This window comes from Bidens hawaiensis, unplaced genomic scaffold (assembly GCF_021521415.1).
Source record: "Bidens hawaiensis isolate Kalapana, Puna unplaced genomic scaffold, B.hawaiensis_p1.1 tig00004618_1, whole genome shotgun sequence".
NCBI lineage: Eukaryota > Viridiplantae > Streptophyta > Magnoliopsida > Asterales > Asteraceae > Bidens > Bidens hawaiensis.
In genome coordinates, this window is record NW_027491282.1 from 1558664 (window position 1) to 1630752 (window position 72089).

The 72089-nt window shown below is 33.9% G+C and overlaps 5 protein-coding genes and 2 pseudogenes across 10 annotated transcripts; 3 read left to right on the forward strand and 4 right to left on the reverse strand.

The window, feature by feature from the left end:
• Nucleotides 1-12043: 12043 nt before the first annotated feature.
• Nucleotides 12044-15827, reverse strand: LOC143627233 (cytochrome P450 87A3-like). Of its 4 annotated transcripts, none has more exons than XM_077097103.1 (9): nucleotides 15337-15827; nucleotides 14372-14693; nucleotides 14147-14296; nucleotides 13490-13741; nucleotides 13203-13292; nucleotides 13035-13096; nucleotides 12829-12979; nucleotides 12347-12474; nucleotides 12044-12255 (listed from the first exon to the last, which is right to left on the reverse strand). In XM_077097103.1, exons 1-9 carry the CDS (start codon nucleotides 15534-15536, stop codon nucleotides 12111-12113), a joined length of 1500 nt encoding a protein of 499 aa, XP_076953218.1. In that variant the 5' UTR covers nucleotides 15537-15827; the 3' UTR covers nucleotides 12044-12110. The 4 variants fall into 4 exon arrangements, with proteins under 4 accessions (XP_076953218.1, XP_076953220.1, XP_076953222.1 ...); XM_077097105.1 differs by having other exon boundaries at nucleotides 12829-12937; nucleotides 13020-13096; XM_077097107.1 differs by having other exon boundaries at nucleotides 12829-12930; nucleotides 13013-13096.
• A 9742-nt stretch (nucleotides 15828-25569) lies between these two features.
• On the forward strand, nucleotides 25570-26920 carry LOC143627237 (delta(12) fatty acid desaturase DES8.11 pseudogene; annotated as a pseudogene).
• Nucleotides 26921-28077: 1157 nt separating this feature from the next.
• On the reverse strand, nucleotides 28078-30067 carry LOC143627234 (adenylate isopentenyltransferase 3, chloroplastic-like). The gene is made up of 2 exons (XM_077097108.1): nucleotides 29682-30067; nucleotides 28078-28438 (listed from the first exon to the last, which is right to left on the reverse strand). The coding sequence occupies exons 1-2, from the start codon at nucleotides 30065-30067 to the stop codon at nucleotides 28285-28287; spliced, it is 540 nt and encodes a 179-aa protein (XP_076953223.1). The 3' UTR covers nucleotides 28078-28284.
• A 4295-nt stretch (nucleotides 30068-34362) lies between these two features.
• Nucleotides 34363-38821, reverse strand: LOC143627330 (uncharacterized). Of its 3 annotated transcripts, XR_013152577.1 has the most exons (15): nucleotides 38610-38821; nucleotides 38471-38518; nucleotides 37728-37788; nucleotides 37461-37490; nucleotides 36979-37103; nucleotides 36764-36898; nucleotides 36599-36675; nucleotides 35722-35954; nucleotides 35593-35649; nucleotides 35335-35503; nucleotides 35189-35246; nucleotides 35030-35115; nucleotides 34876-34932; nucleotides 34592-34796; nucleotides 34369-34553 (listed from the first exon to the last, which is right to left on the reverse strand). XR_013152577.1 is itself a non-coding variant. In XM_077097181.1 (14 exons), exons 1-14 carry the CDS (start codon nucleotides 38761-38763, stop codon nucleotides 34704-34706), a joined length of 1383 nt encoding a protein of 460 aa, XP_076953296.1. In that variant the 5' UTR covers nucleotides 38764-38821; the 3' UTR covers nucleotides 34363-34703. The 3 variants fall into 3 exon arrangements, 2 of the variants coding, with proteins under 2 accessions (XP_076953296.1, XP_076953297.1); XM_077097181.1 differs by having other exon boundaries at nucleotides 34363-34796; XM_077097182.1 differs by having other exon boundaries at nucleotides 34365-34796; nucleotides 36979-37083; nucleotides 38610-38747.
• Nucleotides 38822-42757: 3936 nt separating this feature from the next.
• LOC143627332 (F-box protein PP2-A13-like) lies at nucleotides 42758-44991 on the forward strand. Its single transcript, XM_077097183.1, has 3 exons — nucleotides 42758-43156; nucleotides 43968-44086; nucleotides 44509-44991. The coding sequence occupies exons 1-3, from the start codon at nucleotides 42797-42799 to the stop codon at nucleotides 44903-44905; spliced, it is 876 nt and encodes a 291-aa protein (XP_076953298.1). The 5' UTR covers nucleotides 42758-42796; the 3' UTR covers nucleotides 44906-44991.
• A 2356-nt stretch (nucleotides 44992-47347) lies between these two features.
• LOC143627333 (uncharacterized) lies at nucleotides 47348-51748 on the reverse strand. The gene is made up of 10 exons (XM_077097184.1): nucleotides 51692-51748; nucleotides 50773-50910; nucleotides 49776-49915; nucleotides 49625-49691; nucleotides 49495-49547; nucleotides 48977-49031; nucleotides 48791-48865; nucleotides 48581-48698; nucleotides 48437-48483; nucleotides 47348-47473 (listed from the first exon to the last, which is right to left on the reverse strand). Exons 2-10 carry the CDS (start codon nucleotides 50893-50895, stop codon nucleotides 47363-47365), a joined length of 789 nt encoding a protein of 262 aa, XP_076953299.1. The 5' UTR covers nucleotides 50896-50910; nucleotides 51692-51748; the 3' UTR covers nucleotides 47348-47362.
• A 13742-nt stretch (nucleotides 51749-65490) lies between these two features.
• Nucleotides 65491-66146, forward strand: LOC143627235 (ethylene-responsive transcription factor ERF026 pseudogene; annotated as a pseudogene).
• The last annotated feature ends 5943 nt before the right edge of the window (nucleotides 66147-72089 follow it).

Consider the following 72089-nt stretch of genomic DNA (forward strand, 5'->3'; position numbering starts at 1 on the left):
CTAAATCATGATATTTGGTTAAGAAACGAAGGAGTATTGCAGATCTAATACATGTTGACCGTTATTCGTTCTTATCAATTTTGACTTTGACCTCTGAGTCAAAGTCTGGATAAGACTGATGTGATTCGCTAAGGAAAGGTAACGAATTGATTAGCCAATTTGTTCTGGCAAGACAAAGAATCAGTTCACCAGTTCGTTATGGCAAGATAACGAATTAGATCACCCATTCGTATGCCCAGATAACGAATCAGCTCAACCAATTCGTTATGTTTAGATAACGAATCAAGTCAAGGTCAGATAACGAATCAGAATGACAAACCAGTTGACGAATCGGGCTTAATTCGTTATAGCAAATTGGTTAACGAACTAAGATAACGAATTAAGCTGGTTAACGAATCAGATCATGTAATGGATAACAAATTAGGCTATGTTTTCATAACGAATTAGGCTTAATTCGTTAAAGTGATTAAGATGGTGAATTGGATAATAAGTTAAAATCCTAATGGAAAATGTGATAAGACAGCTATTAGAAATAAAATTTTTTCAAGCTGACCTGGCAGCTCGATCCCAGCCAGGGGCTCTGCCCCTTGGACCCTGCTAGGGGCTGCCGCCCCTAGAACCCCGCTGTCAGGGGCGCTGCCCCCGAACCCCCGTTCGTTGAGGGTTGTGAATAGACTAGAATCGTGATATAGATAGTAATAGTTAATTGATATGTGTAATCGTTATACAGTTAGCCGTGCCAGCTAAAGAAAGGATTAACTACTATCGGTGAATGTAGCAGGATTCAGGTGAGTTTCTAGCCCCATGCCAGCTAAAGAAAGGATTAACTACTTCGGATATTGCACGTATCGACAAGGGGTATGGTTGTTAAATGAATGATGTAAAGAACACCTAGAGTGTTCTTATGCTATAATGTAATTATTGTATATGTGAAGTATGTGTATACAAGTACACTAATGGTATGTGAGTCCTACGTTCGACATAGTAAGTTAGGATGGCAAATCCCTCTAACTTCTGTTGGATGTAGACTTGGCAGGTGATGGCGTAGTTAAGGACTGCGGGCCTTATACGTGATGTAGATGATAGATGTAAACGTAGATAGGGACGGTGGGCCTTATACGTGTTATAGAAGGTAGACGCCAACGTAGATAAGGACTGCGGACCTTATACGTAATGTAGATAGGCGTCAACACAGGAAAGGACTGTGGACCTTATACGTGCTATATTTGTGTTGTGGTAGCATAGGGGAGGACTGCGGACTTCGTACGTGCTATGGTTTAGGTTGCAACATAGGGAAGGACTAAGGACCTTGTACATGTTGTCAATATAGGATGGTATAGGGAAGGACTGCGGACCTTGCACGTACCATAACTGGTGAACATAGGTAAGGACTGCGGGCCTTTTACGTGTTCACAACCTTGAGTATAGGTATAGACAGCGGACTATGAACGTACTCTTGGTAGACCAGGATTAGTGATTGTAGGTATGTATGTAAGTATGGTAGTAGGGTAATTGGTTAAGTATGGATATGTATCTTCGGATATGTATGTATGTATGTATGATATGTGTATGCATTGTATGTTGCCCGATTAACTAGAACTCACTCAGCGTAGCTGACTTTTAGTATGCACGCAGGTGAATATGTTTAATGAGCTAGCATGAGGAGGGCACATGGCATGGATTGATTGGCTGGCATCTGAAGATAGAAGAAATGACGTTTAAAATGTGGTTTTACGTTGTGGTTTTAAAAGGAAAGATTGAATGTTTCGTAATAAATTATTGATGTTTTATATTCCGCGAAAGGTTTTAATAAACTCTGATTTGTATAACTGTGTTTATGAGTAAATCCGACGCTAAAGTGGGGCTACCGGGAACGGGGCCTTACATGGTGATGAACGGTGGTGGTAGTGGGTGGTTAACGGTGGTGGTAGTGAGTGATTGACGGTGGTGGTGGCGGACGGTGGGTGGTGATGGTGGTGGTGGTTGCGGACGTGGGTGGGTGGTGGTGGCGGCGGAATGTGGTGGTGGGTGGTGGTGGCGGCGGACGGTGGACGGTGGGTGGGGGTGTTGGTACTTGGTATGATTTAAGAAGTGTGAAGATTGTGAAAAAAGCTTATTTTTTAAGACCATAAAAGCAGTTTTCAGATATTTTTTTTTAAAAAAGAAAAACAGTTTTCAAGAGCTTATATCTGTGCACCCGCAGACATAGGCTCCTTACAGACCTTATAAGCAAAAACAAACACAACCTTAATGGTCTTTCTACTTTTCTTTAATTAGCATTAAAAATGATAAATAAAATTAAAATTAAGCGTGTTCTATCCGGATTTATTAGATGCATTTCTTTCTACTCTTTTATTATCACTTGAATATGATGAATACAATTAAACAGGCTCTTTATGGATTTGGTAGATGCATTAAAAATGATAAATAAAATTAAAATTAAGCGTGTTCTATCCGGATTTATTAGATGCATTTCTTTCTACTCATTTATTATCGCTTGAATATGATGAATACAATTAAACAGGCTCTTTATGGATTTGGTAGATGCATTTTTTTCCTACCTTTAATTATATATATATTATAAATAGTAAGGTCGATTATAGGCAGAGTTTCACTGTTCATTTGATTATGCATTACTCCCTCCGTCCCTCTACAAGTGTCATGGTTTGAAAAACACAAAATTTAAGAAAGTTTGAATGATTGTATTTTTATCTTAACAAATGACTATAATGTCCTTAACATATATAAAAAGACAAAATTTAAGAAAATTTGAATAATTGCATTTTTAAGGGTAAATTTGAAAATTAATTAATAAAGTTTGAAAGTGGACACATGTAATGGGACAAACTAAAAAGGAAATGTAGACATTTTCAAAGGGACGGGTGGGAGTATTTATTTGTACTTGGTGCTTCAATGAATGTTCCTATACCATAGCTTTGCGATGCTGCCACGTGCTCCCTTACTGTTTTGATTATGTGATGATGATGGTTACGACGAAGTTGATGATGATCGTAGTGATTTTAGTTTCCATACATATTTTTCTCTCTGGATGAATCGATCAATGCCTACTAATTTGAAGGTAATTAATAATATTTTGTGTCACTTCTTTGTTCTTGATTATGCTCGATGACTACAGTTTTAGTGGTTACTAGAAATAAGTTAGATAAAGAAGCAAAATAAGCATGTATCTCATGAACCCTATGTTGACTTGGAGTATTAGACACTCCTTTAAATTATGACTACATATTTGGCAAGTTTTTGAACCCTAAATTTTATAGTTTTTATCATGCAAAAAATTTAGTAGTCACAAACGAATGAATTTGATGATAATTTGGGTGAATTGAACTTATGTGTACAACGTGCTAAGCTTGATAAAATATATATTTGTGTGAGATGTTAACAAGATATTGACAATTGCTGCTACAAGATAATGGACATTCTAGGAATACCTATTCGCATATAATACTTTCAACTATGTTACAACGGATACCTCTTTCGAAATGTGTACTTAAGATTTGATAGTTTAAATTTCGGGTTTTATTTTATATATGCTTAGTTGTGACATTAAGGATATTACCTACTTATTTTTTTTTAGTGCGGCAATGATGTAGGTCACTTGAGTAGTTGGGATGCTAGAAAGCTTAAAACAATCTTCTGTAATAAAAACTTGACTAGGGCGCACTGATTTTTTATTAGACAACTGTAATAATATATGCTCAACATGATTAAAAACCATGGCTAATTAGTGTTGGACTTAATTTCCGTCCTCGAGTTAATGAGGCGGGTTGGGCAAACTCATCAAGCCTATGATGAGTTGGTGTCTTGTTTATCAAGTTGAGCACGTGACTTAATTTACATGGAATAAATTACTTTGTGAACAAGTCGAGCCAATGACTTAGACAACAAGGAATTTATTTATTAATTATTGTTTAAGTATGTTTTTACTAATTAGTATTTGAGTATGATAAAGACTTTGTATACTAGTCTAATTAGGTTTTCATATTTAAAATAGTATATATACTCGAGCTTGTGAGTTATATCATTAAGAGATGTGAGTTTTTAGTATTGTAATTTTCGAGCTAATGAGAATTACAAAGATCGAGCTTATGATCTAAAACTTCGTTATTGTGTTTATCGATCCTGGTCACCAAACTTCAATTAGAAAAGGATTATACACCTGCATTTTTTTAAATTTCAAAAGTAGAGCAAGTGTAGAGTTTTAGTTTTGGTCAAATAGAAGGCAAAGCTTGACATGGTCTGTATAGTTGGATTATTGTTTTATTTTTATGAGTTTTACACTATACAATGCATAAAAGAAAATACAGGATCTGAAATCGATTACCGAACCTAAATAAACATACTTGATTACTGAACCCGAACCGAAGAAGTCCGAAATCCGATTAAACAACACTCAAAAACTAAGCGACACAACCCAAGAAAACTGAAACCCGTGAAGAATAATGAGTTTCTTTTTACCTTTTTTACCCTAATACCCGATTAACCCATCATATATTGATTATTGGGTAGATATATGGATAGAGTATCACCAACACAAAATCTACGCAATGTAACACGAGAAACCTGATATCAAAACCCGAGTGTCAGACTTGAGTCTCTTTTTCTTCTTTTCTATTCTAACTAGCTGTTGTTTTTAACCATAAATGATTGCATAAACCGACCGTCACCCGAACCCATTACCCACCCAAAACCTGAATAACGTAAGAATAAACTCATAACTTAATTTCTTCCTCTATACTGCACTACATCATGTAGTAGGTAATAAAAATTCCCTGATATGTCAACAAGTTAGAACTTAACTATGTCTTGGTCTAATGGTCCCTACTGCACTACATCATGTGATAGGTATGACGACTTCAAATGTTTTTTGTATTTTCTTTTTTATCGTAATTAGATGATCTGTTTCTCAATCAAGTGTCCACGTACTACAGCAGAAAATAACTAATAAAGAAACAAAGCTAAGATAATATAAAAACACATTTACTCACCGTGCTATAGTGAAAAACATAAAAAAATTGAATTTGTTTCATTAGCATTAAAAAGAATATAAAAACATATGTATGAATGCTATAAATGTAGAAATGAACTGCTATCTTCGAATGTGTAATTGACACTGAACCAAACCAAATAAGAAAACAAATGATTGGAAGTTGTTTTGGATCTCTTTCATAGATAGATTCTGAGACAAATCTAATAAGCTTTTGTATCAGTAACCTTTTATCTTGAAGAAACGTGGATCTACTCACTGGTAGCAGATCTACTTTCCTCGGGTATGATTAAACTGTTTCACCGATGGTTCCTCTGAATCCGTGTTCTTCCACCTACAAAATGAACAACGCCGTTACTTACCCCTCAGAAAGGGACAGAGGGGTCCTCTTTGGGGTAACCCTCCGGCGTGAGAATCAGTATCTTTGTGGAGAAGATGATAATGTGTGAGTTAGTGAATCTCAAGAGTATTGCTGAATCGCTGAATACTCTTGATTGTGTGACTGTGTGTTTTCTGTAACTGACTGTGAGTGAATATAATTCAATATGATTGAATGTGATATCACTGCTTGTAACTGTCAATGATTGAGTGTGAATGTGTCATCAAAGTGGAGTTGATGCTGTATTTATAGTGCCAGGGTTTCCACTGGTTGGGCTCAGCCTCGTTGGCCTCCTCCAATCGCACTGCGCCACGTGTCCTCTGGGACACCTGGCGCTTTCTCGTTGGTTGTAATCATGTGGTAGCACATGTGTCATGCTGAGTTGTCGACCTTTCATTTGGCAGCTGTCAACATCAGCATATTCTTACTCCTTAAAAAGATGCCTTCTGGAAGATTGTCTGACGTGCACAATCAAGGTTGCCCTGATCCTGATTTGGATAAGGACGAGGTTGATTATGTGTACGTGTGATATGCGCCCATCCTGAGGATGCGCGAAGTCTTCTTTTTATTCTCACGCGCAGATATTTCATGCGCAGGTGTGATATGCACGAGCGTGTGATATGCGCCGCGCGCATATGTGACGCGCAAGAGCATGTGATATGCGCCGCGCGCATATGTGATGCGCGAGCATGTTTTGTATGCGCCATGCGCCTGGGTTTTGGCTTTGTGCCTTCATAATGTCTTTATCTTGTGGGTTGACCCGCCTTGCTTGGTGTTGAGGCGGGTACATACCTCTTCATATCTCAGTTATATTTTCTTACATATTGTTATTGTTCGCCATATAGGCGGACAGGGTCAAAACGGACAATTTCATAAAGTGTAAAATGCATATTTCGTTTGATTCTTTTGGACCTCTGTGTCTGTGTAACACACCAATAACGTTTCGGATTCTGAAGCATCACCAAATGGTTTTTCATGTTTCTTTATCAAGAGGCTCTCATGACTAAAGTCAAGATTATTACTTGACGTGGCATAATCTGAGGACGACAAGTGTTGGGTTCTCCACTCATTGCAGCCATCATAAGACATGTCTGAACCTAACACGTTGATTGTGTGAATACTTTTTGTTAATGCTTATATTATATTTATTAAAATCTCACTATAGTAGCGAGCATTATTTAGACACTCGAGAGTTCATTGATGTCGTTGGGGTTGCGCTCAAAGCAAATCAACGATAAGTTTGAGTTTTCGGTTTTAAAACCCGCCCCAACACGGTGTGTCTAAATACTAGTTAGTACTAAAGACGATAAATATAAGATCACGCACTCACAAATCGAGTTTTTGATTCTCGATTTTTTTTAAATGGTTATTGTTAAACGCATCCACTAATCCTTCTTGAATCTATAAATTAACTTGAATTTTCTTAGTGCGGCTAATTCACGCACCCACAAATCCTACTTTTAAAGGGTAAAGTTAAAATACAAAGGAAAATAAAAATGAGAAGGGTGAGAAGGAATTTAGTCCATTGATCTTAGATTTGAATAGCTGAGATTAATTTAATAAATAAAAATTGATGGAAAGGGCATGAAGGTAATAACTCACCTTTGTTGACTTTCTCTCTCCCACACGCAAGGCACATGTCAATTCCCCCATCATTTTAAAATTTTCATAACTTTTTCATACGACATTATTTTTTTAAAAAAAATTCACCATAATAATAAGCGTTTTTTATCTTTATTATGAGTATCATATTGTTATATAAAAATAAAAAAAAATAATGGGTTTTTTTAATTGTGTTTTTTTGTTGTTCATTGTGTCATTGTGTAATATTTTGTTTCCATTGTGTTTTACGTTTCAAGTCCTTGTGTTATACGTATTCACCATTGTGTCTTATGTTTTAGGTCATTGTGTTATACGTATTCACCATTGTGTCTTACGTTCTAGGTCATTGTGTTATACGTATTCACCATTGTGTTTTATGTTTCAAGTTATTGTGTAACATGTATTAAGCATTGTGTTTTATGTATTAGATTAAAAGACACAATGGTGTGCGAAAAGACACAATGACGAAAAAAGACACAATGATAAGCGAAAAGACACAATGACGAAAAAGACACAATGATAAACGAAAAGACACAATGGTGTGCGAAAGACACAATGACGAAAAAAGACACAATGATAAGCGAAAAGACACAATAGTGTGCGAAAAGACACAATGACGAAAAAAGACACGATGGTGTGCGAAAAGACACAATGAAGAAAAAAGACACAATGATAAGCGAAAACACACAATGGTGTGCGAAAAGACACAATGATAAGCAAAAAGACACAATGGTGTACGAAAAGACACAATGACGAAAAAAGACACAATGATAAGCGAAAAGACACAATAGTGTGCGAAAATATACAATGATAAGCGAAAAAACACAATGGTGTGCGAAAAGACACAATGACGAAAAAAGACACAATGGTGTGCGAAAAAACACAATGACGAAAAAAGATACAATGATTAGCGAAAAGACACAATGACGTAATATTTGTTTTGAATTTTATATAACAAAATCATACTCATATTAAAGATAAAAAAACGCTTGTTATTATGATGAATTTTTTATTTAAAAAAAATATCATACGAAAAAGTTATTGTCACACCCTCAAAATCCACTAACGGAGTTTTAGCGTCAGAGGTTGTGAACTAACAGGATCGGAATCATTAGTTATAATCAAACCATAAAAACGTTTAAATGAAAATAAGTGCGGAAGCGTAAAAACCAAAAGACAAAAGTTACGTCACGCAGGACGACTTAAAAACCCAAGTAATAATAGTTAAAAACATGTTTGCATATCGGAATGTTCAAAAACCATGCATGATCCTATACCGCGCGCCCGCCTCGGCTACCTGAGAATAACATACTAAAAGTGTCAACACGAGGTTGGTGAGTTCACAAGTTTATATAAAATAAAGCGTTTAGCGTTTTGCGTTCAGCGTTTTGCGTTCAACGTTTTGCGTTACCAGATAGTGTTAAATCAATTATATATCGATAGGTAGCTAGCCTATACAACAAGTATTACTAAGTGTTCGACACCGAAGCTGACTGTTTATCAAGTGCCTTGTCACCAGGTCATCCAGACCATGGTACGTGTTAGCCAAAATTACACCCGCTCGACCTCCAGTCGAGTTTAGCGTTGGGTGGGGTTTGTCAAACCCAGTAGTACTACTCAACAGTGACTCGCTATTCCAAATATTAACCGGTTCGATGTGTAGGACTTCAATTGTTTCGTTTGCCACTTAGCCTTTACAAGTGACATATAATTTACTAACAAAATCTTAAATGCGTTTATCGGAGTATGTTATCTCCCCCAAGTGAAAAGCGTTTAAAACAGTTTAAAAGGGGTAAGTGAAACTCACTGTTTGCGAAGAATTCCCAAATTAAATCACCAAAGGATGCGCGTCACAGAAAAACTCTCTCTAGCGTTCTAAAACAACAAAGAGATTTTTCTAAGTGTCGGAACTATTATCGAGTCTCTAGACTCGGCACATAATACCTATGCACACAATATGTTTCGTGTTTCGTTTGTGAATCGTGTGTGACTTTAACAAGTACATTTGTGATACATTACATGTGTGAGCAATTATTTACGTGTCATGTATTAATAATGTACATCACTAGCAATTACTCCTCGTAAGGGCAATTTGGTCACACATAACAATTAACTAGCAATTATTCCCCGCAAGGGCAATTTGGTCAAAACACGACAACTATTTAGCAAGTATTCCCCGCATGGACAATTTGGTCAAAACATAACAATTAACTAGCAATTATCATGTTTCATGCATTTTCACAAAATTCAGCAGCTAGTTTCACCGAGACAGAAATTCTACTTGAAAGATTGTACTATTCCACCGATCATAGCATCTCAATTAATTTACCAAAAATCATCACAAAAGCATGCATTTGTTAGGTTTCCAGAACATATTTTATTTTATTTTTATTCCACATAGATTTCTCATAATGATCAAAACATTACAGCAAGCTCATAACAGTCAAATTCATGCGCAAAAGAATATTATTTGAAATTCCCGTTAAATGAAAAATCCAACAAATGCAAGACCAGTTGGGTTTGGTTATTAACTCAACAAGTTAACTTCCAGAAGTGGAACCAACCCATTTGGCCTTGTAGTTCATGAGATATAATATTTACAAAACAACCTAACAGCAGGTCTAACAACTCAGCTTTGCACAACGTTTTTGTAAAATCATAAAAGTTAACTTTTACACGTTCAAAAATTGCAAATTTATATTCTTTAGAAACTAGACTCAACCTAGTTTACTGTAGTATCAATAATCTCAACCAATTTTCACATTTACACCCCGTTACAGTCAATTGAACATCAACAACACAATCTGTCCAGAAACTGTTTGCAACAAAACTCAACATATTAACCATCTATAGACTATAATCCATTCATATAACACTCTAGACTCCATAATCACTATCCATGCACATCAATTACACATTACATACATGATTAGGGTTTTTGCTTGAACTCAAATCAAAGACACAAACAATTAACATGTGATAACATCAATTCTAGTTATCAAATCACAATCAATACATCATCTAATCAAACAAATCATATGAGCACCATATATGAAAATTTTCGGAACCTAGGGTTCACAATTAACCCATTAAAAATCGAAATTAAGCAAGAAGAATGCATAGGATAGTTGTTTATACCTTCCTAGCACCTTAATCTTCGATCAAACTTGAAAGATCTTGTGTATATGTGTGTGTGTGAGGCTGCCGATCGCGAGAGAGGGGAGGGGGAGGGCTGCCGTCGGGTAGAGTGAAAGGGAGAAGAGAAAGTTAGGGTTTATTGTTATTAATAATAATAACATGCTACACTTTAGTCCCTCAACTTCCAAATGTTACTTTTCTAGCTTAATTAACTAGTTCTAGCACATTGAGTTAACGTTTATAACAATGTTATCACATAACACATAAGTCTAACACATAATTATCACATAATTATTGTTTTGACGTTTTTCGTTTATTCACCAATCGTTTGCGTCAACTCGTTTGCGTTTCGATGCAATTCCCGAAAGACTACACATGTAGTAAGTGTTAAGCGTCATTTAAACCCTAGTTTAAATGTAATGAGGTGTGCGTTATAGATTCAGTGATCTTTAAGTTTGAATTGACGGAGTTGAGTTAACGGAGTTAACCTGAAATTGACGATTGTCACAGTTATAGACGTTCTAAAATGATGGGGGTATTAACATGTGTCTTGCATGTTGAGAGAGAAAATGTATACAATTACCTCTATACCCTTTTCCTTTTGGTCAACACTTGACACGTGTAAATTATTTATGACTTCTCATACTTCTCATTTTTGTGACCCTTCATAGAATAACTTGACCCACTTTTAAATCTATATGTTATCTTGAATACCTTCTTAAAAGCAAACACTATCATTTATACATATCGATACCGCTAGGCTAAGTCCTTTTGTTTTTTGTAAACTTAGCAGGTGCATTGCTTCTACTCTTTTATTAGTATTATATATGATAAAGTCGTGGGTTGGTGGTTCAGTGACAAAACAAAATCTTTTAAAAATGAAGATCGTGGATTCAAATTTCATGCGACATCCACTTTACATAAATAAAAAAGAGAAGATGATATGTTTGATGAAAGAAGAACTGAACAAATTTCTAGACTTGGTGATGGAACCATAAAGACACCCATGGTCATTGGTCATGTTACATCAATGACACGTCATAAGCACATACATGCAAGGGCCTAGATGCTAGAAACCCATAACAATATTAGTACCATTTGATGTAAATAAAATTGATTTCATATGTGTTGGTAAATAATACCACTTTATCACTATATATTTTGTTATTGGTACATGTGTGTTTGTATGTTGCATGGTTTGGAGTCGACGGTCTCTTTGAAAACAGTCTCTCTATCCTCATGGATAGAGGTAAGAGCATCCACAGCAGGGTGCAATGCCCAATGTTGGATGAGATGGCAAGAGAGGTAGGCAAGGGTGGACTAAATTCATTGTTGTAGGACTAGAGTTTGAATGGTGATGGTTGTTTCGCAAAACCTATAACAAACAAGGGTGATGGGGTCCGTTTTCCCACCTTCTCTCACATGCATATATAGTTATATACATGTATATTATATATATAGTTTTAATAATATTTTAATGAATTTTGTAAAAGTTTGTTGTTGTAGTAAAAATCTAGGTTTTTGAGAAAAGTTTGGAATCTGACGTGGCGTTGATGTGTCGGTTCTTGAATGTATGTTGTTGTGGATGCTCTAAGGTCTGCCTATACACCTTCCCCGGACCCTATATAGTTTTTGCTATTTGTGGATTTACTGGGTACGTTTGATGTTGTTGTTGTTTGCTCTAAATAAAACTTATTCATACTTTAACTCTCGGTTTATCTTCATTATGTAGTTTTAATATCATCTATAATGATAGGACCAGCATTAGAAAATCAACGTCTTTGTTTTAGTTAGTTTAATTAAAAAGCTGTTATACATAGACGCTTGACCACACATTTGTAGATAACTCTCATAAAGGAACTACGATCCAATAAACAGAAACATAACACCAACATAGAGGACTCTTATCTCTTTATTCGAAAAACAAACAAACATAACCGATAAAAATATGAGTGTCCAATGTTTTGTTATCCTGCAGCAGAATCTTCATTTCTGTTTGGGATAATAAGCTAATTCAGATTTTGGATCTTTGTTCTTTTCATAATCTTTGTTGAAAAACTTAACATGAAAGCCATTTGGAAATTGTAATCCTGGAGTTCGTAAAGTCTCGCCTCCTTTGATCGATTGCCAACTGATAATTTATAATGGAAGAAAACACGTAAACATATTTATTTTCTCTCCAGCAGGCTAATAAATTTAGTATCTTTTTAATTACGATTTACCGATATTTGGTTACTAGGCAATGAAGAAAGACAGCCATCTGAAGTTTAGCAAAATCTGCACCAACACAAAACCTTTGGCCACCTCCAAAAGCCATAAAATTCTTTGATGCACCTTTCATACCCATTCCCTGGTTTGAGAGTTAACAAGAGAGAATTGAAGGTTTATGTAAAGTCCCGACAGATAAACAAACATGAACAACGACTAACTCTCGTTTATATTAATCAGAAAATCTAACTCAAAAAACTGATTACAATCTCTTAAACCCTAACTCGGTTTGACTCTTCTTCTTCCTCTTGGCAATCCCTAACTCGGTTGCCCCTATTTATAATGTAAACTTTAACTTAGCTAACAAACTTTTATCCGTTTAGCTAATTTCTTTTATTTGAACTGTTTGAAATATATTATGTTACCCATTTCAACTCATTAATACAAAAAAGGGTCAGAAATTACCAAACCAAGTGTCAAAACAATTACAAATTACCTCCCACCGCCATGGGTTGAAGTCGAGCGGATCCTTATAGTTCACAGGGTCTAAATGGACAGCTGACAGACTTACCATTACAACCCAGCCAGATGGAATAGTGTAGTCTACATCAAGCGCAATATCCATATCAAGATACATATTAATTCCTCTATGAATCTTACTATGTGGATAAATTCATCATCCTTTTGTGGATATTTATATACCTTTGTGCTTTCCTGAATACTGCGGGAACTACATTTGCCAGCCTTACAGTCTCATTTATAATCTGAAATGTAATGCAATGTAGTTGGTTCATATTAGAGTAGTTTTGAGTTAATTCTTCTAGATAGGTTTATCACTAATTGTGATACTATAAGGTTAAACAAACACACCTGAAAAGTGAATGTCATCGACTTATATTCTTCCCATGTAAGTCCAGCCTTCGGGTTCTCCCGCTCTTTTAGGATTTTCTCATGCTCTTCCTGTACCAAATAAAAGGAGTGCGTTGTGCACGTGTAGTTTGTATGTAAGGATCAAACATGTAAATCAAAACATTAATTGAAAACGAAACGAGTCAAATGGTCAAAAGTCGCCAAAAGAGTACAAAAATAAAACACTGTCCATCCATTCTAGCTAATAAGAACTTAACTACTAGTTCGAATTTCGATTATATACGTACTGTTAATTCCTTCAATGCTCGAGGATTGTCCGTGAGAAGCTTGATGGCTACTAATAACCCCATGGCAGCTGTTTCAAAGCTTGTAAACAAAAGCACAAACATCAAGTCCAATGCAATTTCTTCTGTAAGGACTGTATCAGCCTGCTTCAGTTCTTCAAGAACATGGTCAAAGAAATCAGTGTTGACCTTATTAGGATTCCTCTTTCTTTCCTCTAACATTTTCTTAAGCATCCTCATCACCTTCTTCCTTCCCTAATTGATATAATTAGAACTTTATCAGCAATTTTGAGCATGGATATATATGATTTTAATCAAAAACTCAACATTTTATGTCATGATTCTATAATTATATTAAATAATGATCGGCATCAAGAGAATGTCCATTTGATCAATCTTCCCAAATTGTTCATGCTAAAACCCTTCGACCTGCTAATTTTGTAATCATTAACTCTACATGATGATTCAGGCACTTGTCCAAAATAATCTCGTCGGACTCCAAAATAATCTTGTTGAATCGACGGGTTAAACAAGAGGCAAAATCTGGTTGGCTAAAAATCCCTTTGAGTTAATAATTAAAAGTCCGTGGGTCGATATGATTTAGAATGGACATTTTGGTAAAATGGATATTTTGGACTTTCTCCCATATTATTTTGGTACCTGTAGGCACTTGTAGTAAGCTGTTCCAGGAATCGCCACAGGAACCGAAAGTAGACCCTCTAGAAAAGCATCAAAGTTCTCCCTAAGATTCTCGGACGATTTCTCTAAATCATAACTTATCAACTTTTTCGCAGTGAGACCAAATACCATCTGTTAAACACCACCAAAAGATATCATAAGAAACTGAGTATATTCACAATGTTATGAACACTTTTAAACGCTTACATCCGCAGTTGCTCCCTGTAATTCCACCGTTTCTTGACGAGCCCACGCCTCTATGTTTCTTGTTGCTACACTTTCAATATCAGAAAGCATATTTTTAAGGCTTCCATGACCAAACAAATTTAACACCATGTTTTTGAGATGCTTATGTAGGTACCCATGCAAAGTACTTACATTCTGCTTCCCATATATTTGTCTCAAACTATATGGGTACCAACTCTGGAACAATTGACCCTCTTGTTGGAACACCATATAATTAAGATCTGGATCTGTTGAGACTATAACTGGCAGCCCGATAAAACTGGTTCGGAATATCGACCCATATCTGAAATATATCAAAGAATGTCATAATCAAAGAATTTACATGAAAATTCAGGGGCGGCAATTCCAACAGAAAAATAATCAGGTTTTTGGTTGGTCGGTCGGTATAACCATCTAAAAACAGATCATGTTCGGGTTGACTAGTTAACCCGTTTAGGTTTCAAAAACATTTATTTTTATGAGAAACTTTTATTTTATTACCAAAATTTTTGTCTTTTCCTTCAAATATTTTTCAGTTTACCATATATGAATTGATTTATTATTGAAAGTACGTTCTTATTTTGTTTTCCTTTCCAAAGTTTCTACACGCACGTTTTGGGCCAAAATAAAAAGTTTGCTAATAAATTATCAATTCATTTAAACAGATAAACTCTAATTTCAAAATTAATTAAGATAGCATCGATCCTTGTAATTTTTATCTGTTTCCTTTAGGCATGAAACTACCATTTATTAATATGAAAAAAATGTCTATGATTTATCTTGGGATTGAATGAGCTCGAAGTATAAATTATTTGGGTTAAAAAGGTCATGTTCGGGTTGACCATAACTTATCAGTCATGTGTATGGGTTTAATAATTCAACCCGACACGATTGACACCCCTAGATTCCTGATAATATGACAGCAAACACTATGTATAATAATTCACCTTTTCATTCTCTCTTTTACAAAGGGAGGGATGTCCCAAGTGCAGTTAGGGGCGAAAAATTGGATAGTTTCTCCGAGTAGGGGCCAACCCATTGAGCCTGGAGGAAGTTTGCCACTACATTTTGGGTTCCTCCACATGTAAACCGAATGTGTAACGACTACCGCTAGAGCTAAAACTACACACAAACTAAAATGCCACATCTTTAATTTGTTTTGAAAGTCGGACAGGAGCGGATCTAGGGGTATACGTTGAGGAAACAAGAGACGGTAAGAAAGTTATATAGGCATAACGCATAGATGAATGAGATGGAGTAAGGAAATGAAATAGAATAAAAGAAATCTAAACGTTATTTTTCAGAATTAAAAACATGGTTAACGTGCATTTAAAAAATTACAAAAAATAGGTACTAAATAATTATGATAATGTTGACAGTCTGATAGAGTGGCACGCAACATATCACTTGCAACTTATATGTTATTACTAAATAAACCTGGTCAGCTCGTGAAAAAACAGGTACTAAATAATTATGTCTAAACGAACTCAAATTAACACATATATGTATGAGCATTTAGTGACGTAAAAAATGAATGGGTATGTGTACATGTTCTTGTTGGTTAATTTATTAAAGGAATGGACTTTCTGAAAAAGTTCCATGAACGAATCACTAAACATTTGGTTAATTTACATATCTATAAACATTATAAGCATTTGTACATCTTCCTTTAATTAACAGTTATACATAAAGCAACCAAATTATCTCGTCTTTTTCTATATATCTACTTAGAACATTGAGCACAACCACAAAAATTGTAAATATATTTGTTATATATACCTTATGTCAACCACTATAAGCTAGGATTAAAGAATAACTATAATCAATTAACAAATTTGGGAACTAAAAGATATCGTATAACTCTATGTTGAAGATTTCATGTCTGCGTTATTGGCTTGATAATGCTATTAAGATTTTATAATTATAACGATAACGTATTTATCACCTTAACCAGAATTTCAGATTGTTCAATTTGTTTTTTTAATTAAAAAATGAAATTATTTATAATTGCCCTCCCAACAATCATTTTCAAATTTATGACTTAAATACTTCACACAATCTACACAAATCTTTACAAGATATTTTTGTAGAATGATTAGTGCATGTGTTCATTTAAGCCTACTAATTTAAGCCAACTACTATTAGCAAATTTCACATATATTTTAATTTAATAATCTATTATTTTAACTTTGATTTACAATCTTACACAACTATGAATAGAAGAGGTATAAGAGGGGCCAGGGCACTAGTGTGTGTAAAGTTTATAGGTAGTACCATATGACAAACTCACCCCTAACTATATGAGTAGTTTGTCAAATTACAATTTGTGACAAAGTTTTATCGTGTGGTTATATGACTTTTGAAGAAATTAAAATACCCATTAATAATCAATTTATTACATGTATTACAAAATATTTTTAGGATACTTATGTGTAGGTGTTTCCAATGATTTGTGGGTACTTGAGAATATAAATGAAATAACGATGTATGATTGGTCAGTGAGTGAGTAGCACCCATGAATGCCCCTTTCACTCTAAGTAAGCTTTGAATTACAATCTTATACAATTATACATACACCGGTATAAAGTCGATCATTTGTGACTATGAAAATCATAGTAAGTGTGATGCTAATTAAGGTCTTCGCGACTTTTTTGGCCGAGTGGAAGAAAATGGCCGCTAACACAATGTGTCATGTATTTACTAGTTATGATATATGGTTTTTCTATCACAAAAGGGTCACCTCACATAGTCACATCCATGAATTTTCTTTATGCACAATATATATAAAACAATAAACTGGAGAAATACCCTATATTTTTAAAACGATACCCATTAAAAATTTTGTAACGAGTGAAAAAAAAAGTTAATTTAAGTCATCAAAAAATAAAGAGATATTGGTTTTTAATACTCCCAACTTTCCCTCATTGGCAGATAACACTCCTAACTTTCGATTTGTCGCCTACCACTCCCAACTTTCACCATATTTTCTTATACCACTCCCCGTCTAAAGGAACACTAACCTCGTTAATGTTTTGGACTAAAAATGTCATTCAAATTATTTGAGAGAGTAAAACAGAAATTTTACACACATAGAGAGGTTAAAAATTAATATTCTTCAAAATAACCAAAAATTAATATTCCCCATAAACGCCAATTAAACAACCCTTTCACGTCTGCCACCACCTTTCTCGCCGGAGAACTTTTAACCACCGCCGTCTCATCCGTTATTGGCAACGGAGGCGATGGCGGCGACTCCTCCGCACATTCTTCAGCTAATGCGACGTCGTACGGCGGCGAAACCGAAACCGAAACCTCTGGCGGCGGAGTTAAGGCTTTTCCGGCGAGCTTCCGGTGACTCAGCTTCTTAGGTTTCCGGCCGCCGCGGCAGTTAACCTTCGATAACTTGATGTTTTAGCTCACGGTTAGCTGACATGTCCCACCGGAACCAGTAGTTGGTGTAACGGTCGAAGCAATAGCAATTGAATACCGGAGATTTGTGTACGGCCGGTGACTTATTATTATTATTATTATTATTATTATTATTATTGGATGACCTAGGGTTTGTGCATTTGATAGAACGAGTAATCATGTAGGCTAAGACCTCACGGTCTTCGAGTGAGAGAGTAACGGCTAAGGTGAGTATTGCTGCCGGAATAATTGGAATATTAAAAATAAAATTTCTTTTTTACCCCCTCAGATAATTTGAATGACATTTTTAGTCCAAAACATTAACGAGGTTAGTGTTCCTGTAGACGGGGAGTGGTATAAGAAAATATGGTGAAAGTTGGGAGTGGTATGCGACAAATTGAAAATTGAGAGTGTTATCTACCCATGAGGAAAAGTTTGAAGTATTAAAAACCAATATCCCAAAAATAAATAAACAACCAAGGTTACCAAGCCACCTAAATTAATAAAAGAAATCTATATTTAAAATTATAAGCTTAACTTAAGCCCATTATCATTTAAATTAGCTCTAACTAAGCCCATATCATTTAGACTAAACCCACACCCAGTCAATTTTGATCTGCCCCAATAACATCAAAACTTTACAAGTCAATGAGGTCAACCTTCCTTTATGTTAAAGTTCTTGTATGCTTAGGTAATATGAAAAATAACAAATTGAACAAATGAATAAAGTTTAGAAAGTTACTCAAGAACCTTGAATTATCTAAAAAATCCCAAAATAAAACCTTTTTGATGGACATACGAAAAACCAAAACCAAAACCAAAATTTTTTACCCATCACTGATTACCTACAAATTTAATGACCTTCTTAAGCCATTTGTGACATAATCTACCACGTGTTTTTGTATAACATAGGGGTAAACTTAAGTGAACAAAAATGAATATAAAAGGAGGTTCATGGACATAAATGAACAAACAAAATGTGTGTTCATGTATGTTTATTTAATTAAATGAATAAAAAATTTGCTTATGTTTTTTCCTTTATTAAATAAACAAATTTCCCCCGAACAGCTCACGAACAATTCATGAGTGTTTGTTCACTTGCATAACTTCAAGTGTGTCGCATGGGACTCCACTTAAACATTTATGATATGTAAATTCTACATGTTTTATATCATGTCTTAAACTATGGTGTGTGGGCACCAATTTGCTTCATTCCCCCTTTAATCATGTAAATGTCATATCACAGGACACACATCACTTCACATCACTTTCTTCCACTCTATCAAGAAAATACTCTCCAATTTGTTTCCTCCCTCTTCAAATAAAATAACAATTTAATTATTTCAAAGTTATTGAAAAACTAGAATTTTGTTTGAAAAAATTATCAAAGAAAAACCCCGATATTATTGTTGTGGGGTGGTGTTTGCCGTTGTGACCGATGGCCACGTACATCATCCTTTCATCGACAGACAAATGATATCCACACCATATAGTATTATCTAATCTATAAATATTGCTAATCCATAATTGATGGCTTTAGGCTTGATGTCCCTTGACATGCAACAAACATTTTAATTATTTTTTGTTTATGCTCCCAAAATTGAGAATGTATAAAAGACATTCTGAACGCTATGGAATTTCAAGTAATACCCGACAACTATGACGCCCCCCTTAAAAAATATCATTCATACGATGCCATTCTTTTCGTTAAGCTTGTAAAGGAATATGAAGACTTTTTTTGTTCTTCCATCTAATTTTAATCGAGCAGACGAATAAATACCAACACTTAACTTTTCACGTGTTTAAGAAAATAAACATGATCATGGTCGTTATGTTCGCTCGTTACTATTCTAAACGAGCACAGTCAAACATAAAATAAACCAACCTAAATCAAAACATGTTAAAAGTAAGTGTGAATATTCAAAGTAAAACCTAAAATACTAGTATTGTCATTACGTAAAGTGTTTCATCCTTAATTAAACATATATATTTAAGTATAAGATTATAAAATATAAAATCATTTCATAAATTGGATGTGGTTCAATGGTAGAGCACTCACTTTACTAGTGAGAGGTAGGGGGTTAAAACATCACTATCACCAATTTATATGGGATATATGAGGGATGACCTTGGTTTGCCAGGGTTCGAGTCCTGATCTCACCCGGTTTTACCGGCTCCTCGCTGTCGTGCCATTTGGCGGGCGTGGGGGTCGGGTTTTATCCGGTGAATCCCTCAATAGATGGACCGCTAGGGGCTCCGTCCGTCCAGACTAGTGGCCGGCTCGGGCTACCTTTAGCCAATGGGGGCCGCGTACGGAGTACTCGGCGTTACTTAGTTGGTCGTTAAAAAAAAACAAACATAAATAAATAAACATGGCATATTGGTTCATGTTGTAAAACAAGCCTAATAGCCAAACATGTGAAAGAGAGATGTATGAGGAAGATGGAGATTTAATTAATTAGGTGTGTCATAGAATAAGATACAATGATATGTATATATAGGAAAAAATAACTTGAAGAATAAGCCTAATCTATATTAGGTATTAATAACCACCTGATGTGGACTAAATTATATCAATTTATTATAATTATTTCCTACAGTTTTGAGTTGCTTTGACTTGTTTTTCATAAAATAATACTCGTAAATGGTTCATATGCTTAGTTTATTGGTTTCATGAGACAAATGAGCTAATATTGAATGTTTATACTAAACTCGAAACAAACAAATAATAATAATAATAATCTGTTAGAAACTTGAGTTCAGTTTTGTTGTATCAATAAGACAAACATATATATTTAAAGATTTTGATCAAGTTTTAACAATTTGAAGCTCACGTTAATTTTTTTTTTTTGGCTTTGTTTCAGGAAACTCGAAGAGTTGGGCTTGGGTTTAATGACTACATATAAAATAAAGGGCTGATTGGAAAAGGGTGGACGTGAGGGGCGAACCCTAGCCGTGAGCTAGGAGGTGAGCAAAAAGTCCAAGGCAAAGAAATAATAGCAAGCAACCAAGCATGCTGGTCAAAAAAATTCCACGGCCAAATTTCTAAAAGTTCAAAAAGTGAAGTAATTTAACCAGGAAGGCACACGACTCAATAATTTAAGCTCACAGGCTAGTAGCTCAACTATTATTAATATTTTTGATGAACCGAAATACTTTGTTATTTATTTTTGTTTCATTAAATATTATGAGTAGCTAAATTATTATACTGCCTGGGTTTGGATGATTACTTTTTAGACTCGTTTTACTTTTGGTTTTGGATTAGTTATTGATTGGTTCATGTTTTGGTAAAGTTTTTATTTTATTTGGTTGTGATGCATATGCGTATTTGGTATTAATTTATTATCAGTTTTTGTTCCATATGCGTCTTTGTGAATGTCTTTCATGTATGGATACATATTAGGTTGTTTACTGTGTGTTTACAACTAATTTATGGTATATAGTTAACGTATTCCATAGGAACGGTAATTGAGAGTTTAGAGATACCTTATATTCTGTCACTTGAGAGACCGGGAGGTAATTAAGTGTCGTCTGTTTTGGTCTTTTGCGGGTTTGGGTAGTGATTGCACGGAAGTGAGTTACCCTAGACTTCTTTAGATTCTTACATATCCGAATTATAACCAAATTTAATAAAAATACCCCTTTACGCCTTAGGGTGTTTTGTGATTAGAGAGACCGGGAGGTAATTTAATCTTTGGGTACCTTAGGCATTGTTGGTGAGACCGGGAGATGATCTAGCGTACTTTAGTTATTACTTAAATTTCATATTTTTAGAATATGGTACCAATCATAAATCCAATTCCGAGAGTTTACGAGTTAACTAGTAGGATTCCTTACCTAGGTAGTTCTTTCACCCTATTTGAGTTTCACCCCAATTTTTTCGTGTCAGTTTTAGTTTAAGTATTATTTAATTTATAGTTTATAATTAAAAAAAAGACAAAAATCAATAAAATCAATTTATTTAAGTTATTAGTCAGAGTCTAGTTTAGGTGTCGCTAGTATCCTTTGGGTTCGATATCCGGACTTCATTAGGCTTTACTACAGTGGATAGGTACACTTGCCTGTCTAGTGGTCTAGTATTAGGATAGTCTAGATTTATAAATTAAAAACTAGAGTGTCTAGGTTAAGTTAAGTTTTTTATAGACCGCGTTTCGCACATCACCACCATAATATATATTTATAACACTCCCCCTTGGTTATCAACTTAATACGCTTAGAGATGCTGCCTCATTAAAAACCTTGCTAGGAAAACCCAGTGGGACAAAACCATAGCTAAGGGAAAAAGAGTGCAGCGCGTATTGTCTCCCCCTGATTTATATATCCGTCAAAATGGTAAATATCGATCTTCTATGAAATTTGCCCAAAACTTTTGTAGTCAATCATTTGCGTCTTCGTTCGTTGACGTTTGAATCCTTAAGTTGAATGATGTTGTGTGATCTTCATGTAAAAACCTTTATTACTTCATCTGGCAAACACTATGATCTTGTTGTGTTTCTCTGCATCAACAAGACTAACCAAACTTGTTTTGATGGGTTAGTAAAATATAAACACATATTTTCATACCTGAAACTTATGTTGTAACCTGTTGTGATGTCTTCTAGTAGAACACATGCCAATAAATATAAATAAAGAAATAATAATCATATATAGCTAATAGTGCAACATAATGCACCAATGCATTTAACTATGGTATTTCCGAACCAATAATATTCATATTTAGATAGACAAGTCATTGTTAGACAACCTTTAACATGCTAACATGATTCAATTTGTCCATGGTAAAATGTCTCAACATTTTCTAGATGCACTTTGATGGATTTATAAACATATAATTATACATGTACTCGAACTATAAGTCAAACAATAATCACACTGTGTCAAGGTCTTTCAAAAAGAATTTTCTCTTTAAAAGCTCATAAGTTTCTCTCAGTGATATATACATCATCATTGTAAAATGTGATTATAATGAACTTTTAAGATTGAAATTTTGATAAAAGTATAGATAATTATATCCAACTTATCCCCCTCTTTATCAAAATATCTCTTGATTTGTGCCAAGCTCAATCCGAATAATTTAGTCCATACGTAATAAACATAAATCCATGCATTTACCAATACATCATGGACCTCTTTCAACTTGACGAATTATGCATACACATTAACTTTCTAGGATCTTTGTTGCATAAACTTGCTCATTAACACATCATTTTGTATCACATATCAAAATCCATATTGTATAATTTCTTTGTTTATTAAGATATTGTACTCATCATGTACATTCCCTTCTATATGTATGCTTATTGATGCACAAGAATTCCATCATAAAGATGTATCAGTTAACCTTTCAAGTATTCAACTACCTTAGGAAACTCTTCAGGAGTTCCATTTATGTAACGTATTCAAATATGACTCTATACACAACAATCATTGTGTTCTCGACAACTTTACATGATTTGATAATTCAATCCTTCATAGATTTTCTTGTAAACTCTCGATATCAACTGAATAACAATATTTATTGGACGCATATCAATTCTCTCTTTATATTGTCAGACTATTAATGTATCGGAAAGTCATTGATTCCACCATTGGAGAATGCGTTTCCTTATAATCAATCATGGGTCTTTGCAAAATCCTTGTGCCACCAATTTTGCCTTATATCACTTAACTGAATTTTCATAACTTATATAAAATACCCGTTTGTATCTAATACATTTTACAACTTTAGTTGTACGGACTGCTGGTCCAACAAACTTTCCGTTATTTAGAGAATTCAACTCTGCCCTGTTTGCGTCTTTCCACTTTGGCCAATCATTTTATTATAGGCAGATTTAGAATCTTGATCCTCATCATCATCATCATTTCAAGCGCTAATTATACATATATATATATATATATATATATATAAAATTATAGCGACGTCGACTTTATTTCGATTCCATATATCTTTGTAGACATGATACAATATAATTATTGAGAGCTCTTTGTTTTCAGGTACCTAAGGTTCTTCAAGAACCATCATGTCTAATCTCTTTCAAGAGAACTTTTATTGCACCTCGACTTGACCATCTTCATTATTTGCTCCAATTTTCGAGGAAATTTTACCTTTGGAACCGATCAGTCTACCACGCTACACGTGTGCGTTAGACTTATTATCAATATGCGTTGTCCTTCCGAGACATTTATTAATTGGAGCATTAGCAGTTCGTATAGGTGTCTTAGTTAGACACTTTCTTTTGGTCAGTGAATCGTCTGATAATTGATTCGTTAATCTTTATACATGAATTACCTTTTGAACTTTTAGTTCATATAATTTAGTTTGAGGATCAATGATAATTCATTCCAACCAAATTTGTTTTCCAACTACTTTATATCTCCCCCTGATGTTGGGAATGTTGATTGACTAAAGTGAAAACCGATGAGCCATAAACAAATATATCTCACTATTGGCTCTAAGTATTTAATAATAGATAATATTTAATACCCAACATAAATTCCCAACTTTATTTGTGGTCTCATCTTTGTGTGTTGTGGTGGATTATCTTCAATATATAGCACACACCAAATATTAGATGATAAATAATCGGTTCCTGACCAAAAACCAACTTTAATAGGGAGTAATTATTATAACTTACTGGCTTGATGTGAATTATGATATTGTATGTAACATACATGTACCCAAGTGCAAACATGAATTGTTGCTCTTATAATCACTTGCTTTGAAATCAATTGTAGACGTTTAATAATTGTCTCACAATAAAAGCAATTTATTTGTAAACATAATCTATATGGAGTTCAAAAATTATCCTAATGATTATTAATAACTTGGGAATCGAATTCATTATTTATAACCAAAAATAAATATGAAAATCCAGAATATTGTGCTTGCTATCTCATTAGCTAAGCCACAAATCACGCAAACTTTAAGTTGTGAAATTGATAACCATTTAGGCGATGCAATTTTGAAAACACTAAATGGTATCATGTTTAGGATATGTGTATCCTTTTCTCAATTTCATGACATTTATATGTTGTATTTTTTCGTCTAATTTTCCTAAGAGTCATATCGTTATTTCGCCTTATTAAATAAATAATATGTTTGTTTTTATCCATTTATTAAATGAATGACCATTATATAAGCGAGCTTTTAATAGAGTAGTTCAACTTGTTTACATACTACTTTTTGTGATAGGTGTTGTGTTTACCAAACTGAATTAAGATTTATGTTTTTAAGAATCCTTATACGATGTGGTGAGATTAATAATAACACACTAAATTTTTAATGACAACAAAAGGAACAAAGCTAAAAAAGACATAATTTAAACAAGTAACGGAAATGCTAACTTTATATTAGATTTATATACTATCAGATTATGTAAATATATTTTTTATTTGGGGCGGCTAAAAGTTCATACGATAGTGTTTCATTTCCGCATAGAACATTAGAACTTATGAGACATCATCTAAATAATACAACATATATTGATTTCAAAGACGCCTCTAAATAATTAACTTCAATTATTAAAATATAAAAAAATAGGTCGATATCTTTCATCTTTCCTACATAATAACAAATTATATTCTTTTATATTATCCATTAACATTACTTAGAGCTCTAAAACGTCGATTATTTATATATTTATTTAATGTAAATTCTAAGAAAATTGTAGAAAGGGCCAAAAACTTGGTAGTTTTACTATAGACAACTTTTGGTCGTTCTTTGAATATCACATTATCCTATCCTTGACTGACATAGTGACATAGTAATATTAATATTACTAATGTATTTAAAACAAAAGATAGTTGCCTTAGTTGAACCTCCAAACTATAAATACCCATCATCACTTCACTCTATTCCACCACCCAAAACCATCTCTTCTCTTTGTAAACTTCACTTGTCGAAACCATGGGAGCCGGTGGTCGAATGAATCTCGCTAACACCAACGAGGATAAACCTCTCGCCCACAAACGTGTTCCAGTCTCTAAACCACCCTTCGAGCTTAGCGATCTCAAGAAAGCCATTCCACCACATTGTTTCAAACGTTCTCTTGTACGCTCTTTCGCAGCCCTTTTCCGTGATTTTATCCTAGTCGGCGCGTTATACTATCTAGCCGATACTTTCATTCCCTTGCTCCCTAAACCCTTAACATATGTTGCATGGCCAGTTTATTGGTTCTTCCAAGGTGCTTATCTTATGGGCTTGTGGGTCATTGGCCACGAATGCGGGCATCACGCGTTTAGTGAATACCCGTGGGTCAATGACGCCGTCGGGTTCTTCGTCCACTCGTTGATCCTCACTCCATACTTCGGGTTCAAATATAGCCACCGTACTCACCATGCAAACACGAACTCCATAGAATACGACGAGGTCTGGATCCCTAGACGCAAGTCTGATAAACTATATTCTGAAATCCTTAACAACCCGGTCGGTTCATTTTTCGTGTTTGTGTTCAAGATCATTTTCGGCTTTCCTTTGTACTTTATATTCAACTTTTATGGTAGGAAATACGAGAAGGGAATCACTAGTCACTTTTACCCGTACAGTCCTATCTTCAACGACAGCGAGCGCTTTCAGATCTTCCTCACGGATCTCGGGGTAGTCGCCACTTGTTACGCTGTTTACCGAGCAGCCACAATCATGGGGACACAATGGGTGATCAACATATACGGAATGCCCATGCTTGTCATGACCGGTTTCTTCATCTTACTCACGTATCTACACCACACCCACCCGTCCATCCCTCACTATGACTCAACCGAGTGGGACTGGCTTCGAGGTGCTCTGGCCACTGTCGACCGAAACTTTGGATTCTTGAACCATGCTTTCCATGATGTGACTCGAACACACACCGTTCACCATCTATTCCCCACGATTCCTCATTACCATACCTTCGAGGCCAGGGCGGCCGTACTGCCTATTTTGGGTGATTACTACAAGTTCGATGATACGCCCATTCTACAAGCCATCTGGCGAGAGACGAAGGATTGCATCTTTATCGAGCCTGATGAGGTTAACAGAGAGAAAAAGGGTATTTATTGGTTTTACAAATAGACAACCTATTACAGGACTATTTACGTCGACAAATTTCTTTCCATCTTAGTGTTATGTATTATGAAAATATCGACATGTGTTCTACATTGTTCATCTTTGATACTACGATATGTATGATAAATTAATAAATGAGATGTGTGTTTTACGTTGTTTCTCCTTGTTGGTATTTCTATGTTGTAGAATAATATTACATGTTTTCTCATTGGAATTAAAATTGTACATATTTTCTACGCGAATCACACACTATTAATACTTTGTTCCTAAATAGTACCCCCTGCTTGAAAACCATGGGTCGCAACTTGGACCAATAAGGTCTTTGCGGCACCAACACATAATTATTAATTTATATTATATCATAATATGGTGTTATTGAAAAATACATATTTACTAGAATGATAGGTGGTTTGTTAATAGTAGAACCCTTTTAGTAGAACACGTGAATCAGAAACCAGACCAACTAGGATGTTAGCCGAAAAAAGTATTTATTAATATGATAGGTTGTGTGTTGATGGTAATACCTTTTACTAACTACGTACTTGGAATGGAACCAGTACCGATTTGTACTGACGGCTAAACTATTTTGTTTTTTTAACTGTTTAGAACAAATTTCATTTCATCTTTAGTGGATTGATGAACCCGAGCTCCCGAAGACAATTTCACACTCATTATAGCCAAAGTTTAATTTTGATACTATTGTATTATTATAATATATTATGTACTATTAATTATTCCATTATTATTTGGTACTATAATTTAACATTAAATTTAATTTCTCTAGTAGACTTTTTCACGTTAAACTTCTAAAAGAAATACAATTAGTTTGTTTTATCAACCTTTTTTTCTTTTAATATTTTGGTATTAATTTTAATAAAAACCGAATAGTGTTGAAAAATAAAGATTCTTTTTGTTCGTAACCGTCTTTCAACCATTTTTAATGAATGAAATGTTTTTTTATAATTTACAACTATGTTATTTAAGCTTTATTTATTTTTAAAAACAGTTTTAGTTTGATATTTGTTTACTCGAATTAATTAATTCTCAAGATGGTTAGGGATTTAAGCAAATAGAAACAATCATGCTTTATTGAAAAAAAAAAAGAACACGAATGGCTCCCTTTGAGTCGACAAAAGGCCAAAGATTATATAGTTTACACCAAATTATTAATTCTTTTACAATTAAAATAGGATAACGGGTAACAAGTTGTGCCGCTAGATTGTATAAATAACTAAACTAATGTGGCATCTTGCCGTTGAATGTTCCAACGTTTAACGTTTATTAACCGGTGAATCTCCTCAACTTGCCGGTTTGCGAGCTTGCATGTATTAACCTTCATTTCATTGATGGCTGATTCTTATAATATCTTGAGAGTTTTATCTTCGGCATAAGATGAACATTCGGCACGAAAATAAGCATCAAGTTCCCGCACGCCAATGGCTCAACGGATCCCTTTCATGTAGTCGGCGTTAGGGCTATACATGGCTCTAACTTCTTCCACCATCCCCGCGGCCACCATTCGGTCAATGCGGGTGGATAATGATTGGTGGAGCACCGGCAGTTCCACATCAACCCACAAGAAGCAAACTGAAAACCTGTTAGATTAAATCTTAATATTAACTAGTTGCAATTAATCTGCGTGTTTCGGTGGGGAGCAGGTGGAACTTGGTTGCATTTGCTATAGTAACCCATTACATATGCATAAGGAAACAAAAACGATTTGAATAATATTTATGGAAAGTGAATATAGGGTTGTTAAGCACACAGCTTACATGCGAAACCATCAAAAATTACGTAGTTTTAATTTATAATTCCTATAGAAACTGATGTTATTCTCTTTCTTTTTTTTCGGTTTCATCCCCCAAAATTAGATTGACTCTCTAATTCATAATTCATCATCATCGATTATCAATATTCAGTCTTCGAGCAAAACATCTTTTCAATCTCAATCACAATTTCTTCTATTAAAAAACTCCTAAAACCATTTCACTTAGAGACATCCTACCTTCTATTGTGTGAACCACCATTGATCTCCACTTGTTGAAACTTTTTTCTCATGTATTACTGTTTCGATCTATGAATATGAAGCATTTTGTTACAAAAATAAAAATTAAATAGTTTTAGTTATTCAAGAACCTATGCTTGAAAGATTAACTTTTTTTGTATGAGAAATTATGAATGGATGAAGATAATTTGCTTTACAGATTAGAAATTGATGCGACAATAAAGTATGAATTATAGATTTATCCTAAAATTGTTACATTAATGGGGATAAAATAGATACAAGAAAAAAATCAGTAACTAGTTAAACAACGATGATAAATTAGGAGTTATGTATTTAACCCAAATATGCTAATTCAAAGGAGAAGAAACGACAATCAAAAGAGAATAAAATCAGTTTTTTTAGGAATTGTTAATCAAAATTATGTAGTTTTAATGGTTTCGCATGTAGTAAGCTTGTATGCTTTACAGCCTCATATTCACTTTTCTCATAATATTTATATCGAAGCGTATGTAAAAATCTACACGTTTGTGGTGTTCATTGTAGGGGCGGTACGCTTATGCACATCAAAACGTAACATAGAAAACTCACAACATAATTTAAAAGTATATGATCCAAAATGGTTGTCATGAACATATTACAACTTTATTTATCTTGGGTTTTCATTTTCGGTTACTTTAAAATGTCGGCATCATACCATATTCTAAAATTATTATTATTAATGAAAATTAAAGTATCAATATAACAACATATTTTAGACAAAGTCAAAATAAAAAAGAACAAAGCCAAAAGACAAACATTAACACGAACATGAACATGCGTGAATTTAACAATACCTTGATCGGAATTCATCGTCAATTAGTGCTTCGATGAACAAAAGCGATCTGCCAGCGATTATGGGCAGTTTCCCTCTCTCGACAATCAATTCGACCGCCAGTGTAGCGGCTGCGACGAAGTTCTCAGCCGTGAACTCGGTTTCCGGATCCGCAACGCCAAGGAGATGGTATGGTACGTTGCATGGTTCCTTTTTTATTTTATTTGTAACAATTTCTAAACCCTTGTATACTTTCATTTCATCAGAGTTTATTATCTCCGCCGAAAACCCGCCCGCGAGGTCCATGGCAAGTCTTGATTTTCCGGTACCGGTGGCACCCATAACCACCACTATTTTTTTCTTTGGTGGCTGCACCACCGGTGCCGGAGCTAATTGCTTGCACATCATATTTTTTTTTTATGTGGCAATATGTAATAATAAGGTATTTATAGGAATGTATATGGTATTAAAAGAAAAGGTCAAGGAAAGATCAAATCACATCATAAATATTTAAATATTAGTATTTTGGTCGGGTTTCAAATATTTTATTTAGACGTTTTAACTTTTAAAGGCTTTGTTTTTATTGCCGGACCACTGACCTATGATTGTTATTTTGGTATAAAATCATGTTTTCTGATAAATTTAATATAAATAAATAAAAATGAAAAATCATCAATGGATTGGATCTTATAATTATTTCAAGAGTGTTATAATTTGAAACAACCCAAAGTATTTTTTTGTAATATTATACTTGGTGACTTGGTGTTGACGCATTATTGCATTAAATAGGTGGCCAACAAACGTATCTAGACTTTTAATTATTTATGATTTATCTTAATTTCTTTAAAACGACTTTCAGTTACTAATAATTTATGATTTATCTTAATCGGTTAAAGTGGTAGTATATAGCATTCTCATAAAAATATAATCATCTAGAAGATAGAAGATTGAAATTGGTCTTATATATATTCAAGTCTTCTAGATGGAGCCGTTTAAAAAAAAAATCTCTTGATTTAAAGACTAATAATTGACTGTGTTATATTACCACTTAAACCTTTCCCTCCTTTTTAAATGCATTCAAATACTATTTAACGTATGGAAAACAAATAAATTCATACCAAGTTTATATATCATGTCATGATAATATAAATCCATATTATATAAACTTGGTATGCATATTATGATAATATAAAATCCATATTATTTTGCTTAAGGTTTTAAATTACTCAAAAGCCAACTTCATTTCTTTTGTCGCCCCACAAATCAATGGCAATAATCACGGTGTCCCTTTAACCGTTTTCACTTTTCAATTATTACTATGATTAATATGAATTTGTGCCATTAATATCTGTGTTGTCGTAGCTTTTGACCCCTACATCATATTCTGTTATACGGTAACATTTTTTAAAGCTCATAAAAAATTTGCATGTAATGTGGTTTTTATTTTTTCAAATGTATGGGTACTTTCTTTTGGAACGATAATTTTCTTTGTTTTATGTTACATTATTTTTTAAATTGGAGAGTTACGTTGTCTCACTCTGACCAAACTATGTTGTTTTAACGGGTTCACGTTGGCTTCAGAGTTTGGCTTGGGCGTTCCCTCTGGAAACATACCGCCGGCTGTCACTTGACAGTCGTTGTGCTACCACAAGATCATAACTCTCTAGCGTAACACACGGTGAGACGAAAACCCGGGTGGGCTCGGGATTCGAACTGACAACCTTGCACAATGCTTAGCTCAAATCCTGCATTGCCTTAATACACCAAAAGTGTCACATGTGAAGATCAAACTTGGATCTACATAATTACTCTATGATGTAATTACATAATTACTCTACTTGTATATATAATTACTCTACTTGATTCTCACGTTTAGCACGTTAATTTCAATTTTATTTTATTCAAACTCTATATATATATGAGTGAGTTATGTAAATTATATGATATTAATTGTAGTTGTGAGTAGAGTAGAAATAAAATTTTATATGTAAAGGTTAAATTTGAGGGTTTCACTGTGTATACCGTATAAATTTTTAATATTTTTTTGATGTGGTTGTGAATGAAGGAGAGAAAAAAGATAATGATAAATGTATTAAAATAATATTATTTGATTAAAAAAGAGAGAATAAATTGTTATTTTTAATATAATTACATGAATATGAATAAAGAATGGTTGGGCTTAGTGTTTCTAAAACTAGTTTTATTATTAAAATATTATAAGATACCTTTCATACCGAAAGAATAATTTATCATCCTCTGGGGGGGCATTTTCTTCTAAAACCAAAATTTATTTGGTTTGGATATTTCAGTTAGGTGCTGTTTGTTTTTCAGAGGTAAAATGTCAGAAGACTGCGAAACCACATCTGCCAACCAGGGGCGGATCTATAGTGAAAACGGGTGGTTCCGAGGAACCACCCGAGTTTTGAAATAATAATGTATTTATATATAGAAAATAATAAAGGAACCAACTTATAAATTAGAAAGGAACCACCTTACAAACATTTGAAGCCTTTGTCTAGCTGGAAACCTATTGGTTTTGTAACCCGGAGGTCACAGGTTCAATTCTGGTTTTTGAAACATTTTTTTTTACTTAGTTAGGGTTTTATAATAAACACAACCAGTGACCAGTCCACAAAACACCACACAGCGCCTCCCCAGTCTCGTCGTTTAACCGCCGCAGATCTTCTCCGTGATTCCAATTTATCAAACTATTACTTCTCAAAGCCACCACCATCAGATGACTTCGAAGCTGACTTCCAGGGATTCAAAGACCGAATTCAGGATAACAATAAGCCTAAGCCTTTTGTTTTCTCAGCCAACAATAACTCATCTGGTAATTCACTTTTTTTTCATTAATAGTTTAAGGAATTTGTTATAGGTAAATTACAAGTCGTGAACTTGAAGCTTCTAGATCTGACTTATCAAACTAGATTGATGACATAGAAACTAGTCTGTTCTTTCTTGTTATGAATTGCGTATTCGTAATAATATATATATATATATATATTGAAATTTAAAGCTTTTTGAATACCAAAACTAAGTCATTTGAAAATTAATTGATCTTTAAGTTGTTTATTTGTCCCCAGCCCCTGACCCTCTTCAGCCCCTGACTGCCGGCAGCCTCACTCCGTCAGCCACTCGTCCTCGTCACTCCGACCATCGTGGAACGTCGGCAACCTCACTCTGTCAGCCACTCAGCCGTCCCCGTCCTCTTGCCACTGCCTACTCTTACTCGAATCCTCTAATCCTCCCACTTTGAAGGTAAGTTTACATTCACAATCCATTGTTAAATGTTAATTGTTCTTGACTTCTTGTAAAATGTTAATTGCTCTTGATTGTTAAGTTATTTGTTAAATTTAGTTTTAGTTTGTTAGATTGTTGGTTTTAATTTGTTAGTTTTTAATTTCTAATGACGGTGTCTCTTTTATTATTTTATCGTATTTTTATTATGTAATGAACTTTCTCGAACCATCGAACCGACCCGAACCTTAAACCGACCCGGATTTTTTTATACCCGACTCCATGAAATAGAAACGTCTAAAAGTAGTGCACCACCCGGAAAAAAATCCTGGATCCGCCACTGCTGCCAACATCTGTAGCAGAAGAGGTGGACCAAAACTCTGCAGTCTGCAACAAGAAGACTGTTTGTTTTTTAATAACTGCAGACTACCAAAACTATTCTAAATCTAATCTAATCTAATCTCAGAAGACATATAACAAGTTAATGTTTGATATATTAGCTAGCATTCACAGTTCAAGTAACTTCAAAGCAATTATCTTTTCCACAAACTAACGCCTAACATAGCAACAATTATCAAGTAAAATCATGAAAATGTTTAGAAGCATAAAAATAACAATCAAAACACGTATTCATTACCACGAGACAAACAAACACACACTCTGGTTCAATAAGCCCTAACAATCACCAAAATCAATCAAAACATGTATTAACCACTACGAGATAGCATAATCTGGTTCAATAAACCCTAAAATCACCAAACTCAATAATAATAGAACCTACACACCAAACATCAATAGTAACAAAAGGTATGAAATTAAACCTGATATGGGGGAATAGAGGACGGCGGGGTTGCAGCGGTGGGGCGGCATTGGAGCAGTAGAGCGGCAGCGGCAGGTTGCGGCGGTGGGGCGGCGGCGCTAGAGCAGTGGAGAGATGGGGTTGCGGCGGTGGGGCGGCGGCGCTAAAGCGGTGGGAGAGTTGGGCGGCAGTGGAGCGACGGGTTGATGGTGGGTGAGTTGGGTGGCAGTGGAGAGGATGAGGGGATTAGGGTTTGGGAGTGTCTGATGGAATAAGAAAGATGGAAAGAAATTGGTTAGAAGAGGTGAGAAGTAACAATACCAACACTTCTGGGAGAAGAGGGCGCGCAGACGTTTTTTAATGAAACGTCTTCGGAAAAACAAACACACTGCAGAGCCCAACGTCTGCGCGCCCTCTTCTCAGTGCAGACAAAAGAGGTGGAGAAGTGCTTTTGAGGAAAAACAAACAGCATCTTAGATTACATCAGTTATGTGTTTACAATTCGACTATTTTGGTTTTGTGCACACGCCTACTATGACATATGAAGCTCATCAACCAAAGAAAGTTATCAATAACTCAACGTCGATTGTTTGGTAAAACTATGACATATGCTTGTCCTTATTTAAACAATTTAGCTTTGCTAGACACAAGCATGGTACAACACCCTACATAGACCACGAGTCCATTGGATTTACATCCGAGTTTGGTACGTTTTAAACATACTTACATTTTAAAGCTATCCGGTAATGTATTGTAAGTTCAAATTCTACTAAGATTGTTTAACAGGATTAAACTAGAGGATTAGCACGGTTTGGTAACCGTAGCTGATTAAATTGTGATGAATGCATTCGACTCCTCTGCTACATATTTGTTAATACACAATACTGTGATACAGAACCCATATATGTCTAATAAGGAAAACAACCTATAAAACCTGGTTAAAAGCACAGATCGCCTCTTGAAAACAAATTACTAGAGCTTTGTCTGTATCATGCATAGTTTGTACTATTGTTCCTTTTTGTCGACCGTTGTAGTACCTTTCTTTAAAGCTCTATCGTGGTTAAGCATCGAACTAACACTCTCCACAACCAAGATAATCTGTACATTTGAAAACATAAAGTAACAGAATTAGCCATTCTGAATCAACAGAACAGGTTTTTACAGTAGATTGACCGACCTGAAAGCAAGCATAAGCCATTGCAGTAGCAAAGTAAAAGTTTGCATTTCCCGTTCCCTGTATATTTTATCAGAACAAAACTTAATAATGTATCATAGCACAAGTATAGAAAACAATCTAGCAATAATTAACAATTAATAATCAATAATCATACCCTCCATATCCACAGGTTATGCATCACAGGGCTAAGAAGTAACGTCCCCAAATACCCAGAGAAAAGAAAAAAGGAGAATTGCATATCTGCCAAAAATGTAATAAAAACTTTAAAAACTTAGAAAAGGTGAAATCAATAATCTTTGGTTTGTTCAATTACCAGCTAGTGCATTCACAAACAGGCCCAATAAGCCCAAGTAAAGAGCCGAGTCCCCAACCTATCCATATTCATGAACAAGGATAATGGCAATATTAATATGTTATCAATTAAAAATATACCAGAATAAAGAAATAAAGATGAGTTACCGAAGGATAGGATTTAAGAATAGAAGAGATTGCAATGTAGACAAATGCTAAAAAGCAAGGCCGATGGTGTAACCGTATAGCAAGTGGTAACACCATGAAAAGAATGTTTATATGAAATACTATCAGGAAGAAATCCCTAAAGAAATCAAAAACCTCTGCAAAGAAGTACCTGTATCCACATAAATTCATTACAAGAATCTTAATTTTAACAAAATGTAATCCATAAACAACAACCACAATACGTAGTTATGTACTCACCACAACACACCAATGTTTGGAGATAAATCTTCTACACTGAGAATAAACCCATACGTTCTGAAAACAAAATATGTAACATTAGGATGGTAATTTTATTACATTAGTGAAATATGATATAAGAGGTTGTACCTTTTAAACATTTCTCCAAGGCCACTGTACTCTTTTAGAGAAATACCACACAGAACTAGGACATATAATGCCCAAACAGAAGCCCAAAAAAAGAACAAAACGACTCGTCTCCATGAAAAAATTACCAAATTAAACGATCCGTTTGTAGGGTTCTTGTGATCATCGCCATGAGTCTGTTGCAGAGACAGTTTTCTTGGTGGTGTGTCTACACCAGAACCTACTAACAGAACTAACTAAAAATAGAAAAATGGAGAAAAGAAATGTTATAACATTGAAGACTGGTGTACCAAAAGATACGCCAGTAAACGAATCGAACGCGTCATGAACTGCTCGCCAAGCAGTTTGTTTATGTTCATTTATTTAATTAACAAATGAACATGAACACGAAACTGGGTTAGTTAAGCGAACGAACATGAACACATGTCTCGTTCATTCATTTAAGTCTGTGAACGTTCAGTCACTTTCGTCCATTTATGTCTGTTCGTTTACGTTCACTTATGTTAGCTGGTTATGTTGGTTTAAGTTTGTTCGTTCACGACCGTTGGTACATTCATTATAAATTTTAGGCTCATTACAATGAAGCATGGTTTTAATAACTTATTAGACCCAAAACATTGATGTCCACAATTACCTTTGTCCGTTTACATTCATAAACCATTCGTTTATGGTGATAACAAATTGACATAAACGAACACGAACACGCTCATTTTCTTAACAAAGAAACACAAAAAAGAAAACCACATGCGTTTAATTGTTTGTGTTCAATCATTTGTCCGGTTCAAATTAAACGAACAAGCATGAGCATGCTCCCTTCGTGTTCATTTGATTCGTTTATAGGCCTACCAAAAGAGGATGAAATGTGTAAGTATAATCATACCGGTATGATTAGAATAACAGGATAGAGAGACAAATGAGATGCTACAACCCATCCAAAAGCAGCTAGAGGAACTAGTCCTGTTGCAGTAAGAATTAAGAAAAGTTGTTAACTGCTAGAAAAGAATATTAACACTAATCATGCATCTAAATGAGATAAAATTCTTACTTTTGCAAGCCCCGTATAGAGACAAAACAATCACAAGATTTTCAATTGGTGATGTGGAATATCCCAAGCAGGTAATGATGGTCAAAGGATTCCATAAGTACACAAGAGAAGCAATATCACCAGATGGAAAATTTTCTGCTTAACATAAAGTTTATAAGAGTTTTTCGAATAAAGAAACATAAAAGATACTGAATTTTGCAGAGAGAGTAAAAAACCTGAAATTTGTGAAAATCTACCAGCTCCTAGCAATTTCAAACTCAGGATATCAGCCACTTGGAGATGCTGACCAATTGAACGAATAAGAATTGCAGTGATGAAATCTGCAATAACAAACACCAGACTGTTTCCAAAAATACGCTTTATATCAACAATGTAATTAATAACGTATACAATAAGCTAATACAAATAAACAAACAAAGAAGTAACAATATTAACCAAGTAAAGATATAAGCATGAGTAAATTCAGAAGCCATCCTCGTATACCTTCTATCTTTATTAATTTGCTTTTTATAGTAAGACAGTGTTGACTTTATATTCGACTTCTAATTTAGAACAATATAATGCCCTAATTTCATCAGCAAGAAAGTATCATTAGCAATTAACATGTATGATATTTGGTACATAACACATCATCCTTGGTTTTGGCTTCCAGTTTAACTTCACATGTGAAAGGAACTTAGAGAAAATGGAAACTTACCCGCATAAAAGACGACTTTGCCCTTCGCCTCTGCAAACAAGGTAATTATCAGAAAACAATAACCACGTCATGTCATATCACAAACATGAATTGACCCTCCCAATAAATATAGTCCTAGAATTCCATGTGTGGATTTTAAAACCAAAGACACAATATGTTCATATTTCCTGTTATTTCCAAAATGGCATAACTATAAACAAATTACTATAGCCTATATGATTGAACACATATAATAAAAATCATGAAACTCGTCAATAGCTTATATACCTATCAACAGTAAGAGGACCAAGGATGGATAACAAAAGAGGAGATCCATGGTACATTGAACCTGTAATCAATCAAATTCAGTGAAGATGAAAGATGTAACTGGCTTGCAAATAAACAAAAAAAAATTTCTTGTCCGTGTTCGTTCGTTAAGAAAATAGACATGTTCGTTTGTTAACAGTATAAACGAATGGTTTACAAGAATAAACAGCCAACAACAACAAAGCACAGATGAACGAACGTAACTGAGTTAAAACCGGTGCAAAGTAATGTGAACAATAATGTGTTGGGCCTAAAAAGTTACTAAAACTATAATAAGTTATAAACGGGCCAAAAAACTTTGAATGATTATATATTAGCGAACAAACTTAATCAAATGTAAACTAACGAACGTAAACAAACGTCCACAAACATAAATGCACGAATGACACATGTGTTCATGTTAGTTCGTTTAACTTAAAGAGCAAACTATTCATTAACAGTTAACTAAACGAACATCTTCATGTTTGTTTATGTTCGTTTGATAACAGCATAAACCAACCAATAACACAAAGCATAGATGAACAAACGTAACTTAGTTAAAACCAGTGCAAAGTAACATGAACAAGATTGTGTTGGGCCTAAAAAGTTATTAGCGAGCAAACTTAAACAAACGTAAACTAACAAACATAAATGAGCGTAAACGAACGTTCACGGACATAAATGCACGAACAATTCATTTGTTAACTAAATATCATAACACAAACCGGCATACGGCGACATCGAAGACCGCTTCAACCAATAACCTTCCGCCACTGCAACAACAACACAAAAACCTTGATCAATTAACTGAAGCAATATTCAATAGACAAAACACAATCAAAGTTTATAAACATTAGTAATTACGCCTGCGAAGACTGGTAACCGGAGTCGAAACTTCGGGCCGAGCCGAGAAGTTGAGCGTGTTGGGGAAATAGAGTATAAGCACTAATCTCAACACAATTGAAGCTCCTGCAGACCTCCAAAACCGCAATTGCTTCTTCGTTGATGAGTTCGTCATTGTTAGGGTTTGTTTGTGGCAGTTTATAATATTATTTGTACCTGTGAAACGACGTCGCAGCGTGTGATTAAACTGTACAGTGTGATAAAAGTTATAAAACCCTAGGTAAACAGTAATAGTGTGATTTGAAGTGATGAATATGAGAAAATTGAACCTTTTATTATATTGAATTGAATATGACACCGGAAAATGCTGATCGCCGGTCACGGAATTTGGGGTTAATAGTGTCTTATGAGATCTGAATCGACTGTTATTTGGACTGCTAAACGGGTCGGGTCGGGTCACGGGTCTTATAGGAAACTCAATTAGGCTCCAGCCTTGTATTAAAGCTTGTATAGTAGTTTAACCTTTGACTGTTTTAAAGTACTACATGAGCTCGAGGCCGAGCTTACGTTGAATTGATGGTTTTTCTTAAAAACATAAATAATAATAATAATAATAATAATAATAATTAAAGCTGTATATAGGCTAATGAAGAACAAAATAGGTTACATGCATATAAACACATGTTACGTGTTAGGTTAGATTGATATGAGAAGCGACACATAAATGGTGGAACTATTATTGAATCCAATAATAGGTTAAGTGGTTTTTATATAGTTCTAAGAGCATTTTTATCTAACCCTCAATTTTATGTGTATGGTGTTTTTATAATTTAAAAGTGATTTAGGGTGTTGTTGGAGAATAGTTTTTAAATTTTAAAAAACACGATGATTTTTCTGTATATTTGGAAATGTAATGTTCACACCGCTATAACTTTTTAATATTTTTTATAAAGTTGTTGTGAGTGAGGGAAAAAGAAAAGATAATAATAAAGGTATAAAAATGTATTATTTAATTGAAATGGAGAAAGAAAATGTAGGAAGTTTTAGTGTAATTTTTGTTTAGAGATAGGGGTTGGATGAGAATGCTCTAATATTATTTTTGCATTTGTTTTTATAATGAATGGATCAATTGCTCTCTCAAACCTTGTCACCTTTGTGTAAATTTCAGTGTCAATCTTTGTATATACATAGTTCGTAGATTACAAGTTTGATACATGATATTGACTAGTAACAACTACGTATCATAAGGTTTGTGTCAGAAGCAAGTTGTTCAATAACAACTCTAAACTGGTATTTGGTTAGTTGTCAGTGATAAAGTGCTATCAACCAATTATAATTTTATCTTTTATATCAGTAAGTTATCATTAGACGTGATCTTGAATGGCAAATTGTTATGAAGACCAAGTTGCTTCGTTAGTACCAGGTATCAACGTCAATGGTAACATACCATCAGAAGCAAGCTACACTATCATCGATAAGTCTAATTAGTTCCAACAAATTACCACTAGTAGCATGTTGTTCCATAAGAGATAAGTGTGACTTACCTAGTAACTCTCTATGAGTTGTATTTGTTATTCTTTTGTTTTGTCTTCCCATCCATCACCGCAAAGCCTCACCCCCTTCTCGGAAATACTATTCGTAATCTGTCACTTTTGTATTTTCGTATACTTCTTATTAGAAAGTGATACTTTATATGGACTAGAGTTCTTGAAAGATCCACATCATTGAGGAAGATGGAAACACATATTTCCAAACTTTAAAGTTAATGAAAGCAACTTTGATAGAAAAATATTAACATGAGTCTTAAACACCAAGAGAAAGAGTAATGAACACATGGATGGAGATGACTATGACTGTGAGCGTGTTTTCACTCCACACTCATTGTTACATTAATGTGACATTAGCTTTTATTTCTCGTAATCAACCATGAAAATGATCATCACTTTCTAGTTTCTACCACTCTTCACTCAATCTTTTTTTTAATACAAATAACAATGTCATGTTCTATGATACATAACAAAATATAATTATTACGATTTCTTGCTGAAAATAAAATTGATCTAAACCTACCAAACTCAAAACATTTAAGACCAATCTTTTATATGTTAGTTTCACTGACTTCATAAAGTCGTTGTTCAGTTGTCTTATTGTTACATACCTTTATTGTGGCATTTCAAATTTATTCACGGTATACAATTTTTCTTTGACAGTCTCTCAAATAAATCGTGTTAAAATGAAATTTATACGAACATGAAACATCTTATGTTAATGATTACATAAGATGCAATAATTTAAGAAAACGGTTTATAAATAATAGTATAGAACATTTGGAAGTCTTACACATGTGTGGAGTGTTTTCTTTTGGCTCTTTTAAATTCTTTTTAACACATCACCGAGTTGCCGAAAGTGCCCAAAAGAGAATAAATCTAAGAGCTTTGCCAAATCAGAATAATAGAGTAGGCAGAGAATACCAAAAAGGTCTTTGTTTCTTTCGTTACATTCTTTTCATTTTATAAAGGCTAATTTATTTAAAATAACTCAATATCGATCCACAACAATGGATATTGAGTTGAACTAAGTAATATTGTAACTGAAATGTACTAAATGATAAAACTTAAATAAACATTATTTGTTATTTGATTTGATTTGATTTGATTTGAACCGAATTTATATTCTAATGGAAACATAAATTTTATTTGTAATCTGATTATGGTTTTATCAATTTTGGTTTGATTTGATTTTTAGTTTAATCGACTTTAAACCTAATAATGACCACATGTAGGCTGTTTTCCAAAGAATATTCTCATTACCAAGTGTTGTAGACACTAGTTTAGGCGTTTGGTACTTGGTACTCGATAGGGCGTCGGGAGAATTTTCTTCAGCTCAGTTAATACTACTTTGAATCAGTTAAACTCGGAGCAAGTCGATCCAACTTGGATAAGTCAGATTTTCGTGGGTTTTCACCGAATCTTGTGAATTTCGTTGTTTTTTCACGAAGATATCTTGGATAATGAGAATTAAATGTCAACTATGCCTATAATATTGTATAAATTTTTAAAAAGTATTTGAACATTCATTCTTTTAATTTACATTGATATTCATGTATTTTGATATAAACATTAGTAAAATTATGATATTTGACATACATATAATTTCTCAAAAATTAATTTCTTTATAATTTACCTTGTCCAGGTGTTCCCCCCCACGTTAAGGTACTCACAACTTCCCAACTAACCTAATAGCATATATGCAACATTGAATAAACTAGCGTAAAAGGGTGTAAACAAGCTGAGCTACTTGAGATCAGCCTGTTAAAATCTTGATCGAGCCCGGGCCCGAGCTCGATCCCAAAATTAAGCTCGTTTAATAAGCAAGTCCGAACCCGAGCTTCACTTATCGAGCTCGAACCGACTCACAAATCTAAACGAGACAGCCATTAATATAATTTTGTAATATATGATTTTATATAATTAAAAACTATCAATTAATCTATATACTTCAATGAATAAATTAAGCTAAACAAAATATATTATGTTACATATAAAATTATAACTGAAATAAAATATATAAAAATAATTATAAATATATAGAAATTAATTAAAAAATAGTAAACGAGCTGAACCCGAGCTGAGCTCGAGCTTGAGAAACTATTCACGATTCGAACTCAAGCTTTATTATCAGATATCGAAACGAGCCAAGATCGAGCTCGAGTTTTGTGCAAGTTAAACGAGGGAAGCTCAAGCTTGGGCTCGGCTTAGCTCGTTTACACCCCTAAGTGTAACAAAGTAATCAATTTTTAAAAAAAACTTGTAAAGTGAGTATACCTATAAGTATAGGTATATTTTGGAACAACTACTTTCTTACATGTTAGGTCATTGCACTCTTAAAATTTGAAAAGTCACGTTGTTTCACCCTGACCAGTCTATGTTGTCTAAACTTGTCTTAACGGGGCCTACGCTAACTTCAAAGTTTGGGTTGAACGTTTTCTGAAACAACCATACTACCGACTACCACTTAATAGTAGTTGTGTCACTGTAAAAGGAGAACTCTCTTAGGCTACACATGATTGAACTCTATTAGTAGTTGTGTCATTATACATTAGCCAAAGGACTAAATTTGTACTCTTTTTCATTATAAAATCCTCTTTTAATAATAATTATAAAACACCTTCCTTTATTCATCATCAATTCATCATCATCTTCCCACCAATGGGATCTGGGTTCTCAACTTTCCTTCTTCTCTGCAACAGCACCACCTCATCTCCGGCGAACTCGCCGGAGCCAAGTCTCGGAGACTTGCCGGAGAGTGTGGTGGCTTCAGTTCTTGTTAACTTAAACCCACAACAGATATGCAGACTTGCATCTCTTAACCGTGCTTTTCGTTATGCATCATCGGCCGATTTTGTGTGGGAGTTGAAACTACCCAAGAATTATCAGTTGATTATTTCAAGAGTCTTTAATAATAATAATAATAATAATAATAATAATAATAAGTTTTGTTCAAGTCTTTGTAAGAAGGATATTTATGCGAGATTGTCTACACCCACTTCCATTGATGGTGGAACCAAGGTTCGATTACAAAAAGTTTTGATTTTTATTTGGAATTAATATGCTTTGTGTAATTACAAGTGTTTTGATTTGGGTTTGGGATAAAGTTGTTGACTTGGATTATAATTTGTGTGAAATTTGATGATTGTGTTAAATTCTTGAATTTCATTGGTAGATTTGAATAATAATAGTTAAGGATCGTAGAGAGAGCTTGAGTTTGGCTGGTTTTGAGTTCGATTTCTAAAGCTTGAACTTGGCTTGTGAGGGGTTTTTCAAGCTTGAGCTTGACTCGTTTATTATTTATTACTTAAATTATTATTATTATTATTATTATTATTAATAAATTCTCTTCAATCTTTTGTAAAAAGGACATTTATGCAAGATAGTCTGCACACACTTCCATTGATGGTGGCATGAAGTTTTGATGACAAAAATTCTTGATTTTAAATGGAATTATGTGTTCTGTGTAATTTAGAAGTATTTTCTTGATTTGATCTGATTTGGGTTTGAATAAAGTTGCTGACTTGGATTATAATTTGTTTGATATCTAGTGTTTAAGCTTGATTGGTAGATCAAGATTTGGATTGTTACATGAATAATAAGAATTAGTTAATTAGTCAGGGTCTTATAGGTAGGAATTAGGAAGTTTTAGAAAATTGTTATTACAACTTTCAGTTTAAATGCACATCCAAAGACCCCCTAATTATGAAATGAAAACCCGGGTTATACTTGATTGAGTTTAGTTATGATCATAAAACCAGATGGTGTGATCTTGGTTTTTCTTTAAGCAGATTCTTGATGTAATTTTGGAATTTTTTTTTTTTTTTTGTAGAAAGTTTGGTTGGATAAAGGCACAGGAAAAGCTTGTGTGCTAATATCTTCTAGCGGATTAGCAATAACGGGTATTGATGATCGTAGATACTGGAGCTGGATCTCTACCGAGGAATCTAGGTAAGAGTCTGACTCTCGACCTGTTTATTATTTATAAATTAATTTATATACATTTCTAATTGTTTTAATGTATGAGATTATGATTATAATTGTTATATATAACATGATATATATTATTTAGTTATTTTTATTATAACTTTATATAATATTTAATAATAGTTATTATGTAAATATGTTTTTAATGTAAAAAATAAAAAGTATATAAATAATGGACTCGTTTAATAAAAAGATTATCTAGGTGAGATTTTGAATTCTTTATCGGCTTCTTTAATTTTAATTGAATATATCGCGTTTATGATATTTTTTCATACATGTGGTTCATGCTTACTTTGAAAAAAAAGATATCTTGTAGCATAATAATGCAAGAAATGATTATAACAAATGACAAAACCAATTTGTATTTTTCATTTTTGTTATGTTAGATTCCATTCAGTGGCTTATCTGCAGCAAACTTGGTGGTTTGAAGTTGATGGTGAGGTAGACTTTCCATTTCCCTGTGGGACCTACACCCTCTACTTCCGCCTGCAGCTCGGGCAGTCAGGCAGGAGGTTTGGTCGACGAGTGTGCAACTCGGACCATGTCCATGGCTGGGATATAAAACCTGTGAAGTTCCAGCTTTCGACTTCAGATGGTCAAAAGGCGGTTAGTCAATGCTATTTGTCAACTGATCCGGGGAAATGGAATCTTTATCGGGCTGGTGATTTTGTTGTTGAGGATTCAAAGGTGCCGATGAAAATTAAGTTTTCGATGACGCAAATCGATTGTACACACACTAAAGGTGGTCTGTGTGTCGATAGTGTGGTCATACTCCCTAAGTGAAGATTTATAAGTTTTGTTTGAATGAGGTTATAAGCAACTTTTTTGATTTGCATGTAACCTTTTTTGTTAGTAAGTTTATTATAGCATGTGTGTATGATATATGCAGTGAAGTGAGATTGAGAAGTAGTAATAAGCAAGTTGTACATTTTTATTAAGTTGTTTTTGGTGATGTGTTGCAAGTTGTTGGTCTATTTGATTGTTTGTAATATTTTTTTTTGTTTACTATTAATATAAACCAAAGGATATACCAAACATATGTAGTGCATGTTTAATATAACATCAAATTTTGATTATAGAATCCTTAGCATAAGCTTGTAGGTCCCTAGAACAGATCTGGATGCATGAAGCGATATCGATTTTGTGTGTTTAATACAGGGATAATGATAAGAGAGTGTTCCAATTAAAAACAAGTTTTTATACAAGCAAAAGACACATACTAGATATACAAGCATAATCTACCATAAATATACTTTTTAATCGATCGTTTATCCGTTATTTTTTCAAATATGTATTTAGTTAAAAGTTCATGAGTAAAGAAAAAAAGAAGTGGTTTAGCACTTATATGGTTACATAATCATGTTATGGAATATGGATCACAATTGTTACAAGTAATCATGTCTTTTAACATATATCAACATAAAATAAACTGGTTTTGTGTTGAAATTTCCTCTTTTTATATAAAAAAGTATAGTTCAATATAGAGCCAAAATTTTTTTATTTATGAAGGATATGGAAAGCGCATAAACACATGTACCGATAATTCTAGCTGTAATTTATGTAACCGTATAATTATGTTAATTTTTATCCCACTGCATTTGATTAGCATTACATACAAGTAATTATGTGGTTCTCATAATTTCTTCTAGTCTCATTTGGATTTCATTTTTCAGTCACATTAGATATTTTCCTGAGATTTGTAGCCATCTCCATTATCATATATAATTAGTATCATTTGGTTTTTCATCATTATGTCACATTAGATATTTTCATGAGACTCAAATGATTTGTTGCCATCACCATTGAGAACCTATGTTAGACATGACTTGAATATTCTAGGTTCATATGTATCTACACAATTTTGTCACATCCATGTGCCAAACTTATTTCAAGAAGATTAAAATGTTAAACCTAACATGAAACTCAAGGGATGAAGAAGTCTTTTTCTTCAAGAAGATGACAAAAAAACTAAGTTGGACATCAATGATTATGTTTAATTAATGGCTTTATATGCAACTTGTTTTAAATTCAAGATTAGTTTATTAGACATTCATCATTCATGTATGTGTGATATGTCAAGTGGCGTATTATAAGTTTTCTTAATGTCTGACGATGTTGATTGTTGACGGGTACATGATGTACGGGTTTAGGATATTATGTATCTATCAAATAGTTTTTGATGATGTTAGTTTACTAGTCATATCGATCTTAAAAACATATAGCGTCGTTATCGATTTGAAAATTAAAAGCTAGTATAACAAATTTTTAAAAATAAACATAAGAATACTTTAAGCAATGCTTATCCAAATATAATCATCCTAAACAAGTTCAAAATCAATGATTAAGAAATGCTACAACTTTCTTTAAGGCACGATAAGCTAGTTCAATACTCCAAAGATCAACGCAGTCGCTAATTAAATTTGGGGAAAGGCATAGATATTTATTTAGGATATACGAATCTAAAAGACGGATATTAAAATTTGATTTGTATATTATCTGATACACGTAGACAAAAAAAACATTTTTAAAGACATATATAAAAGGCAGATACTCGAATATGATTCGTGTATCATATAAATATGAGATGACAAGCATACACTGTTAAAAGACAAATTTAAATTTGATTTCAGTATCATTAAATATGCGTGGACAAAAAAAACATTATTTAGGAGTACACTATTCTAAAGGGCAGGTACTCAAATTCTATTCTCTCTGCTTCAAAAATGTTTTAGGTACTTTTATTGCATAAAGTTTGCTACGGGCGAGTGAATGTATGTACACAAGCAAGGTGTTGATTATATGACGACTATAGACTAGAATTTGTTCTAACATAATCATATATGTATAACACGCCCAAGAAAAAAAAAATTAGTTTTCAAAATAGGAATTCAAAAATACAAAATCAAAAGGAAAAAAAACATGCAATCATCACAAAAGAAACTATGTCTTTAAAAAGAAACATGTACGTTCAAGTGTACATGTAACCAGTCAAATGCCAAAGACAAGTTTTCCACGTATCTTCACTTCAAATCACACATAAATCACTTTATACCAAACTGCTTAAGTTTTCCACGTATCTTCACTTCAAATCACACATAAATCACTTTATACCAAACTGCTAAAAGCTTCTAGAAGGAAGACAGCTAGTAGAATAATTCAAACACAAAACTAAAGCATTAAGTTTGGTCATTACATGATATGCTATAATGCTACTACCAAAACAACAAATAATTCATACTTCTAGGCTTCTTGTTGGTTATTGTTTGGTCGTCGATATGGCATGAATCTATGGTCTTTTGCAGCGTTTTTCCTTCTCTTTTTCTCAATAAAGGATTCAAGCTTGCCAGACGCCTTGTAAAGTACACGGAATATAACATTAGTTTAGAACGTATAATGTTGATTTTAGATCAAAATAAAATCTATAAAAAATCACTGATTCGTGAAAACTGTAATTCTGTTTTGCATTTTTGAGCCAAGTTAATCACTCGAAAGAGTTCTATTGAACATTGAACCTTGACTGAGGTCAACAGGCGAATAGCATTTTAGAAAACTATTAACTTGATACTAGGGGTGCAAACAAGCCAAGCCACTAGCAAGCTACATGAGATTGAATCTATAAAAGCTCGAAACAAGCCAAGCCTTATCGAGTCCAAGCCTCAAATAAAGCTGGTTTAGTTATCAAGCCCCATGCTCGAGCCAAGCCACTAGCAAGCTACATGAGATTGAATCTATAAAAGCTCGAAACAAGCCAAGCCTTATCGAGTCCAAGCCTCAAATAAAGCTGGTTTAGTTATCAAGCCCCATGCTCGAGCCATGTATGAGAAGCACATTTAGGTCAAGCCTTTTAAGTTTTAACTCGTTTGGACTTCTATGTATTAATTTCACGCTGCACCGCCAAGCTCTAGGCTCGAGCCGAGCTTTGGCTCGTTCAAGATACTTCTCACGAGCTTGAGTTGAGCTTAGGCTCGTGAGAGTTTTTCTCAAAAATATATATATATAATTATAAATTATTTATGTTAATAAATTAATTAACAGATAATAAACGATCCGAGCTCAGGCTTTAAAAAAAGAGTTCGAAATGAGCCGAACTCGAGCTCTCGTAAGACATCACGAGCCGAGCTTGAACCAATTCAAGCTCGAGCTCGGCTCATTTACAGTCGTACTGAATACCAATTACGAGAAACAAGAAGACAGGTAGTTTTCTAGGCCTTTATGAAGAAAATACTGATTTCAAATTTATTAAAACTATATATCCATTTGGCATTTAAACTAAAGTCAAGGTCTGTAGACAGAATTATGTATATAACTACTTACCTTGAGCTCCTTGAATTTCTCAGCAAGCTGTTGTTTTTGAATTTCAGCTGCAAAAAGAAAAAAAAAACATAAAGAAAAGCCAGTTAAGATTAAAGGTGCTCATCGAATAAATTATATATATATATATGCAGAGAGAGAAATTACATTTCTTCAAATAATAAGGTTGTTTCCCTTGTTTTGCAGCTTCTCTTTCCTTCTTCTTGTGTTTAACAAGAATATCTTTGTCGGTACGCTTTGTGGATGCTGATTTCAATTGTTTGTCCTAAAACACCACCAATTCAAGAATTATATATATGACAAATATTAATGGCATCATGACTTGGAATAACTGTTTAGATTAGAAAAACGACTTACAATCCATGCCACTTGTTCTTTCAACTCACTAACCGCTTGTGGATCTTTTGTTTTCTTCATCTGCTCCTTCAGTCGCTATCAAGATCATTAAACAACATTCAACAAAACAGAGTGACTTGTAACTTAATATTAATTATAAATAACATCATGTATTAGGTTGCATGCTTCTGATATCAGTAAAATTACCTCTTTCTCAGCAGGAAGCTCACTCTCATAGAGAAAGTTGTATCGATTTTTGAACCTGCAGGACAGAATCTTATCATATTAACAGGAATGAAACAAACCAATTATACACACACACACACACACGTGCACACATACATACACAAAGAACAAACTAATGGCGAGGGCAACATTTCAATGTTGATTTGCTCTCATGTAAGAACAAAAACTATCATGATATGTTTTTTCTTTTTAGGCAGGCAACATATTATTCTCTTATGATTATTATCTTCTGTTTCACACACGCATACATATGTGTGTATACACCTACACACGCACACATATATATATGCACACATGTATGTGTACGAAACGGAAGCAAATCATCATAAGAGAGTAAGTGTTGTGTGTCTCTTCAAAAGAAAAGCCATACTATGATAGTTTTTGTTCTTTCACAAAAGCAAAGTAACATTGAAATGTCACCCTCACCATTAACTTGTTTTAACTTCAATAAACTTTAACTGGGAGAAAAGAGTAATTACCCATCTACATCAAGTGTTCCACATAACGATTCAAAACGAGGGTCACGAACAACCTGATCAAAACAAATATACATGAAAACACTAGTAAACTAGTGATGACACAATTTACCTGCCCATGACATTTACTCACCTTTTTAGGAGCCTGAATGACTTCTCTAAATCTACCAACTGGCTTTTTGCTACTGATCTCCATTGGCCTGAAACAAAAACCGTACTCAACTGTTAACAACTCTGAAAGCTAACAATATGTATGGAAAGAGTAACTTACACAGATTAAATACCTATTTTTATTCTCTCGTTTACCCTTTCTCTCTAAATTAGGCTTCTTATTAACCACATGTGACCCATCTGAGCGTCCCTTCAGCAACTGTTCAAATGTAGCTTTTTCCGCAAGTGCCTTTACCATCGCCTTCTCCACATCCTAGTTGCACATTCAATACATGCATTATTACAAAGAAATTCAATGCAGATACATAAAATAACTTGCAGGCAAATAGACAGTCACAACAGTGTCATTATTGTAATTCCATCACATACGTAACTATGAAAGTAACAATGGTGCGAATGTAATGATATAAGTTATAACATAGCTTTAATTCCTCTTTGCAGTGCTCATCATTCTCAATAGCTCATAGTTCACATCAATTTCTATATAAAAAGAATTAGTAGCATGTAGGGCTGTAAACGAACCGAACAAGATCTTGTTCAAGTTTGTTCGTTAAGCTTTTATGGACAAGCGGAAGTTTCACGAACACCTAATTAAACAAAACTTCGTGTTCCTGTTCGTTCATTAAGAAAATGAACTTGGTTGTGAACGGTTTACGAGCACAAACGAACAAACACAAATGAACACAAACAAGTTTTATTTGATTTGGCTAACCAAGAATAGTTAGTGTCAACAATTCGCTCTGGCTACCAAGTTGTGTTGGTGCTTTTATTAACATTCATATTAAAATGTTCATTTTACTTATAAATTAATCACAAAATATTCATTCATTTTTTGTTTTTGTTTTATAGTTAATAATTTTGCTTAAATCCATATTGTAAGATTAGTAAAGTCAATTAAAAACCTTTAATGAACAAACATAAACATCCGTAAACGAACATAGCCCCTGATTGTGTTTGTTCATTTAGTTACTCGAACGAAATTCCTTGTTCATGTTCGTTCATTTATTAAACGAGATTCTCCCTAACCTAACAGTTCGGTTCGTTTACAGCCCTAGTGATACGCTATGTTTGTGCACTGAAAATTATGTAACTGTGCATACTACGACTCACATCTTCAGAAGCAGTTTCTTCTTCTTCTTCTTCTACTTCGGAATCAGATTCTTCTTCTTCTTCATCGCTGACGTCAAATTTGATCTTGCTCGAAGTAGGCATATCATCATGGCGAATCTTCATACTTAATCTGTAAAACTGCAAACAGTTTCATTCGTTTTGATAAAATTAACTCGTAAAACCTCAAACCTTCAATAGAAATCAACTGACAACATCATCATAATCATAATAGCCTAAATTACAGCTGCTCGTCAATTTAGGTCAAATGAATGAAACTAAAAGAGTACACTACAGGCATCTAAATTGATTAAAATCATTCTGCTCGAGCATAACTTTAACCCTAGCCTCTTCATTAACTCGTAAAACCTCAGATATTCAATAAAAATCAAGTAACAGCATCATCATCATAATAGCACAAATTACAGGTTCTTTTTACATTAGGCCAAATTGATAAAAACTAAAAGACAACAGCTTCTTCAATAGCTCCCGAAATCTCAAATATTAGCATCACCGTAATAATCGTAATAACACAAACTACAGCTTCTGATTAAACTACATCAACTTAAAAGAGTACAGGCATCCAGATTGATTAAAAGCATACCGTTCGAACAAAAGTTAAACCCTGACCTCTACATTAACTCGTATAATATCAAATATTCAATAAGATCAACTGATAGCTGCAGCTTCTAATTCAATTACGTTAAATCTCTGTATAGACTGATTACTACTAATAAAAAGCATACCGTTGGAGCAAAAGTTAAAGCCTAAGCTCTTTATATAACTCGTGATTAATCTCAAATACTCGATATATATAAATAAAGTAAACGGAAATCCATAGGTATTGTTAATAGCTAAGCAGAATGAAATAAAATAAAACATAATGGTGCACTGCATACAATAGATAAATAAATAAACTTACAAAAGTGGTTTGAAGAATTCAATTGAAGGAGGATAGCTAGCAATCACCGGTTCGATGGATGAGGGGCAGGCAGACCGCAGACGGCGGAGGTCCGTTAGGAAGTCTGGTTGGGGGCTTGGGCCTTTCAGCTAAATACTATGGCCCCTTGGGCTTAATAATCATTCATTAATTAATATTATTAGCCTATTAGGCTTTTGGGCTTAGAGGTGCACAAATCGGGTATTATGAAAAACCGGGTTCGGGTATGGAATCAGGTTCAGGTATTCAAAAATCGGGTATTAACAATAATCGGGTCGGGTTCGGGTAAGGTATTGGCTTGAAAAACCATACCCTGTGTACCGGGTTCGGGTAGGGTATTGAACCGGGTCTTCAATACCCGGGTATTTGAAGACCCTATTTTCGGATATTGAAAAAAACCCGTTTTATGGGTTTTGAATACCCTATTTTCCGGGTATTAAAAAAACCCCATTTTCTACAGTTTTCATCTATTAACGGGTCTGCTTCATTTTTTTATCCTAACTCCATTTTTTTGCATATAAACTTCAAAGTTCATTCAAACATACATAAACAACTAAACAATGATACAAAAAACATATATTTTATGTGTTTTCAGTTGTTGTTTGTTATATCAAAAGGTGTTGCTCTAAACAAGTATTTATATCATATACGTGCTCCAAAAAAATCCGTTAGAGAACGAATATAGATCTGTGGACAGCCACACAAAAACATGTGCATAAGCACTAATATCCTAGCATGCAAAAAATCCGGTTCGGGTATTCAAAAAACCCGGGTTTCGGGTATAACTAGAACCGGGTTTCGGGTATAGTTTAAACCGGGTTTCGGGTTTCGGGTATACTTAGAACCGGGTTTCGGGTATTATCGGGTTTAGATCGGGTACGGGTTTCAACATTGAAAGTCATACCCTATCCCTATCCCTACCCTACGGGTAGGGTCGGGTTCGGGTTCGGGTATTAAAAACCCGGGTATTAGAAAAACCGGTTCCGGGTTTTTTTTCGGGTCCGGTTCCGGGTTCGGGTTTTTTGTGCACCTCTATTTGGGCTAATCTAAAGTAACAGATATAAGATATGTTTGGCAAAAATAAATGATAGTTGTAGCTGAAAGTTTGTATCGGTAGCTTTGTAGATATATTTAAATGTTTGGAAAGTAGATGGAGCTTTTAGTAAAATGTTTAAAATGACAAAAATGGACATATTTAAAAAAATAATATTAAATGCATTTATTTGGAAGGTTATTTAAGTAATTTAAAATACTAAAAGCTTATAGTTTTTTCTAAACGCTACTAGTAGGAGCTTCAAGCTTTAAGTTTTTTCTTCAAACTTAAAAGCTTCAAGCTCCTTCAACCAAACATCACTTTTAATTAAGTATAAGTTTTTTTTAAAAAAATTTGCAGCTCATAAAAGTTATTAACCAAACATAATCATAGAGCAATCACATCATATCCTCTAATTATGATCGATGTTTTTATAATGTAGGGAATAATTTAGAATGTTGCGAGAGAAGGAAAGAGAAATTGCAGTAATTTTATTGTATATTTGAAAAAGTATTTTTCACTTTATGTAAATTTTTAATGCTTTTTTAAATTGATTGTGAGTGGATGAGATAATCTAATCTAATCTAATCTAACTATACTAATAAAACAAAACAATGAGGATGATGTGGCAATCCCATATTCATTCTTGGTTTAATCTCTCATCTCATTCATCCTACCTATCTATGGGTTATGGAGCAAAATCATATTGGCAAATGGGTTATAATTTCCTTTATAATTATCTAATCTTTCATCTCATTTATCCTAACCATCCATTGGTCATGGGTCAAAATAATTTTGCCAAATGGGTTATAATTTAATTTTTACGTCTCTAATTTCTCATCTTATTTATCCTACCTATCCATGGGTCATGGGACAAAACAATTTTGAGAAATAGGTTATAATTTCTCTTCTAATTCTTTAATCTCTCATCTCATTATCATAGTTATCCACGAGTAATTGGTCAAAACAATTTTTGCAAATGTTGTATATAAAAAAAATCGAATTTGTAAATTTGAGATTTTAGACTTCTTATTGTTTGTACTATATATTTCATCTTTTTTTTATCTATAATTTTGTTCATTCTTTCAGATAATGGATATTTTTATCTTTATTATTTTACAAATCCCGTGTAATACACGGGTGCAAAAGCTAGTGATAAATATATAAAAAAAATATTTAGTTGAAAAAAATAGATAAAACGTACCAATTTTTAGTGTAATTTAATTTTAGAGATAGTGGAAGGGATGCGAATGCTCTTAATGTACCATGGCCGGCTTTTTATCGGTTTTTGTTCAGTTCGATTGACCGTGTAGAGGTGGAATCAATTTAGGTGGTTTCGTACGGTTCCGTTTTCTCTGAGGAACTGGAACCAGTCTGCACCGACGTTTCGGGTACGTCGGGTTGGGCCTGGAACTGGATTTTTGGTGCACCTTTAACTGGTTCATACGATACAAGAGAGAATAATGTCAACAGTGAATAGATGTGATGTTCACTTTTTTGTTTAGTCTGAAAAATGGGATGCCGAAATTAATAATTCTTTTGGCTATAGTATTAGGGATAATCGAGACCTTCTACATAAACTTAACGCCAAAATCTAGCATCCATATACTTCAAAGACCATTAGTGGTAGAGTTGATTGCAATATAAGTGTGATTTTAGAAAGATGACCAAACTACATTGTGCTAAACTCAAAAAAAACATACATCTCGTCTTCAATAAACCACACCGCTCCCTTGTTTAAGTAAAGAAAAGTGGATCCTTTCGTTCTCTCATGGAACCATCGAAATCACCACAATTGGAATGGAGTTATGGAGGCCACTAAAATTTGCAAGAAAGGGTGTTCCTACTTGGTAACATTATTCAGACAAAGCCAAGTCTGATGGTCTAAATTGTTCACTAACTTGTAAGTTTTCATATGTTTTTGGATTCTTATTTAATACAATTTCCAGTTTGAAAATGTTTTTTTTTTATTATTATTTTGTTTACATTATTCATCTCAATATCTCGTCGTTACCAAGTTGAGAGGCATACTTGATTGACGATCAATCTTATTTTTGTTTAATATATGTAACTCCTATATTTTAATTATCAATGGACCGAAATTTTAATCATTTGTTGTCCCCACATACAGGTACAATAACATGAAAACCTTAAAACAAACAAATAACATGAACTATCTTATCAAACCAAAGCTAAGGTTGTCATCTGCCCCATGTGCTAAATATAAAGCTATCACATGGCCAATAAAATTACCAAAACATGTTCCAGTCCAATTTCTCAAAAAAGGTGTTTCAAGTTTTTAACACTCGTCCATTCAACTTCAAAAGTTATTACAAATAGTTTGTAAAAAGTCATGTATTGCACCGATAGTTAATTGTACGTGTACGGCCAAAAGAAGCAGGGTTTTAGCGTTACCCAGTAACTTTCTCTAGGAAGATTTGCCGGTTCAAGTTTAGTTTGTGATAAAATATCATGTGATTCATTATAGTGGGATTTTAGGCATGGGGTTTCCCTGAAATTGATGGAGGGTCGGGTCACCAGGGGCGGATGCAGTGTTTAGTCAGAGGGAGTGTTTGCATCCACTCAAGTCCATAGTTTTCTTTATAAATTTGTAAAGGGCGGACACTAACTTTTTTAGTGTCCCAAACTTAACTTTTTAAATTTTAAGCCAAAATTTTTAAGCCAAATTTAATTTTGTTATGAACAATAACAATTAAGTTCATATTAATTCATTGTTCAACCACTTTAAATGAATTTTTGGAAATAGTGGGAGGCGAACATATTAGGGTGATGGCGGCTTCACATGTTGTCGATGCCACTGGTTATAGATCCAAAAGACAAAGGTACACAATCACCAATCAACATTATTATAATCTCGATTGTTTCAATAGTGTTGTCGATATGGAAATTTCAAGAATTTGGTGATCGCTTTAATGTGATTAACACGGATTTACTTCAAAGCATGTTGGTTTTCAATCCGTATGATTCATTTTCCAAGTTTGATGCATCAACGTTAATGAGATTGTGTGAGTAATTTTATCCATATGATTTTGATAATGGGGACAAAATTTTTCTCGCATCTTAAATTAGTTTGTACATTGATAGTGTGCGAATAGATGAAAGATTTGCTCATATGAAAGGTATTACGGATCTTGCTAGAGTTATTGTGGAAACAAGGAAACATATCTCTATTCAAACACAACGGTTGAGAGATGTTTTTCGACAATGAAGATCATAAAAACAAATTTACGTAATCGAATTAGTGAAGATTTTTTGAATGCTTGTGTAATTTATAGTGTTGAAAAAAAACACTTTTAAGTGTTACGAATGAAGCTGTAATTGACCGTTTTCAAAAGATGAAATCACGTATATGTCAATTGTAATGTGTATTGTGTTTATCTTTAATGAAATTTATTGTTTACATTTCTATACGTAGTTTGTTTAATGTAGTTTTTTTACTCAACTCGTTTCGGTTTGAACCGACCCATTTTGGGTTGACTTGTTTGAGTTTGAATTGACGAGTTCTAGGTTGAATTTTTTTTACATCCACTGGTTAAATTTTCTGGATCCGCCACTGCGGGGTCACTAGCGTTGTCTGCAATTGATCGTGCGTGTGACCTTTTGCCAATGGGTGTGTTTTGGTGGTTGAACTTTATTGGTCGTTCAAGAAAAAAAGTTATAAGTGTACTACTTTAAGACGAATGCTAGAAGTTATTAAGTAAACTATTTTTATGCAGTAGAGGCAATTGTGTGTGTTTACTATTTGGTGGTTTATTTTGAGAGTTCGGAATGATACTGTTTTGGCTTCATTAAAGATACGGAAAATCCTACAATTTATTCAATTGTATCGGTGTTTTATTTTTAGTTTTCATCTTGTAATTATAATTTTTTATTTAACATATGTAGAGTAGCTTAAAAACCTTTTACTAATTAAGTACGTAAATTTTTATTTTTTATTTTTTTTATAAAGACCAAATTTATTTAAACTAAAAGAATGATCACTTACAAGATAAAAGTAACTCAAAAGCAAACAAAAACAAAAGCAATAAACGAAATTTATTAAATAAACGTAGCCTAATAATTTAATGCCAAGAAAATGGAAAGAAAGGATCGAATAGTTATGACATAAACCAATTATAAACAACATTAAAATCAAAGTTTAAATGATTATGATTGAATAAAATGTTGGTCATAGTCAATGAGAACGTTTTTATGATATACACTACATATTATAATTTAATAGAAAAGTTATTATTATTATAAGTCTTGAATCTGGATCACTACAATATGATATCAACCCAAACATGATGTTAGTGAGGAACCTTCTTCAACCGAGAACACAACTTTGACCGAAAACCTACTTTAACCGAGAACCCTCGTTTATAACACCTTTTTCGACCGAGAAACCACTTCTATGACCGAGAACCTTGATTCTAGACCGAGAACTTGATTTTGTAACCAAGATCTCCACCGAAATTCTTGATTGACTTTTTCTAATGATAGAAACAATTCAAATCCCTGAAAATTCGGGATTTGAATTTAAATTTCAATAAAAAAATACTTATCCCAAAAATAACCAGATCTTCGAAGAACACGGATTCAAAAATTCCAGAATTTTCATAATACGACCTACTAACAAATCGATTTCTTGAATCCCTTGATATCACAATAACGAGCCTGAATAGGTCTAAGGCTCTGATACCAATTGTAAGTCCCAAATCTGGATCACTACAGTCTGATATCAACCCAAAAACGATGTTAGTGCGGAATCCTAACACCGTGGTGATTCAAGAACGAGATAGAAGAACAATATAGATATGATAAACACAATAATACTCCAAATGCACACGATTATATTAATAAAATCGTCTGGTACATGAGATTACACAAATCAGTACTGCTCTCTTGATGGTGACTATGAAAATATGAGAGAGATCACTAGTTCTGCTACCTAATTATCAACTAAAACATGCTTTATATAGTTATCATTTACAAGAGGCCTAATGACCAAGTCCAACTAAGCCCAGACAGAAATCAACATGATTTCTATATTGCTAGCCATTCCCAACCGAAACCGAAATCCATAGGGATTTCGGTATTACATGCTCCAAGCCATAAATTCCATCTTGTATAATACTTCGACTCTTCAAGATTATTTCTCTCTTGTCTTGATCATGTCATGGTCTTTTGATATGCGTCAGTTTAACCAAATCGTGACCCAACAATTATCATATTTGATTCTGCACGCACAAAAGTAAACCAAAATCAGTACTTTGATTTGAATTAGTTTGCAATTATTGGCAAAAAGGATCAATATCAATTAAAAGTAAAACTTCATAATAAAAATGGGGTTTGGCTAAACGTACCCCTTGTGTACTTGTCATACCTAATCACCTAGACTTTCAATACATTTTACAATTTTATTTGGCATATTGTTACTCTCTAATATTTGTTGTTATTTTAAGTCTCTCTTTAAAATATCAAGTAAAAAACCTTACAGTTTATGTTTTTTTCATTTTCTCTCCTTTTGTGTTTATTGTTCTTTATCATAATAATAATATTTATTATTAAACGCTTTATAAAATGTATCTAAAGAATAATGATAGAACGTCTTTATAAGAACAATAAAACGTTTTCTATATTTTTATCTTATTATGTCTTTCATGGACAAAAAAAATAATTTGAATATTTTTTTTGTTAGGTTTGGGTGCATAAGATAAATGTGACATGTTATGAAAAACGAACCAACTTGTTGATCAATTCTTATGTTGTTTAACCTTTTTTATTGATTAAAAATGTGATTTTTATTAAAAAATGTAAGCTATCCCTGAAAATATTTTTTAAAAACACTAAAATAGAAAAAATATTCTTTTTTTATTAAAGAAACGTTTTTTGTTGCGTAAACAATTATTTTGGGTATTTTTAAAAACTAAAAAAAAATTGTTTAATAATATGAAAATAATAATAATAATAATAAATAGAGGTGGCAATAGGGTTGGGTTGAATCGAAACGAGTCATGAGTCGGAACGGCTTTAAGTCGAAACAGGTTAGGGTCGAAACGGGTCACTTAACAAAAGGGTTGTTTTGGTTCGGGTCGGAACGGGTTAGGGTCAACAGATTCGAGTTAGAACAAGTCAAGGTAGGAACGGGTCAAAACGGGTTTCGAGTCAGTTTTTTTGCCCAACAAATCAATGCGTTTCCAACACGTTACAGCTCGTTTTAACAGCAAAAGCTCGTTTAAGTGATTTTTCAGTTCGTTTCATCACGTAACAGCTCGTTTAAGCGAATTTCAGTTCGTTTCAGCACGTAATAGCTCGTTTAAGCGATTTTTCAGTTCGTTTCAACACGTAACAGCTCGTTTAAGCGATTTTTCAGTTCGTTTCAACACGTAACAGCTCGTTTAAGCGATTTTTCAGTTCTTTTCAGCACGTAACAGCTCGTATAAGCGATTTTTCAGTTCGTTTCAGCAAGTAACAGCTCGTTTAAGCGATTTTTCAGTTCGTTTCAGCACGTAACAGCTCGTTTAAGGGATTTTTCAGTTCGTTTCAGCAAGTAACAGCTCGTTTAAGCGATTTTCAGTTCGTTTCAGCAAGTAACAGCTCGTTTAAGCGATTTTTCAGTTCGTTTCAGCACGTAACAGCTCGTTTAAGCGATTTTTCAGTTCGTTTCAGCACGTAACAGCTCGTTTATGCGATTTTTCAGTTCGTTTAAGCACGTAACAGCTCGTTTAAGCGATTTTTCATTTTGTTTTAGCAACAGCTCGCTTAAGCGATTTTTCAATTCGTTTCAGCACGTAACAGCTCGTTTAAGCGAATTTTCAGTTCGTTTCAGCAAGTAACATCTCATTTATGCGATTTTCAGTTCGTTTCAGCAAGTAACAGCTCGTTTAAGCAATTTTTCAGTTCGTTTCAGCACGTAACAGCTCGTTTAAGTGATTTTTCAATTCGTTTAACAACTCGTTTAAGTGGTTGGAACTGAAAAATCGCTTAAACGAGTTGTTACGTGCTGAAACGAACTGAAAAATCGCTTAAACGAGCTGTTACGTGCTGAAAGGAACTAAAAAATCGCTTAAATGAGCTGTTACGTGCTGAAACGAACTGAAAAATCGCTTAAACGAGCTGTTACGTGCTGAAACAAACTGAAAAATCGCTTAAACGAGCTGTTACTTGCTGAAACGAACTGAAAAATCGCTTAAACGAGCTGTTACGTGCTGAAAAGAACTGAAAAATCGCTTAAACGAGCTGTTACGTGCTGAAACGAACTTAAAAATCGCTTAAACGAGCTGTTACATGCTGAAACGAACTGAAAAATCACTTAAACGAGCTGTTACGTGCTGAAACGAACTGAAAAATCGCTTAAACGAGCTGTTACTTGCTGAAACAAACTGAAAAATCGCTTAAACGAGCTATTACGTGCTAAAATGAACTGAAAAATCGCTTAAACGAGTTGATACGTGCCGAAACGAAATGAAAAGTCGCTTAAACGAGATGTTACTTGCTGAAACGAACTGAAAAATCGCTTAAACGAGCTGTTACGTGATGAAACGAACTGAAAAATTACTTTAACGAGCTTTTGTTATTAAAACGAGCTGTAACGTGTTGGAAACGCGCTGATTCGTTGGTCAAATAAAAAAACTGAATCGAAACTCGTTTTAACCCAACCCAACTCAATTGCCACCTCTATTCACAAATCAACCAAAGTTGATTACTCAGAGATGAAGATGAACTGTAGTTCACGGCGGCGAACGTCGGCGTTGGTGACGAATTGTAGCTCACGGCGGCAAAGGTTGGTGGTGGTGACGGATTAGCTGTCGTTGATGCCGGCATTAGAGACTAAAGAGTCGGTGGTGGCTAGAAGAAATAGTTCGATCCATTGGGTTACTGAGCAGATGAATAATTAACCCTAACAACCCATTTTTAAAAAAATATCAACCCAATTTGACCCGTCTTAATATTCTTTATTTTTATATATAACCCATTCTGACCCTTTCAATTATACTACCCAACCCATACCAACACATTTGGTTTTTAAAATAACCCAAACTGACCCAAATGAATGGATTTGGGTCAGGATTGCCCCCTTTAATAATAAATAAATAAAAGAAAACTCTTTATAGTATAAAAAAACTATTTTTAAATGGCAAAGGAAAAACAAAAGATAACCAAATGGCAAAGGAAAAACAAAAGGTTTTGAATCGTATTAATGTAAAACTTTAAGGAGGATGTATGTTTAGTAAAATCTAAGAGAAAAGACGTACGCTTAGCAACACCCTGAAAATGTTGAAACTATTTTTCTTACAATCCCAAAATGAAAGGAACTTGATTTCTTTTATTAATCGCGAGTTACCTTATACAATTCAATAAGAGATGCACAAAACTTAAAACTCCGTTTTTATTAGATAGTATAATTTTACATTTTAAACATAAGCATTTAACCACATAAGTATTTGTTTGAATGATTGAATCCTATAAAATAAATGCCAGATATATTGTTGAAATTGATTTAAGGGTGTGTTGCCGTTCGGAAAAAAAAAGGACATAAGTAGTTAGTAGACCAAGTGATACATATCTTTATATTTTTGTTACAACCTTTATAATTCTTCTCAAATAATTAAACATCCTAATTTAATAGAAAATAATTAACTTAGATCATAGATCCTTTTCAGATATATATATTGATGTTTTAAAGATAACATAAAGACATAAGATGTTTCAAACGTTTAAACTTATGTTAAATATGGGGCTATGAATAATTGGAAAAGGTACAATTAATATCGATCTATTTTAGATGCATAATTGCCTTGCTCCAACCATTAGGCTAAGGGTATTGGGCTTGGTTGAGCTCTAAGTGATCCAATCAAAACCCGATACGTAGGCGATGACATGACACTGGATCAAGCCCGATCAAGCCCCAGAGGGTGTAGTGGTCCAGGTGATCCGGGGCTTGATCCAATTATTTATTTTAAATATTAATTTTAATATTAATATTAATATTCTTCTTCATAGATCACACATGGCTTCTTCTTCACCGGACCACCACCACCGATCACCGGACCACCACCATACAAACACTCCTCTCTCTCTCTCAAAAGCCCAACATACACACACTCCTCTCTCTCTCTCTCTCTCTCACAAGTTTGAATAAAAAACCCAATCTCACATAACATTCCTCTTTTGCGCCCCGCGGTCCCAGCCACGGGGGCCAATCACGCCCCGGCTCACCTGAGAGGTGTAGCGGTGTTCGCGAGCCACGTAGGCGGCCACATCCCCCGTTCACCCCCCAATTACCCTCAGCCTTACAACATATACATTCCCCTAAATTTTGAAGTGTCATATAAGTTAGAACCATAACCTAAAGTCCATAACCATAACATCAATTTGAGGGTGACCGGTTTTACTGAATTAAGGGTCATCGATGTATACATTATTGGTGGATATTTTCGATTAATCATTGTGTTAATATAACCAACAATTTTTCCGAACAAATCGTTGACAAAATTTTAAAAAAAACCCATAAAACTGGCTATGTGGTCAAAAACTAAGATTTTAACCTTTTGTTTTGTTTTGTTTTGTTTTGTTTTATCAGTTTGTTATCGATCATATCTTTTGTTGGCATAATTTTCAATTTGTCAATAAAATCATTTTCCTATTAGATGAACGCTACCTAGCTGGTCCTTAAAAGTTAAAACTACATTATTTCATGCATGCATGCAAAGTAATTGTTGGTAATATATAAAGATGTTTGATAACAAAAAATAGTAATAACCGTACGTACTTATAAGTTATAACTCAGGAGACATAAATATACACATGATCATAAATATTTTCTACAATGATATCGATGCATGATTTCATGCATGTACTATATATAAGTATACAACAAATGACGGAGTATATCTTATCTACCTCACCTTTTCAACGTGATGAATTTAAACCGACAGTACGTATATCAAGTTCATTCTTAATTGGCTATACACATTTTTTTTTATAAAATTAAATCAAGAGAATGTAGCATGATGTTACAAAACTTTATGATAACATGGTTTAATTTAAGACTTTAAGTAGTCATAAACGCTTTGTAATAAATCTGGATTCATTACAGAGTTAGTCACTTAGACCACCACCAAAGCTAGATAAAGAAATGAGATAAGTGGAGAACAACCGTCACATCCCACTTTCATGCAAAACTTAGGGTATGTTTGGCAAAACTAGCTGGTAGCTGTAGTTGAAAGCTGCTAGCTGGTGGCTGAAAGCTGTAACTGGTAGCTGGAAGCTATAGGTTTTTAGAAATATTTAGGTGTTTGATAGAGTAGCTGGAGCTTTTAATAAAATTAGCTGGGTGCTCGTGAGGTGCATCGTTCTAATCCGAAACATATTCTGACTTGACCCCTTTCGACTAAAAACTGTACCAACGTGAACCGAACTAAATTAACCCTTTTTGCATTGTCTCGTTTTGACCCTAATTTGGTCTTACACATGACCCGGGCTTTCCTGACTCGACATGTTGCCGATCCTGACCAATAATCACATAATATGCTAATTTTTTAAAGTTATAGAAGTATAACAATATGATACTCAAATTAAAGAGAATAAAATGCTCGTTTTTGTGATGTAATTTTTAAAAAAAATATTAACGTGTGAAAAGTTATGGCCTTTTAGAAAGTTATGGAGGATAGTTGGTTTTGAATAAGAGTTAAATATGTAATTATTTTATGAATTAACAAAAGATCATGGAAGTTCAAGTATCAAAATTGTAAAATATGAAATACCTGTAGCTTTTCTCTAACTTCTAGTTGTTCTCTTAACCTAACACCCTGTTATTGAGTTTTTTTAAAGGAGATAAATAAAAGGAAAACTAAGGATAGTTAAAAAATAGGTGTTCTTGAGTTTTTTTTAGGATGGAAAGGAAAGGAGTAGGAGAAGTTAGAAATGATTAAATTAATGTATTTTCCCAATAAGTTATCATCCTAAAAATGGGATGATTACTAAGGATAACTATTTTTTAACATAGTTATCCTTTCCTTTCCTGTAATTTCCTTCCAACTCAATAACACATCTAATTAAAAAAAATTTCTTCCTTTCCCTTTCCTTTCTTATCCTTCCCTATCCTTTCCTTTTCTTTCCTTAGTTAAAAAACTCAAAAACAAGACGTAAAAGCTTAAAGCTACTCTAACCAAACAAGACTTTTCAATAAATATGAGTTTTTTCTTAAAAGCTTGTAGCTTAAAGCTCTTAAAAGCTTCTAAAAGCTCTTTGCCAATTGATACAGGAACTTATTAACTTCATATAGCGGATACTTAAAATTAATATTTTGATTAAAATAAGGCAAGCCGTGATTTAAAACCACGGATTGCAAAAAATATTAACTTAATACCACCTAGGAAGAGGTGATGGTTTTGCTTATTAGTCAAGCCATGGTTTGAAACCACGGTTTGAACTTTTTAATATTTTTTAAATGCCGAGAAATATATGTATTGATATGTTTACTTTTCGTATCTTTACTCAAGCCGTGGTTTTAAACTAAGGTTTGAATTTTATTATTGTTACTCTTCTCAATTTAGTAATGTTTACACATGATGGTTTTGATAGCTTTTTCATATTACACTTCTTACCATGAACTTATATATGTACTTACCTTTATTAAAAAAACATCAAACTGTGATTTCAAACCACAGCTTGATTGAAAATACCATCACTTTCACGAAAAGTGGTATTAGGTTACAAATTTGGCTACAATCCGTAGTTTCAAACAACGGTTTGTATTATTTTAATAAAACTGCATTGTTTTATGAAATTTTATCTGACATGCTTAAATAAGAAAAGATAAAAAAAAATTAAAACCAATAGCATTTTTGAAATTATTTTTAAAAAAAGCACCATTTATGAAAAATTTTCTTGCATAACATCATATTATCTATAATATATATAAACGAAAACATAAAAATCATACGTGTCGCGATGTGGTCGCTCCCCTTTTTTTTGGAGTCATCAGATTTGCTTTATTTTTAAACATAGGCTTCCCATGCATTTGACCCGAATTCATGGGTATGGGTCTTATCAAACCCATATATTCCTTAAACGAGTTATAACATCTCACTAAATAAAAAATTATTCTCACCAAATTATTGATGTAAAAATCCTATAAAATATGATATATTAAAAATTAATATCTTATTTATTTTAAAAAAGATATATATATTATTTAAATTAAAAAACCAATTTTATAGTAAAAAAATAAACGGGTCTTGGGTCTCTCAAACCATAAGTATATTATTAACTTTCATAAATATTATTTATAATTAAAAAAACCAATTTTATAGTAAAAAAAAATAAACGAGTCTTGGGTCTCAACAAAACCATATAACTTTTAAACCGGGTTATAACATCTCATTTATTTGTGAAACAATTAATCATCAACCTATAAGTATATTATTAACTTTCATACAATAAAAAAATATAAATTCAAAAAATAAATAAATATTAGAACAAACAATATAAAACTATGATAAAAACTACTTATATAATATAACTATATTAGTAAATAGTTGTAGGATAAAATATCCTATCCAAGCTCTTTACATTATATCCATCCACACCACTTTTTGTCTACGTACGTAAATATAAATATTAATACTTAACAACTGTCTACATATGTCTCCAACATCCCCTAATGTTCGTTACCTAAGATCAACCTTCAAAACCTGTTTCTCAATCAACCACTCGATATTTATAAAAGTATAAAACCACCATGAGCACCTCCTCCACAACCACCAGGTCGAAACATCCTATATACCGCGGAATACGGTGTCGTAGCGGGAAATGGGTGTCTTAGATACGCAAGCCACGCAAAACCACACGCATCTGGCTCGGGACATACCCGACACCAGAGATGGCTGCCGCCGCCTATGACGTGGCAGCATTGTCACTCAAAGGCAGCAACGCAGAGTTGAATTTTCCGGACCTTGCCAGGTCCTATCCACCGCCACCTTCGCTAGAGCCTGCCTTCATCAGGAGTGCAGCAGAGGCGGCAGCAGAGCTGGTGAAATGTTTGGATGAGACGTCTCATGTTAGGCAGACATGTGATGGAGAGTTTGTTGATGAAGATGCAATATTCGGTATGCCGAATTTGTTGATTGATATGGCGGATGGAATGATGATTAGCCCGCCGCCGCCGCAGGTAAGTAACGATGGTTCATCGGTGGTGGATTCTTCAGCCGGTTCTGATAATCTATGGAGTTATTAATATTATTTAGTTTGTATTTTGAAAACAAAATGGAGTGTGACCGAGTAGTATATGCATATTGCATAATGCATGCATGATCAAATTAGATTACTATATGTAGAGTATATAATTTTTATCTTATGTATATGCATGAATGTGTGAAGGTCGTGTATTAATTATGAATTTATGTGGTGTTTGGTTCATTGGTTGAGGGAAATAAAGTCTAAACTAAGCTATATATTATGTCTAATTAATATTAATACTAGTTATAGTTAATAATACTATAATAAATAATACACATGTGATTATTAGAATTCTAATAATGTGTAAGTGATTTAGCTATCTAATTGGAGTATTATTTATTAAAAACTTCCCAAAACAAAAAATAAAATTTTAATTTTGAAAAATTACCTCAACTTATGCATGTTTCATTGTTTTGGATTTTTTTTCACATATATATATATATATAAAAAACAAGTGACCAAAAAACAGAAATATATGAGCCACAGTTAATATTTATAATTGTTTCTTCTAACTTAATTTATAACGAATAGTGAATAGTTATGAAAAACCGTTGTCATAATTTATACTTAAGATACGAAATTTTCGTTTTATTCACACATACAAACGTACGTTCTTGTATCTAGTGCACTATAATTATTTGCTAATTTGCTAGCATTTTGTTTTGATGCACTCAATGATAAATCACCTTTTGTGAGTGGTTTGCTTGTACACATGCGATTTCTTTGTTTCCAGTGCATGTCCACCAATATGTTTCCTGAGTTGACGTATCATAGTATCGTTTCGTCTCTGGGGAAAAAATAGGTGAAATTATACCAGGTCAAGTTAAAAAGAGTCGGGTTAAATAAATATATAGAATCGTGGCAAACAATATTGATTAATAGCATGTAAGTTTTTGCGAGCCAAATGGTTTAACAAGATAATATGTAGTAAGTACATATAATAAACATATAAATAACTAGTTTTATACCCGTCCGGTGGACGGGTCGTCTAATGCAATAATGGCTTGCACTTCAAAAGAAAAAGGTATTTGTAGATAAAAAACATAGCCTGTTTTACTTATGAAGAAAAAAAATTGACCAACTTCAATTAAAGAAACACAAAGCTTGATTAATTTAGCACTTCATCAAATGAACCTCCATCCCACCAATAGGAGCATTTGGATTCTTCCATTTGCTTCACAAAGCTTCGTGTTCTTTGTTTTGTGAGTGGGAACTTTAGATCATCAAACGCCAATAGTTTATCACTTGACCAAAATCCCAACCTTCACCGTATCTAAAAAAAAGGCAAAAGAAAATATTAAAGTCAAATTCATATAATAAGGTAATGCTAATAAAAGGTTGCCTTCATTCTTACATGAAGATATTTGAACCATCAATTTTGTCTTTTGTCACTTGATAAGTTCTTAACCTTAAGTACGCACTTAGGCTTCATATGTGACAAGAAAAAGAAGTCATATATCACTGAAAGTTTCATCTTGGTTTACTTCTCATTCCACTCTTGTTAATATAAAAAAACTGATCTTTTTCTGACCTGCATGATTTTTATGTTGTCATTTTTAGGACATATAAGAAACTTAGCTGATAGTTGAACTTTATCTTACAATGTATAATGTATTAGTTACTGAAATTTTCACAGGCTGGATAACATATAAGAGAAATAAAGTATGCCCACTTATACTTTTGAATGGCGTGGCAAATGAGTCGGGTCGGGTCGGTTCAGGAAAGTTTAGGTTATGGACAAGAACTGTTGGTTTAATTTTAATTTTTTTAAAATCCCACATTTCAGCCTTTTGATTCAAAGTGTTAACTCTCAGGTCTGCATATCAAGCGCTGGTACTGAATTGTCACATATAAAAGTTTTAAAAAGAGATTATAGTCTAAAGAGAATAAATAAAAAGTTCCATATTAACTTACGTGGAGGCACCATTTCCAATATGTGTACGCACCAAGGCATCATAAGCCTCTAGATCAAACCTATTACAGCTATCAATCTCAGAGACTTAATTTTATTTGCCTGATAACATATATAGCAAAAGAGTGTTAAATTACAATAGCAAAACCAAAAAGAGATTACTCTTGAAGGCAATGTTACCTGTTTTCAACTTCAAAATTGAGCATTGGTAGATAAAAAATCTGGGATTATAACTGCTTTTTGGGATACCATCTTGCAGCCTTGTTTATTATTCAAATTAAGGTTACTAATAGCAGACTATGAAAGAATCAAAAGAACCTCAAAGTTCATGCTAAACTTAAAAAAAATATAATCATAACATAACATGTACAACTAATTGTTAGCAGTGATTAGTAGATAAATGAATAGCAAGAACTTGTGGATTAATTTCACCTTTACGTTCTTGACGATCAGAATGACAGACATCTTTGAACCTCACGTATATATCACCCGTAGCCCTGTAAATCATCATCAAATTCACATATATATCATGCCATATGATAGTACAAAATTTAACCTAAAAATTAATGTATTAATCGAAGAAATTCATCCTCTTCTCTGGCAGAATAAGCCATAAGTTGTATATTTATCATAGTAGCCTGAGTTGGTGACGATGAACAGAAATCCAACAACAGAGCTCTCGGCGTCGGTCTGTTCTCTCATTTTAAATATATAAGAGGGAGATTATAGCGGAAAACTGAGAAACCACCTCCAATTGCTGCTTCTAGAAGGAAATTCACGGCTGACATTTACTCTCACCCTCATCCAACGCCTGATATTGGTCACACTATCCGGGAACATTATAATATATAATTTTAATTTTCAAACATGTGAAAAAAAAGTTAAAAACTGGTTTGAGTTTCTGCTTTTAGTTTTAAAGCTATTTAATATCTTTTTATTATTCACTGTCACAACACATGAATGATAATAAAAAAACAAAAACTACATATACTAAATTCCTTTTATTAATGTTGTTCATCATTTAAATAATTCTGAAAGGTTTAGTTGTATAATGAGATTGATTCAATAGATAAAAGTTATACTTTACTTGACATGCATACGAATGTTAAGGGTTCAATGGTTTTTTCTTTAAAAAAAACTGCTTATTTTTTGTTAATTCCACACACAACTTAAAGGAGGGTGTGACACTAGTGGAAAACCCTAAAACGTGCCCACCTCCCCCTCCATTTGTTGGTTTTCTCCTTGGCCCCATCTTCAATTTCATCAAGTGTTTTTTACAAATCGCTGAGATATGTTTTGAAGGCCAAACGGCCTGGGAGCAGTGTTCACGGGCATTTTGTTGTGGGGGGTGCCCCTCTCACAACGCCCACTATGTTTGGTCTTAGGGATCTTCATTAGTTGAAAAACAGACAGTTATGTATTTGTCATTTTACTGAAAAAAAAAACTGGACCGATAGTTGGCTAGGGGGCCTTTTAAATAAATGCAAATGGGCTAAAAAATGAATTTTTCGATAGCAACTTGTTTGCGTCAATTTGTTTGGGCTAATACGTTCAAGGCGTTCAAGTGTGGGTTACAACTTACAGCTTACAACTATAATGTTTGCGTGAACACAAAATTATACAGGTGAACAAGTATAGAGTTCACATTATAAGTGACAAATTGGTTAAATTTATTCCACTAGAAACAGATATGTCACATGTGAATATGTATATTTTTTTTAACTTAAGAAATTTAACTAAAAGAAGGATCCAGTTACAACATAGAGGCAGGTAAGCGGGCAACAAGCTGCGTCGTCACTCCCTATTGAATGACAAACCGATCCTACTAAAAACAAAGTTATCGTTCTTCAGCGTCGTTGAGTTACTGTGCACGACCCGCTGAACTCTTTTTAAAAACGTAGCAGCATCGGGGGCGAGAGACCCAAATGTATCAAAAGCAAAAGGGATAAAGGCATGTTGGTTCTCAACACATGCTTTTTCGTGCTTAGTAATTTTCCTGCTTCTGCCTTTAGCACCGCCTGCCTAGCAACAAACCTGGTGTCCCTAAGCCCGACAAGAGGGGACGCCCAAGTAAGGTGCACACAAGCATGCTTCCCCCCCCCCCCCCCCCCCCCGCCCATCCAAACACAAGAATGTCCGTTGGTCGGAGAGTAGACCTTTCTTCACGCGGATCCGAGAAGAAATTCACATGAGCCTCTTTTCTTGCCGAGATTCCGGCCCGTTTTAACACATCACAAAGGACATCCCTGACCAAATCATGTCTGTATTTAAACCAGTTCTTTGCAATGAACCGCGTGTTCACCAAAATTATCTAACGACACCTTACAACATACCGGGCATGGCTCATCAACTGGGAACATGGGGATCATTAAACGATATTTAAGAATGGCTCGGTACTCCACTACTGACATGTGCTGGCCTAACCCTTCGATGGGGGTGACAATAAAAAAGTCTTGAGCATGAGGAGCCTGAAGACATTCTAATACCGCTCTCTGACGAGAGGATATGCCAAACTTTCCTCCCAAACTTTGGACGGTTTTACTATAAAGGGCACTCGCCTAAGCATTTTGGGCTTTAGAGGGGGCGGTGTCCTAATTAGCGAACCCGCCAAGATCAAGATCAGGAATAGAGTTGTGCAAATAATCCATCGCACACCCAAAATCAGAATCTAACCCATCAACACCACAATCACGTAAAATGTGGTCCTGTAACTTCTAAGATTGTGTTCTCGAGGCCACGAAAGCATAGGTGGAAACATCCTCAGATGAATATAACCCTAAACCACCAAAATGGATATAAAGAGAGGCCAGTCTCCATTGAAAATCACCAAAAAACGGACCCCCACATACCACAATATCCTCAATCGCCGCTCGAAGCCCTTTGTCAAAAGCAGAGACAGCTTCTTTAACAAACAAAGGCTGACATGTTCGGAGTCCAAACAACACCTTTGCTACCCCATACATGAGTGAAACAAGAGAAGCTCACATTGAGGGTCACGCAGGCGAGAAAGACATCTCATTAGTTCCACTGCTCTTGAAGATCTAGTAATGGACAAACTACTGATGAACTCAGCGTCCCGGCTAACCGCTCCTCCAAGGAGTTTTACCCCTAACTCCGGTCTCCCAATCCCAATAGGAAATAAACCTACTTTTGTCTTTACCCCATTGCACGACAGCCAAAAAACTTCGGTCTTTTTAATATTAAGCTCAAGCCCCAAACTTGGTCCCTCGGATCTAATGATATCCAAGGCTTTAGCCACTTCAATGGCATCTCCTATAATCGTGCCATCATCTAGGTACCACGCGTGGAAAAGTATCTTACAACCATCGCGTACCCGATGAATGAGGGGATGTAAGGCTAATGCAAAGAGAAGGGGTCCTAAAGGATCGCCTTGTTGAACCCCAGAAGTTGATTGGATAAAATCGTTCCCTACAAATAGCCTAGCCGGTTGCCCGTAAAGAAAATTAACACATATGGAAATAGATGGGCATCTGGCACGAACCTCCCACAGATTAATTACTCTACTTGTATATATATAATTATTATACTTGATTATCACAATTAACCCGTTAATTTCATTTATATTTGATCCAAACTCATTTTGTAATTATGTGGTATTAAAAAATTGAAATTTAAAATAACAATATAATAAAACAATTAGTATTTCTACAAAATATTTTTTAAGATAATAATAGATAGAAACCTACAACTTTATAAACATAAAAATCATAAAATGACCTTGTCTATTACAAGTTTATACTTAAAAACAAAGGTTACGACAAAATATACCCAATTTACTTTTGCAAATTCTATTTGTTGCTAATTAATTTGCTTTATCATTTTATTTTAATTTTTCTTTTGAATTTTTTAGAATAATATAAATCATGTTTAAATTGTTAAATTGTTATATCAAACTAATGGATTTTTGTTTTTAGATTTTTGTTTGATTTCACTGGTAAGCAGATTAATTTGCGATATAACCTTTTGGTATCATAGTGTAGATCATGCATTAAGAGCATTCTCAACCCATTCTCTAAAGTTGTTAAACCCATATAATTTAGGGTAAATTTTAAGAAAACCATCAAAATCACCTCTCAAATCCATTCTCTATTATATGGATGAGTTATATGGCAACTAAAGTAAATCCCTAAATATAGGGACTCGTTTTTTATCTATACCATATAATATAT

Excerpts from the sequence above, each read along its gene's own strand:
- LOC143627233 (XM_077097103.1), bottom strand. The coding sequence starts at position 15,536 with ATGTGGCATTTTAGTTTGTGTGTAGTTTTAGCTCTAGCGGTAGTCGTT. Across the intron at positions 14,297-14,371 it reads TACAGGGAGCAACTGCGGAT|ATGGTATTTGGTCTCACTGC; the intron begins GTAAGCGTTTAA and ends GGTGTTTAACAG. Across the intron at positions 13,742-14,146 it reads CTTACTACAAGTGCCTACAG|GGAAGGAAGAAGGTGATGAG; the intron begins GTACCAAAATAA and ends TATATCAATTAG.
- LOC143627234 (XM_077097108.1), bottom strand. The coding sequence starts at position 30,067 with ATGATGTGCAAGCAATTAGCTCCGGCACCGGTGGTGCAGCCACCAAAG. Across the intron at positions 28,439-29,681 it reads GACGATGAATTCCGATCAAG|GTTTTCAGTTTGCTTCTTGT; the intron begins GTATTGTTAAAT and ends TTAATCTAACAG.
- LOC143627330 (XM_077097181.1), bottom strand. The coding sequence starts at position 38,763 with ATGACGAACTCATCAACGAAGAAGCAATTGCGGTTTTGGAGGTCTGCA. Across the intron at positions 37,491-37,727 it reads GGTCCTCTTACTGTTGATAG|AGGCGAAGGGCAAAGTCGTC; the intron begins GTATATAAGCTA and ends CCTTGTTTGCAG. Across the intron at positions 35,116-35,188 it reads GTTTGTGAATGCACTAGCTG|ATATGCAATTCTCCTTTTTT; the intron begins GTAATTGAACAA and ends CATTTTTGGCAG.
- LOC143627332 (XM_077097183.1), top strand. The coding sequence starts at position 42,797 with ATGGGATCTGGGTTCTCAACTTTCCTTCTTCTCTGCAACAGCACCACC. Across the intron at positions 43,157-43,967 it reads CCATTGATGGTGGAACCAAG|AAAGTTTGGTTGGATAAAGG; the intron begins GTTCGATTACAA and ends TTTTTTTTGTAG. Across the intron at positions 44,087-44,508 it reads ATCTCTACCGAGGAATCTAG|ATTCCATTCAGTGGCTTATC; the intron begins GTAAGAGTCTGA and ends TTGTTATGTTAG.
- LOC143627333 (XM_077097184.1), bottom strand. The coding sequence starts at position 50,895 with ATGAAGATTCGCCATGATGATATGCCTACTTCGAGCAAGATCAAATTT. Across the intron at positions 49,692-49,775 it reads AAACGAGAGAATAAAAATAG|GCCAATGGAGATCAGTAGCA; the intron begins GTATTTAATCTG and ends TTTTTGTTTCAG. Across the intron at positions 49,548-49,624 it reads TCATTCAGGCTCCTAAAAAG|GTTGTTCGTGACCCTCGTTT; the intron begins GTGAGTAAATGT and ends TGTTTTGATCAG.